This window comes from Ammospiza caudacuta, chromosome 10 (assembly GCF_027887145.1).
Source record: "Ammospiza caudacuta isolate bAmmCau1 chromosome 10, bAmmCau1.pri, whole genome shotgun sequence".
In the NCBI taxonomy this organism is placed as follows: Eukaryota; Metazoa; Chordata; class Aves; order Passeriformes; family Passerellidae; genus Ammospiza; species Ammospiza caudacuta.
The window spans coordinates 6893657-6963595 of record NC_080602.1 but is presented as its reverse complement, the minus strand read 5'-3'; the positions used below and the strand labels follow the sequence as shown (position 1 = coordinate 6963595).

The 69939-nt window shown below is 50.4% G+C and overlaps 2 protein-coding genes and 1 pseudogene across 2 annotated transcripts; 2 read left to right on the top strand and 1 right to left on the bottom strand.

Annotated features, from left to right (window-relative positions):
- Nucleotides 1–5490: 5490 nt before the first annotated feature.
- LOC131561690 (serine/threonine-protein kinase pim-1-like) lies at nucleotides 5491–19513 on the bottom strand (annotated as a pseudogene).
- Nucleotides 19514–32055: 12542 nt separating this feature from the next.
- Nucleotides 32056–42840, top strand: LOC131561689 (thrombopoietin receptor-like). The gene is made up of 9 exons (XM_058811066.1): nucleotides 32056–32163; nucleotides 40662–40824; nucleotides 40987–41116; nucleotides 41374–41546; nucleotides 41650–41792; nucleotides 41934–42115; nucleotides 42174–42347; nucleotides 42466–42575; nucleotides 42659–42840. The coding sequence occupies exons 1-9, from the start codon at nucleotides 32056–32058 to the stop codon at nucleotides 42838–42840; spliced, it is 1365 nt and encodes a 454-aa protein (XP_058667049.1).
- Nucleotides 42841–62402: 19562 nt separating this feature from the next.
- Nucleotides 62403–67714, top strand: LOC131562181 (serine/threonine-protein kinase PAK 1-like). The gene is made up of 6 exons (XM_058811754.1): nucleotides 62403–62492; nucleotides 63157–63274; nucleotides 63976–64075; nucleotides 64477–64673; nucleotides 66007–66144; nucleotides 67517–67714. The coding sequence occupies exons 1-6, from the start codon at nucleotides 62443–62445 to the stop codon at nucleotides 67607–67609; spliced, it is 696 nt and encodes a 231-aa protein (XP_058667737.1). The 5' UTR covers nucleotides 62403–62442; the 3' UTR covers nucleotides 67610–67714.
- Nucleotides 67715–69939: the final 2225 nt, after the last annotated feature.

Genomic DNA, 69939 nt, shown 5'->3' with positions numbered 1-69939 from the left:
TTCTACTGGTTTCAAGATGTTCTTATAACAGTTCACTTCCTCCACTTCCCTCTCCTAATGGTAAACAATAGAACAATCTGCTCCAGCTTAAGCATCTCATAATCATTAACCTATGGTCTGCCTATCTAACCTACATCCTGATCAATGGGAATTGCTTCTAACCCTCAGCTGAAATCTGAACTCTTTAAAATCATGCTTCAGCTATGCCCAGGGAGAAGGGGGCTGAATGAGCTGAGTAAGAACTGTAGGAGAGCTAAGCAGATGTCAGCAATCTGTGCTCTGCTTTAAACTGGGAAGCCAAGAGACAAAGGGCGTTTCCAGGCACCAGTGCAGAGAGCTGCTGGATCAGCCTTTGGCAGGGGCTGGAGGGGTCTGGCTGTGCCTTCAGAGGGAGCTTGCACAGTCAAGACCTTATGATGGCAAAGCTCAGGTTTGGCCGGTCCTGGAGGTCCCCTTCCACCCATGCCCTCACTTGGGATGTTCCCAACCTCTGTGGGTTGAGGAGAATTCACGGAAATGGCCTCAGGGTCAAGGAATGAAGTGCAGGGCCAGCCAGGACGAGGGAGCCCAAGGTTCTGGTGGGACTCTCAGCCATATTTTCTGTTTTGTCTGCAGAAGGGAGCTGAAGGAGCCAGCTCAAAAGGTCGAGGAGGAGGCAAAAGCCTTAGAGGAGGAAGAGAGGAGGAAGGAGGAAGAGAGGCAGAAGAAGGGAAAGAAGAGTGTCTCTGTTGGCAAGCAACCTCCAATACCAGCAAAGGGGAAAACCAAGACCCGAGAGAATAAGGAAACCAAAATTCCAAAAAAAGAAACCAAAATCCCAGAGAGGAAGGAAAGCAAAGCATCAGAAGGGAAGAAAATCAAAGCATCAGAGAAGAAGGACACCAAAGCATCAGAGAGGAAGGAAACCAAGATCCCAGAGAAGAAGGAAGACAAAGACCCAAAGAAGGCGGAACCCAAAGCTCCAAAGAAGGGAGAACCCAAAGCCGTCAAGAAGGGGGGAACTGAAATCCCATAGGACTAAGCTAAGATGGAGAAGAACTCTTTATTCTTTATTCATACAACTCATTTTACACAGTTTAACAGACCTTGTGTGCACCTTTAGTTCATTCAAAGGTTTCTTATCAGTTAGTCGATTATTGGTTAATAAAATAGATTTTACTTGTGCATCAAATCTCTCTATTGTATTGTTTACCTCTTCACTGATTCTCATGGGACAAATTACTTGTTATTGCAGGTGCATTTGTTTTTCACCCTCAGAATAGAATGGTCACAAAGTCTCATTCTCAAAATAGCTTCACATGGGAACTTGTAACTGCTTAGTTGCACACAGAAGAGATGATAGGCCAGCTATTGATGTGGCTGAACAAGGCTTCATTTCAAAAGGCTTTTCTGTCGCAGACATTTTTTCACAGAAAACCTTTCTTTCAGTTTTCTGTGTCTTCTGGAAGGCTGAGGCCTCAGAGGAGAACATAAACAATTATTATCAGCTTCTGGGGAATGCAACAGGGGCACCTATTTTGATTGGTGATTGGTTCATGTTCCCATGTTTATAATTAAGGGCCAATCACAAAGTGTAAGCCAGGGGACTGAGTCCTTGGCCACAGCTTTGTTGGGATTCTTTTCTATCTCTTCCTAGCTAGCCTAGCTGCTCTGCAAACCTCTCTCCTTATTCTTTCTAGTATAACTATAATGTATTATATCTTATATTAATAAATTCAGCTTTCTGATTCAAGAAACAAGATTCACCGTCTCTCTATCACCAGCAGCGCCCACTCAGGCGCGGTAATATCTGGTGACCCGACGTGTCAGAGCAAAAATTAATTTAATAAGACCAGAGGAGCAAAATTGCTGCACTGGGTAAAATCCTGTATGTGTGGCATTTGATGGTTGCTTTGAAGTGACCAAAGAAAGTGGATTCAAGCCAGGAGCTGAAGAACTGAAGATCCTGATTTGGACAGAGTTCACAGCCAAGGCTGACCACAACAGAACCTTCTTCTGGAAAACCATCAGGAAAGATGATGGAAAAGGGCAGCAGACCTGTGGAGCTGGCCAGAGCAAGCTGGACTCTTTTAGAAGGTACTGTGGGCTTTTCTATCCCTGATGAACCAGCCCTTCATAGCTTGTGGCTGTTTGTTTGGTAGACACATGCCTTGCCAGAAGACATTCAGTTCTCCGCTTCAGAGGAAAAGCTTATTGCCCTCTGGAAATATTGGTGCAGAGAAGATGGTTGCTTTTTGTCAGAAACAGATATCTATGGGTTCTTTCGATGGGCAAAGCTTTTTGGGTTTTTTACTGATGTCCTGTACGCTTTAGATGTTTTCGTCTGGGAGTGCATGGACTCAATTATCCAGTGCGTCTACAGTCAGGGACGCGTGTTGCCTTCTATCTACCCAGCATTTATAAAGCTTTTCCCAGTCCTGAAGCGCAGAGCAGCTTGTTTTCAATGGATCTCTAACTGTTATGGAAAAGCTCCGTTTCCACCGCCCTTGGCAGAAGACCCCATGGGTGATGACTTTGGGCTTTTCGCCCCCCCCTGCTTCGCGGCGCGGGGGGCTGAAACTTCGCGGCGCGAAGAAGTTTTTTTTACTCTTGCTCCGGAGCATGCTCAGATGGAGTGTTGTCCTCCCCCCCCTTCTCTCTTTCCGGGGGGATGGGAGTGGCCGCTCAAGCCAGCGCCGGCCTCTCAGACTCCGCCTCCTTCACACATCGGAGCGGCACCGGTCTCCGAGGCTTCCTCCACGCCCCTGCTAGAGCCGTCACTCCAGGAGGTCCCGCCCGCGGTTTCACCGGCCTCCCCGCCCCCGCCAGAGCCTGTGTCGGAGAAGGCAGAAGAGAACAGCACTTTCGGCGATTGACCTGTTGCTAAGCAACAGCGATGCCCCGCCGCTTCTCCCGGCTCCGCTGCTGCCTGTTTGCGCTCCGAAGGAGACTGCGACTGCGCCTCTGCAGCAGACCCCGGAGTCAGCGGCGGGGCACGGCGCCGGCCCCGTGTCGTGCCTGCCGCTGCTTTCAGGGCTGGGGGACGCGGCGGAGGTGGGTTCTCGCGCATCCCCGCCGCTTCAAGCCGAGACAGTCCCAGAGTCAGCGGCAGAAAACGGCGCTGAACCTGCGGGACTCTCGGAGCAGCCCGCGGCTGATCCCACGATCAGCGTGATTCCCTCCTCGGCCGGCTCCTCCGTGGCCAGAGTCACTGCCGCGTTCCAGGCCAGCCCCAGCGTCATCCACAGCCCCGTGGGCCCCCACCCTGGCCCAGCGCCCCCCATGGCCGGCCCGCCAGCCCCGGGCCCGCTCCAGGAAGCAGCCCCGGAGTCTGGTCTCTCCTTCAGTGGAGCGGGGGCTGCCCGCCAGCTGACTCTTGCGGCAGTCCAGCTGCCGGCTTTCAAGCTCGGCGGTTTGGGGGGTGGTGTTTCGGTTGCTGTCCCATAGAGGCTGCCATCTCTGCCGCCCATCTTGTGCCCTAGCGGCGAGGGGGAGGGGGCTCCCAAAAGTTCTGCCTCTGGTCCCCAGCCCGGTGGGGGTGGTGACATGTTGCTGCGGGAAACAAACATTCCCAGACCCGAGATGAAGATTCTCGGGGCAGCTTCTATTTCCCTGCTGCTGGCATGCCTCAGTGGTTTAGGGGAAAGGAAGCGTCTCACTACCCGTGCTGCCATTGTACTGGCAGCAGGGTTCAGGCCTGTGGATATGCAGAGCCTTCCTCATGGGTTTGGCCTGGGGCGTTGGGCTCAAAAAATTCCTGGGCTGGTCCCACTGCGTGGCCTCCTTATGTTTTTGGGGACTCTGGTTTCTCCTACCGGTCCTGGTCCCCCTGTGTGAGCCAGTTTTGGGGTTCCTGGTCCAGTATGGGCCAGGGCCCCCAGGGCCTTTCCTTGTCTGGCACTGCTCTGCTCGGGTGCTGCTCTTTTGTTTTTCAATTAAAAAAAAAAAAAAATTAAAATTAAATAAAAAAGATTGAAAACAGCGGGCAGCAGCTCTGAAGCATTGAAGGGCCAGAAAGGACATTCCACAAACTGTTTAAAAATTGTGTTATGACTGTCAATGGTTTTTTGATAACTATTGATGGGATTCCTTTTGCAGCAAGTTGTTTTCAGGACCAAAAAGGACTCTCAGATATTCCAAGGGAAACAACTTTGGCTCTTGGACTGTTCCTGAAACTCAGCTGCATGGACTCAAATTCTCTTTGCATTGTATTTTGCATTTTTCTTATATTGTAGCATTGTTCTAGTGATTTGTTAGTTATTGTATATTCTACAGGTGAAGAAATTTCCTGTTCATTCCACATCAGCATTTTTTTTATTTTATACAATTTAGAAAGGTGAGATGTCGCAGACATTTTTTCACAGAAATCCTTTATTTCAGATTTCTGTGTCTTCTTGAAGGCTGAAGCCTCAGAGGAGAACATAAACAATTATTATCAGCTGCTGGTAAATGCAACAGGGGCACCTATTTTGATTGGTGATTGGTTCATGTTCCCATGTTTATAATTAAGGGCCAATCACAAAGTGTAAGCCAGAGGACTGAGTCCTTGGCCACAGCTTTGTTGGGATTCTTTTCTATCTCTTCCTAGCTAGCCTAGCTGCTCTGCAAACCTCTCTCTATATTCTTATTAGTATAGTCATAATGTATTATATATAATATCTTAATAAATCAAGCCTTCTGATTCAAGAAACAAGATTCACCGTCTCTCTATCACCAGCAGCGCCCACTCAGGCGCGGTAATACTTTTCTTCTATCATTATTCTACCTATGACATCCCCCGGTGTGTCCTTGGACCCACATTGTCACAACTGACCCACGGTTCCATGAGGTTCCCCTGTGTCACCATGGTCACTGTCAGAGGCTGGATGAGATCAATGTCCTGAGACACTGTGGGATGAGCTGTCAATCAGTCACACAGTGGGTACAGTGCTAACCCAACCTGATTGCCTGTGTGATCAGAAATCCCACCTGGGGGAGGCTCACAAGGGCCTGGGGGCTTAAAATATAGAGCACAAGGTGAGCTCCTGGTATGGACTCTGCCCTCTCCTGGGGTTTGTGTCTCACCCACACTGGAACCCTAGGAGCTGTTAGTCATATATGTGTCTTTCTATAGAGCTTCTGTCTTTCTGTCTCTCTCTCTTTCTTCTTGTTCTAATGCTCTTTATATGGAACATTTTTGGATACCCTAACAGCTTACGTGTTTTAATGTTTCCAGGATAAATGGGCTAAGTTAATGAAGTTACTGCTATGATTAGTGTTTTATGTGTAATTTGATGTTGCGTTAAATCCTATTCCAAAGTTCTTGATTTTTTGCACTTTGCCAGTAGAATTTTGTGTCATTTTGACCTCTTACAAATATCTGGCTGGTGTTTTTCCTGTGCACCAAATTTGAGTAAAGGTGGCAGATGAATTGGTGAGTTGGCACGCAAGCCCTGAATGGAGCTCCGGGTGCGTGGAGGATCGGGGCAGTGTGAGTCGCGCACAATCCCTGCAGTGGGGGGACACGGGTCCCTAGCGGGGTTTAGGGTGCCCCGAGTACAGCGGCAGCACTGAGTAGAGCCAAGAGGGCCCCAGTGCCCAGGGTGGAACGGCGGTGCTGGGGGTTCAGGGTGCCGCCCTTCAGGTAGAAACCGTAAACCCACTGAAGGCCCCTGAGGGGATTGGGGTCACAGGGCAGGGCAGGGCTGGGCTTACAGGGCAGGGCAAGGCTGGACCTGCCCCTTCCTCCCCCACACACAAAATGTTTAGAGCCAGCAATCTCCTCCAGTCTGTCAAAACAGGCAGTGTTGGAGGTGAAATCCCAATTGTGGCCATGGGCACCTGGCTGAGAAGGACAGTTCTTTTCCATGGGAAGGAAAGCACAGAGCCTCAAGGTTTGGAAGGCAAGTGAGAGCCTCAGCAGGCCACGGCCAGCTAGATTGTCAGTAATTGCAGAGTTTGGATTTAGGGAATTTTGGAGGTGGAAACCCAATCTCAGCCATGGGCACCTGGAGAAGCAGACAGTTCTTTCCTTAGGAAGGAGAGCATGGAGCCTTTCCCAATGTTTTGGGGACGGATGAGAGGTGACCCTTGTGAAACCACTGCCAGACAGACTTGTCCTGGCAATATTCCTATTGGAAGAATCCCTGGATATAAGGACCTCTGGAGGTGAAATCCCAATTCTGGCCATGGGTGCCTAGAGCAGGAGGACAGTTCTTTTCCATTGGGAAGGAAAGCACAGAGCCTCAGTGCTTCAGCAGCAGATGAGAAGTGACACTCAACATGCAAAGGTCAGTTGGACCAGTCAGGCAGTCTATGGGAGGCCAAAGCAGCCAGACTTGTTTTGTGTTCCCTTGGTTTTGTGGGGCTCCATATTGTCACAATGGTTCCTTGGATCCATGGGGCCCCGCAGTGTCAGAATGGTGACTTGATTCCATGGGTTCCAGCAGTGTCACAATGGCCCCTTGATTACAAGAAGACCTGCAGTGTCACAAAGGCCTCTTGGTTTCACGAGGCCCCACAATATCACAATGGTCCTCCCAGGATCACAATGGTCTCACTGATTCCATGAGGCCTCACAGCGTCACAATGGTCTCTGCGTTTCCATGAGTCCCCTGAGTGTCACAATGGTCTCTGTGTTTCCATGGTGCCCCTCAGTGTCACCATGGCCCCTTGGTTCCATAACACCCCAAAGTGTCCGAATGGTCTCCATGGTTCCATGCAGACCCACGCTGTCACAATGGCCCCTTGTTTTGATGAGGCCTCTCAGTGTCACAATGATCCCTACATTCCATGGAGCCACACAGCGTCAGTACAGTCCCCATGGATCCATGAGGCCCAGCAACGTCACAGTGCTCTCCATGATTCCATGAGGCCCCACAGTGTCACAATGGTCCCTTGTTGTCACAGGGTCCCACAGTGTCACAATGGTCTCTTGGTCTCACAGGGCCCCACAGGGTCACAATGGTCCCTTGGTTCCATGCCCGGTGCTGCTGCATTCCCCCCTCCCCTTCTCAGGCCGCCCTGCCAGCTGAGAAATGCTCCCTGGGCAACAAATGCTCGCCTTGGCCAACAGCCCCTGGGCTCAGCTCCTCTGCAGCTCATCACAAACACTGTCTGCTCCAGCCACTGCTGCTGCCCAACCAGCTCCTGGTTCCTATAGGAGCAGCCCTGGGACCTGTTTGTGTTCCCTGAGCGGCACAACATCCCTGTTCTCACCCTGCCAAAGAAAGCTGCTGATGCCAAGTGCGGCCAGGATGAACCATTGCTGGGACTGAAGCCCCTCTCTTGGGGCCCTGCAAACAGCGCTCCAAAAGGAGCCCTTGGAGCTCTCCTGGGCCAGCCACTCCCTCTGAGTGGGGCCTCTCCCAGCCGGGAACTCTCCCGTTTGCTGCACTCGGGGATCCTGAACAACAACAGAGCCTGGACCGATCCCCCCACTCCTCCAGGCTCAACCCTTCACCCGCTGGGGAGATGCCAAAGGACCCACAGTGAGCATTTCCTGCCCTCAGGGGAATTGCTCACAGGTGCCTTGCACTGACTCTTTGTGTCTGTGTGCACACAGGAGTGCCTGTGCTGGGGAAATGTGGCAGAAATGCTGCACTCTGAGGGGCTTGAGTGCCTTGGATAGCTGAGTCAGTCAGGCCTGTAGGGAAGGTTAAATCACAAGGCCTAAGTGAAGTTAAATGCTGCTGAGAGGTTTTCTTTTGCTAAGCAGTTACCTTTAGTATAAGTTTTATGTTAAGTTCAATATTGTTAAGTGTTATTCCTCTGTTAAATTGTGAAGTCATAGGTTTAAGTTAGGTTACATGCTGTCATACTCTGCTCTTTTGCTAAACTGTGAGGTTGAAAGTATCAGTTAAGGTTAATGTATAAGTAAAGTCCTGTTAAGTTTGAGCTCTGTTAAGCTTTCAGGCCATGTTCCTTTTATCCTTGCCCTTGCTGTCCTTGTGTCACTCACACATGCACACACAGGGACAGTTCCAGGTTAATTTCTGGTTTTATTGCCTGGATTCTGTTTGGTTTTGTAGTTGCTTTGTTTCCTTGGTGTGCCTGAAGTGTCCAGTCAGGAGCACAGTGACTCTTGCCAAGGAACTTTGTGCTGCTGTCCCTTAATATTAAATCTGGTTTTGGCTGATCCCTTGCTGGGGGTTTTTCAGCGCTCTCAAGGCCTCGTTTGTAACAGGGTGAAGGAGCCCTGGCCCAGGCTCTGGCCCTGGGGGACATGGGGACGCTGCCGGGGAGTCCCTGTCCCCCTGTCCCACCCCCAGGGCCCCGTCCCCGTGTCAGGCTCTGGGGTCGATCCCGTGGAACATCCTCTGGGGGAGGCTGCGGGGCCGGGGGACCCGGGGGGACAGGGGACCCCGCTGTGCACGAGCAGGGTTGGACTGCTCTGGGGGGAACTGTGAGGGGGGCCGGGGCAGAGTGACCTCACACTGCACCTGTGATGTCACATTGCCCCTGTGATGTCACACAGCTCCTGAGATGTCACACAGCCCCTGTGATGTCATGCTGCCCCCATGATGTCACACAGCCCCTGTGATGTCACACTGACCCTGTGATATCACACTGACCCTGTGATATCACAGAGCCAACTCTATGTCACCCTGTGATTTCATACAGCAGTGCTGTGACATCGCAGAAGACTGATGTCACAAAGTCACCCTGTGATGTCACAATCTGGTCTGTGATGTCACAGCCTCCTCTATGATGTTACACAGCCACCAGGTGAGGTCACAACCTACTCTCTGATGCCTCAGAGCCACCCTCTATGAGAGCAGACACTGCTCTATAGCCTCACACCCTGCTCTGTGATGTCACAGCAAGCTCTGTGATGTCAAAGCCAGCTTTGTGATGTCACACAACCCTCAAGAACCCTTAAGAACTCAGTTCTATTGAAACACTGAAGTTTCTTGTACTTTGAAGAGATCCCTGTCAGGGACACCACAGGGAAAGTGTCCCCAGGCCCCAGGCAGAGCAGAGAACTGGAGGCAGTGATGACAGGTGGGGACAAAGAGAAGCCAAGTCTTGGTGCCCTGGGGCACAGCAGGGTCTGTGCCACCAAGGGCTGTGAGGAGACACCTTGTCCTGAGGCACGGGGGCCTCCTGGCACAGCCCCAGCCAGGCTGGGCACTGTCAGCCCCTTGTCCTGCCCTCAGCATCCTCCCCTAGCCCACATCCCATGGCCTCAAGGATCTGCTGGAAGGAGTCCCTGGGGAGCCTTGCTCAGGAATGGTCCTGGGGGCTCCTTCATGCTTCCAGGGACTGCAGGTTTTTCAAAGGACTTTGGGTTTTGCTTTTGCCTTGGAGTCTCTGAGAGCTTTGTGCAATCATGGCCTCTAATTATGTGTTGCAATTAGTCCTTAGAGAGGCTTTGTCAGTAACACCACTCAGTGGGGCTCATAAATGCTTCAAGGTACTTCAGTTCTTTTAAGGTATTTGGTGTTTCCCTTGGGATAGACTCTGGGAGATATTTGTCCAATCATGGCCCCAATTATCTGCGTTAATTAGTCCCTGGAGAGCTTTGTACTGACACGAAATGGGGCTCATTAATGCTTTGAGACACTCAAGGTGTTGAAGGTACTTTAGATTTTCTTTTCCACACTGTCTGAGAGGTTTTTGTGCCATCCTGGCCACAAATTCTCTCCTCCAAGGAGTCCATGAGGAGCCTGTGTTGGAGAGGGACCTCAGAGGGAGCCATGAATGCCTGGAGACACTTGGGGTGTTTCCTCTGCCTTTGACTCCTGGCAAGGTTTGTGCAATCTCCTCCCAGGCCCTGAGGTTCAAGGGCTCACTCCAAATGCACAGTGAGGCTCATGAGGATCAAGCAAGTCCTGACAAACCCTGGCTCTGCCTTGATTTCCCTCTGCTCCAGTGTAGTTCATTAGGAGGTTTTCCTTTGACAGTTATGGAGAAATAGTTCAAAGAGCTTCCAGGAAATATGTAGTCCTATTTTAAAGGGTGTCTTTTTATTGCTGTTCTTATTACACAAGAGGTGATTGCAGCATTCAGTGACTGATATTGATCCAGGGACTCTCCTAAGGAGCCCTGGCCTGCTCAGAGAAGTGGTGCCTTGAGCTCTGAGCCAGTGTGGACAACCTTGCTTCATATTTCCCAAGCCCATGGTCTCTCTCCTCACTCACCTGGAACCTGCTTTGCTTGGAGAAGTGGCTGCACACAGCCAAAGAGGGATTTTCCTTCATTTGTTTTTGAAGCAATCTAAAACTCCTGAGTTTCCCCACTGAAAACAGACATCCTCCTCAACTGTGTGCCAAGCCCAAGCTGCCACCAGAAGCACTCCAGACCTGCCCTGGGCCAGCTGTGAGGGTGCATCATCATCCCAACATGCAGTGGTGCCATTGCAAGGGACTGTTGCCATGGACACTGCAAGGACCCCACTGCTGGGTTTGGGTGCCATGGCAACCCCCATCAGTTCAGGTTTCCTTGGAAACCAGCCCAAGGAGCCATTTCTGCAGCCAGGTTCCATGGCCACTTGCCTGCAGAGCTGTTGCTGCCCTTGGCTGCCATGGCAACCCTGGGACAAAGCGGTGCCAGGGCTGTTCCAGGTACAATTGCAGTGACACTCGTTGGTGCCACCAGGTGCCATGGCAACGGCCACGGGGACCGGTCCTTGGTTTGGTGCAATGGCAACCAATGCCCGGACCCGTTGTGATGGTTGGTGGCCATGGAAAGCTGCCCTGGGCCCTTGCTCAGGGCTGGTGTCAGTGCCCAGAGCCAGAGGGGATCCCTTGCTGGGGGCTGTGCCATGGCCACCTGCCCTGTGCCGCGCTGGCCGCTCTGGCACCAGGAACCAGCAGCCACCGGCACTGCCAGGGCCAAAGGCCAGGTCAGCCAGACAGAAAGGGGCAGGGCTGGGCACTGTTTCCATGGCAACCGGCACTGGGGGGACACCTGGGTCACCTGGCCTGGCAGTTGCCATGGAAACCCCCGGCAGGGACTGAGGGCACAGCCCCTGGCACTGAGACACTGCTGGGCCGGGTGCTGAGCACAGCGCTGAGCACGCAGAGATGGTTTTGTTCTTGCTGAGCTGCAGCACAGCCAAGGCCTGTCCTGCCCCTCGTCCAGCCACGCTGGGGAGGGGCTGGGGCTGCGGGGGAGCTGGGCAGGGGACACAGCCAGGACAGGGGACCCCAACTGAGCCCGGGCATAGCCCAGAGCAGAGCACATCATGCTCAGGGTATGAAGGGGGGAACAGGGAGGAAGGGGGGAATTTTGGAGGGAGGGCTTTTGCCTTCCCAGGTAACACTTAGGCAAAAGGGGGCCCTGTTTCACCAGTGGGCAGGGTCACTACCAAAGACACAGACACCAAGTTAAGGAATTGTGTCATTTATATCATGCACAGCTGCAGAGATTTACAAAAGGATAAGCTCAGCAAAGCACATCATCATTAGCAAAGAATTACAAAAGAAGCTCAGCAATCCATCATAACCCATCATTATATTTTGATGACCAATCCCTTGGTGAAACACCAGAGGTATTTGTGGCAGACAAAGATTCTGGCTGACTATCAAGGTACACCTTACAGACATCAGTAGTACTTTAGTGACACCGTTCTTCATTATTTTTTCTCAATCTCATTCGAGTTAGGAACAAGAATTCTGTTGTCCATGGAGCTGGCACCTTTTTAATTCCAGAATAATGCCCCCAGGCCCTTTGCTGTTCAGCTTTACCATGCTGTCTGTGGCTAACAAGGCTTGGGGGGCCCTTTCCCCTCTGGCTGGAAGGGGCCGGGTCCCAGTCCCTGAGGGGCACCCAGGCTCCTGGATGGAATTGCTGTGCAAGTCCCTCAGTGTCACAGCAGCCTTCGCACGGAGCCCCGTGGATCAGAGCATTTTCCACAGGGGCCCTTAGAGCAAACAGGGAGATCTGGTCTGGCAGGATGTGTTAAACAATATAAAAAATATATACATATTTTTTACACATATGTGTATACACATATATACCCACATATATATGTGAATATATTAATATATATATATATATGTCTTTATATACTATAAATATGTATATAGATATTTATTATATCAATATTTCACTTGTACAAATGCATATTAGCTCAAGATTAAAACCTTCTGTTGCTCCATGTGGGAGCATTCCAATAATCATTGTTCCTTCTGAAAGTGCTGTTTCCTATGTACTCTCAACAAATTCATCTTTGTCTGCCCAAACCCACAAGGTGTTTTCCTTTTCCATTTGCAATTTTTGGATGCACTTGAAGCCATCCAGGGGTGCAGCTTCTTTTACCCGACTGCCCCACTGCTCACAAGGGGCTCCGACCTCAGCCCACTCCAGAGCCAGGGAACTCCAGGGAAGGGCTTCCCAGCTGGCAATTTCTGATGGGACTGATTCCTCACATTTACATTGAACAAATGACATTTTGTTGGCATCTGGCCAGACTGTGCCAGTTTTGTTTTACCAGTGGGCAGGGTCAGCACCAGAGATACAGACTCCAGCTGAAGGAATCAGTGTCATTTCCTGCAGCTCAGAGCAGCAAAGAATCACAAAAGGAGCAGCTCAGCAATGCACCCAAGCATCCCCACCAAAGATTGCCTGCAGTGATTAACAAAGATCCAGCAGCATTTACCCTCAGCCTTTACCATCCCCCAGACCCACACAGCAGCTGGGGAAGCTGTCACAGCCAAGGGCTGCAGAGCCACTCCTGGACACTGGGAATTCCTGCAGGTGCCTCCAGCCCCAGGTGAGGCTCCAACCCCGCTGGGAGAGGGCCCAGCTCTGACAGTGCTGAATGAACAAACTGACAGCACTGCTAGTGTGGCAACATCTGCTTTCATCCTCCTCTTGGGTCCCTCCCAAAGCCTGGCCAGGGCTCAAGGAGGAACCAAGGGAGCTGACTTTGACCATACAGCCCCAAACAAGGCCAGATGTCAGATTTCATGGCCTTGTCTGGCTTCTAAATACACAAAGGTCAATACATGTTTCACTAAGGAGTGGCTACATCTATCACAGTGTTAATGACCATGCATATTTCATCAGGGAGCAGATACAAAGATAACCTTTGCTTGGAAGGTTCATCCAGAGGCCACCTTTGGCTCAGGGCCTGCTGTCCAGGCCTCACTCAGGGCTGGTGTCCAGGCCTTGGCACTTCAGGGACGTGGTTTAGTGCTGGGCTTGGCACTGCTGGGTGACCGGCTGTACTGGGTGAGCTCAGAGGGCTTTTCCAACAGAAAGGATTCTGTGATTCCATGATTATATCCGCTGCATTCAGCTGGGGCTATTTTAGCAGCATTCCTTTGCTCCAAAAGTTCCCTCTTGCCCAGCTCCTGTGGCCTGAGGCTTCAGCTCCTTCAGCTCCTGGTGCTGAGCTGCTCATGCTGAACAAGACGGCTCGGAGAGAAGAACACAGTCCATGCAATTCCTTCTGGGACACGGAGAGGGGAGGCTGTGCAAACAGGAGCTTGTTTGCTGTGGCCTCCTCCTCTGCCCTTCACACTTTTCAGCGCTTTGAACCAGCCAAGAGCTTTCTCCAAGAGTGCAATGGAGCAGCTGTTCCTGCTCCCAGGCCTGGCTCTCTCCAGTCTCTGCCCTTGCCTGCTTCTGTCCCTCTTGCTGTGCCCTCTGTTCCCCCAGGGCTCGCTGGCTGCTGCCCAGGACTGTGGCACTGGCACAGATCCAGTGCTCCAGAGCCTCCTTTCTGTGCCCTTGCAGCTGCCTGGGCACAGCAGCCTTTTCCATCTGGAAGCTCCCCATGGACAGGGAGTGCCCAGCTCCGTTCCTTGCACAGCCTCCAGGAGCCCAGGGCTGCCATCTCCAGTCCCTGCTGGCCCTGGGGGCTCCCAGGTGCCTCAGGCTGCTGTGACACCGCTGCACACGGGAGGGAAGAGGGGCAGGGGCTGTGCTCAAAGTCAGCTCCATGTGCTGCTGCTGCTGCTGTGGGGTCATTTGTGCAGCCCTGTCTGCCCAGAGTCAGGGATCAGATCCTGCCAGTCTCTTCCAGCCCTGGCTGCTCAGAGTTTGGGCCTTGGAGCCCCAGGTGGCCAAAGGCAGCTGCTGCTGGTCCCTCTGTGTGCCCGTGTTCAGCAGTGCTGCTCCATCAGTCTGTGCCCAGCAACGGGAAAAAGCCTCAGCCCTGCAGGGCCAGGAGCTGCTGGGCTCTGCCTGAGCAGCTCAGCCAGCAGGAAGGGAGCTGCTCCACACGGGAACCAGGAGCAAAGGATGTTCCTTTGATAGGACATGTTTTCTATTGAAAGGAAAAAAAAGGAAAAAGTAATCAAAAACTATATAAAATGTGAAAGATAAAAAAAAACCCCAAGTGTGCAGTGAAAAGTCATCTCTAACTTTGAATTAAGAGGCAACTGATCTTTTGAAAAGAAAAGTTATTTACTTTGTAAATGTGCTGATGGCATGGATCCATCTTACTGACCTCAGCAGTCTTTTTAAAAAGTTTTTGGGGATTGTTTCCAATATTGTTATTTTAAATTGTGGTCGAGGCAAGAGGAAGTTGCTTTGTGCCCTTCCAGCTCCAAGCAGGACTGGGAATGGAAACTCTTTCAAAGCCCAAATCCTTTACAAGACGACCTTCCTTCTCAGCCTGGGAATGAGCGGAACATTCCCATTGAAACTTTCAGGGATTTCTTAGAGTCACAAAGTCCCTCTGACAGCTTTTTGCTCTGGTGTGGAAGTGCAGAAGGGCAATTCTCCATCCACCAGCTCCAGACTGCACTGCCTCAGGAGCACGGCCCACTCGCCAGCTTTGGCCCACTCGTGGCACTTCTAGAGGAGGAAGAAAGTGCAATTGCACAATTCCAGCCAATAAAGAAGGAAGAATGGGACAGACAAAACACCCTGTGCAGATCCAGGCGTTCAGCTGCTACTATGGAGAGTTTGGGTCCTTGCCAGTTGGATGTGTGTCCCCAGCTGCAATCTCTGGGCCTGCAGCAGAGTCTCACTCACCTGCCAAAGCAGAAAGCTCAGGCGCTGTGCTCACAACGGGCTCGTCTGATGCAGAGCTGTCAGAGCAATGTGAGGGCAGAGCCAGCCCAGCTGGGCCCAGGGCTGAGCCCAGCTGAGCCCTGGCAGAGCCCAGAGCAGCCTCAGCAGCCGCAGAGCCCGGCTGCAAGGAGAGAAAGCAGAAACCGCCCGTCAGCTGAGGGCTCCTGTGCCCTTGTGCCAAGGCCTGCGGTGCCCAGGCCATGCTGGCAGTGCCCAGAGCTGCCCATCCCTGCTGCCTTTGGCAGCAGAGCAGGAGGGCAGCACATGTGCCCAGCCTGCAGCCAGCCACGGCACATCCAGCCCTCAGCAGCTGCCCAGAGCCAAAAAGCAGCTGGGCAGCTGACTGAAGAATTCATTGTATCTGCCCCAGCAAAGGGGGAACCTTTGGTGCCCAGCTGTGCCATGCCCAGATCCGGGAGCAACCCCCTGCCTATAGACTCACCTGCAAATTGGACCTGGAGCCTGGCTTTGAAGAAGGTGCCAGAATCCAAGTCCATCATCTTCAGCTGGCCAGGCCAAGGAAGAGATTGTCATCTTTGAGGTTGTCCTTGGTGTCTCCAGCACCAGCCCCATTTGGAACAGCTTCTCCAGGGGCTCCTTCTCCTTCCCTGGGGTCAGACCAGGCTGTCAGGGCTCTGCCCAGGGCCCCAGCCATCCATGAACCATACAAACAAAACCAGGGGGATGGTGGCCACCAGTGCTTGTCACACCGGGTCTCCAGCTCAGCTCCAGCCCAAGAGCTGCATGTTCCCTTCTGCTGACCCCTGCTCAGAGCTACAGGCAGGACAAAACCAGCCTGGTTTGCTTTGCCACTGATTGCCAAGAGATGTGTGGAGCTGGTACCTGCCAGGCCCCTGGATCCAACTGTGCACGTGGATCTCTTCAGTCTTCTAGGGCAGAGGAACACCCTTCACCCAAGGATGACAGAAAAGATCTTCTAAGGATGGCCTGTCCGAGGGTTGCATGGACAAACACCTCTTAATGACATCTTGGCACGCTGGGGAGAGAAACCAGAAATCACCAGTCAGTTGGAGAAGTTGCCCTCCTGTTCCCATGCCCAGGTCATGCTGGGTGTGCCCAGAGCTGGGCCTAAACTTCCCCGTGGATGCTCTGTTTGGAGGACAGCAGGAGAGCAGGACATGTGCAACCTCCTCAGCAGCTGCCAGAGTGGTTTGCCCATGAGCCCGCTGCTGTCTCCCAGCACTGGTATTCCCCCCGTGCCCAGAGATGAGGATCCACCTTGAGAGAGCCATCGTGGGAACAAGATTCGCCCCCGGATGATCTCCTGGCCCCTCCTGAATGGGTGCTTCCCCATGACCAGGTGGCACAGCAGGAGGCCCAGGGACCAGATCGTGGCTGCCTCGCCATGGTAGCGTTGGTGCTGGATCCACTCTGGTGGGCTGTAGGACAGGGTTCCTGTGGAACACAGACACAGCTCAGCAGGGGGCTGCTGCTGCTCCCAGAGCCCGGCCCCAGCATCCCTGGGCCTGTGGGGCCGCCCCAGAGGCACACGGGGTGAGCGCTGCCCTCTCACCAGCACTTGGGACTTGTGCACAAACTTGGGGATGGAAAAGAAGCCACTGGTCTTGGAAGAGGGCAGAAGAAACACAAGGAAGGCCCAACCATGACACACAAAGGAAAAACCCACCCAGTAGTGGAGAAAACCCACTCTCCCTCCCACCCAGAACAACTCGGCCTTAGCATCAATCCCATCCCAGTGCTGCACCCAGGCTGGGCCACGAGATGCCCAGGAGCACACCCTGCGAGGGCTCACCTGCAAACTGCGTGTAGGCTGTGTCTTGGAGGAAGGCGCCACAGCCAAAGTCGATCAGTTTCAGCTGCCCGCTGGCCAGGTCGAGCAGGACATTCTCGGGCTTGATGTCCCGGTGCAGGACCCCGCAGCTGGTGCAGTGCCGCACGGCCTCCAGCACCTGGCGGAACAGCTCCCGCGCCTCCTCCTCCGGCAGGAACCCCCGCTCCGCCAGGAAACCCGAGAGCTCCTGGCACCGCTCCGGACGCTCCAGCACCAGCAGGAAGCTGTCGGGGAGCTCAAGCCACTCCAGGAGCTGAATGACACCGCCACAGCGACCGGACACCTTGGCCAGCAGCACGATCTCCAGGGGTGCGCTGGTGCCGTCGGGCTGCGGGAGGAGCACGACGCCGTCAGTGGGGCCGAGGCCGTGCCGGGGCTCTGGGAGCCCTCAGCCAGCCCGGGATGCTCTGCATGCCCCGCTCAACCCACGCCCGCTCTCCCCGCAGGGCTCACGGCGGCTCCCACCGCGCCGGGCCCCGGCTCCTCCTCGCCCGGCACGGCCCGGCTGCTGCCGCTGGCTCCGCTCACTCACCAGCTCGCCCCAGTGCCGGATGCGATCCCTCGGCACGCGTTTGATGGCCACCTGCGAGCGAGGGAGAGCAGCGGGCTGAGCTCGCCGCCCGTCATGCCCAGACGCATCCTCCTCCTCCTCCTCCCTCCCCTCTGCCTGCGTCCGCCGCCGGCCCAGCCGCTCACCGGGGCGCCGTCCGAGAGCCGCGTGGCCGCAAAGACGCTGCCGAAGCCGCCGCGCCCCAGCAGCGATCCCAGCCGGTACCGCTCCTGCAGGGCCTCCTGCGCCGTCCCTGCGGGCGGGACGCGGCTTTCAGAGCTCGGCCCGGGTCCAGCAACGGCCCCCGAGCGCCCCTCACCCGCCCCGGGCCCGGCATCCCCACCCGCCCCAGGCCCTGGTGGCTTGGGGCCGGCGGCCGCGCTGCCGAGCGGCGGAGCTCGGGCCGGGGAAGCCGCAGCGGAGGCGGAGGGAGCGGCCGCGCCGCGTGTGTGCTCCGCGGGCCCCGGGAGAAGCCGGGGCCGGGACCGGGGTCGGGACCGGACCCTGCGTTGGGTCCGGGTCCGGGCTCGGGCCAGGCGGAGCCGAAGGGCGGCGATGCCGCCCCCGCACCAGGCACTGATGCCCGCCCAGCAGCGCCACCGCCAGTACGGCCAGAGCCGGGCGGAGGCGAGACCGCGGCGGGACGGCCGGGGCCGGGCACGGGGCAGCCCCGCCCGGGGCCGGGGGCGGGCCGGGGGCATGGCCCTGCCCTGCAGGGGAGAGGGAGGCGGGGAGAGGAGAGGGACGCTGGGAAACGGACACTGAGAGAAGGGTGCCCGACAGCGGGAAAGGGAGAGAAAGAGAAATAAAGAGACAAAGAGAAAGTAAAGGAGAAAGACTGTTCAGAAGTATCTGTTTTGGTGCTCTCGCCGCTGCTGCTGCCGCTGCTGCTGCCGCCGCTGCCGCCGCTGCCGCCGCTGCAACTGAAGCACCGGGGCCGTTCGTCCCCGTGTCCGTTCCCCGCTCGCCCCACGAGCCCCACGTTCGAGCCCCGCGCGCCCCGGGGACAGCCCCTCCGTCTGCCCAAACACGGGAACTTTGCAGCCTTGAGCCCAAATGCAGAGCCCTGACTCCTGCACGCTGGCACAGTGATCCCCTCGCTCGCTGCTGGGCATTGTCCTTGCTGAGGATCAAACACTGTCGGGACACTTCCCTTGGGGTAGGATTCCTACCTGAGCCCAGCACTGCACTTACATATCTAGTGTTGCTTTCCAGTAAAAACAGGGGAAGGAAAACTCTGTGTGGCTCATGGTATTTTAGAGTGTCTAAAAATCACTAAGTCACCAATCTTAGAGGTGAGGTGCATCTGGAATTACTGGGATGGAGAAGCAGTGCAACATGGAAAAGGGGAGCATAGAAATAAATAGAGGAAAACACCTTGGATTGTTTCTTTCATTTTCATTTCACTTCTGGAAAGCTGTTTCTGTTTTCCAGGAATCTTCTCCTGTCTGCTCTTCCCAAGAATCTCTCATGGAGAACAAGGTCAAGCTTCTGTCACAAGATTTGCCACCAGGAAATGATGCCACTGGTGAAATTTTCATTGTGACTGTTTGTGCTGGTTTGGGGCAAATTTTGGGAGGAAAGCTCCAAAATGGGTCTGTCTAGAAAGCAAGTTCGAGCAGCCCCTACTCCTAATAGTTCAGGAAAAGACTTCCCTTGAGAAAAGTGAAAAAACCCAAGTTTATTTCACAAGTGAAGTATTCACAAGCATGAAAAATGAATAATATTAAATCAAACTTCTCACAGTAGTGAAGAGATGGCAAATTCAGGAAGTCCTTTTTGTGGGTTGTAGTTGGCTGCCTTGGTCTCTTCTAAGTCCCTCTGGTGCTGGAATGCAGCATCCCAGAGCTCGGGGGGCCACAGGTGTGAGCTGCTGCTGCCGGTGTTTGTCTGGGTTTTCAGTCCAGAGCAGGTGTAAACAGTTCCAAGAAAAAGGAAAGTCACAGTTCCTCCACAGAAAGAGGAACTTCTCTTCCTAAGCTAGCTAAAACCAAATTGCTAGCTAGACCTGGGCTGTGAAGGTATCAGGAAATTTCCAAATCTGGGCACTGGCGGTCCCAGCAAACACCAGAGCTGGATGGTGCTGGAGCCAGAACCTGCAGAGTTACAAATTTTGGCCTTCTGTGCCAGCTAATCCATGGACTTGGGCTGTGCCAGCACCAGGAAGTTTTCAGATCTGGGCGCTGGCGCTGCCAGCCAACACCAGATGTGGGTGGCGTCATTGCCAGCGACAGAAATCTGCCAGATTTGGGCTCTGCTGGCCCTGAGAAATTTCCAAATCTGCGTTCTGGTTACATGACACACAAGATGTGGGGGCGGTGCCAGAGCCAGTAAGAGGAAGCTGCCACAGGTTTTGGATTTCTGTGCCAGCAAATTGCTGCACTTGGGCTGTGCCAGAATTGGGAAATTTCCAGATCTGGGCACTGGCAGTGCCAGCAAACAGCCCATTTCAGGCTCCAGGCTCCAGGAAGGACTGGATCTGGATGCCTTCCTCTTTTCTTTCCTTCCTTCTTTCCTGGGATCCTGCGGCCAGCAAACTCCAGATTGGGCAGTGCTGGCAAGGGGAAATTGACAGGTTTTAGCTTTCTTTGCCAGCGAATTCTGGACATGGGTAGTGCCAGCACCGGGAAATTGCCAGATGTGGGCACTGGCAGTGCCAGCACACACCAGATCTGGGTGGGGAATGTGCCAGCACCAGGAAATTGTGAAATGTGAACTTTCAGTGCCAGCATATTGCTGGAATTATGCTGTGCAGGAACCTGAAAAATTCTGGATCTGGGCACTTGTGGTGTCAGCAAACACAAGACTGGGTTGCTGTAGGTACCAGGTATTTGCTTGGTTTTGGCTTTCTTTGCCAGAAAATTACAAGACTTGGGCTGTGTTGGCACTGGGAAATTCCCGCATCTGGGCACTGGTGGTGCCAGCAACCACCAGATCTTGGCATTGCCAATGACGGTAGCAGGGAATTGCCAGATTGTGGCTTTCTTTACCAGAAAATTGCTGGACTTGGCTCTGCCAGAACAGGGAAATATCCAGATCTGAGCACTGGCAGTGGCAGCAAACACCAGGTCTGGGTGCCTGTATTGGCATCAGGAGATTGCCGGATTTTGGCTTTCTGTGCCAGCAAATTGCTGGACTTGGGCTGTGCCAGGACAGGGAAATTTCCAGATCTGGGCACTTGCACAGCAAACACCAGACCTGGGTGGTGCTGGTGGCAGCACTGGGAAGCTGCTGGGTTCTGGCTTTCTTTGCCAGAAAATTGCTGCATTTAGGTTTTGCTGGCACTGAGAAATTCCCAGATGCTAATTTTCTGTGCCAGCAAACTGCTGGAATTGTGCTGTGCAGGCATCTGAAACATTCCCGATCTGGGTACTGGGGGTGTCAGCAAACCCAAGATCGGGTTGCTGTAGGTACCAGGTCTTTGCTTGGTTTTGACTTTCTTTGCCAGCAAATTGCTGGACTTGGGCTCTGTCAGAATAGAGAAATATCAAAATCTGGGAACTGGCAGTGCCAGCAAACACCACATTTCAGGAAGGATTGGATCTGGATCCGTTCCCTCCCTGCCTCCCTCCCTCAACAAGGCGCCAGAAGGGCTGGAGAGCAGCCAGGCAGAAAGGGACCTGGGGGCACTGATGGACAGCAGGCTGCACAGGAGCCAGCAGTGTGCCCAGGTGGCCAAGAAGGCCAGTGGCTCCTGGCCTGGCTCAGGAATGGTGTGGCCAGCAGGAGCAGGGCTGGGATTCTTCCCCTGTGCTCAGCACTGCTTGGGCAGCGCCTCGAGTGCTGTTTGCATTTCTGGACCCCCCAATTTTGGAAGGACATGGAGGGGCTGGAGCGTGTCCAGAGAAGGGCAACAAGGCGGGGGGGTGGGGGGGGGATCTGGAGCACAAGAGCTGTGAGGAGCGGCTGAGGGAGCTGCTGGGGTTGTTTATCCTGGAGGAGGGGAGGCCCAGAGGAGACAAGGCAGTGTCAGGGCACAGGTTGGACTTGATGATCTCCATGGCCTGTTCCACCCTTGCTGATTCTGAGATTCTCTGAAACCACCCTTGGAGCAGTTGCAGGAGGAGCCCTGGGCCTCCTGTTCAGAAGCTCCAGCAGCCCAGGTCCCTCAGCTTCTCCTGCCAGCCCCAAAGCCCATCCTGTCAGTCCTGCAGAGCCTCTGCAGCTCCTCCTCACTGCCCAGAACAGGGAGCCCCAGAGCCAGACACAGCAGCCCAGATGTGCCCCCCTGGCCTGGGGTGCCTCTGGCAAGGGAGCAGCACCAGGCACTGCAGGAGCCTGCAGACAATTGATCTGAAGGCCAAAGCTCCTTAGCTCCTTCTGAAAGAGCAGGAACAGTTCCTCATTCCAGAGTGGTGGAATGCTGGGCACTGCAGCTCCGGGTGAGGACTGGACACAAGTTTGCTCCCACTGAGTGCTGTGATGGGTTCTGCAGGAGCTCTGGGCTCCTGTGCTTGCCAGGCACAATGAGGAGAGAAGGAGCCAAGTCCACTGATGTGGGAAATGGGTTTGTAGAAAGTTTTTAGAGCCTAATAGAAGGCCCACAAAATATGAATCTGTATATAAATCTTGAGACAAGGAATGCTAACTTAAAATTTTCCATGGAATAGGACAGATATTGTTGATAGAGTAATGGAGCTAGAAAAATATTTCTAAAGATGGCCTTGCAAATAAGACTTTGGAAAAACAGAGCTATGAAAGATGCATTGTAGTGGGACCCACAAGGGGTATTTTTAAATAATTGGCTTTAACGCATCTACAACATGGCATGGCAAAAGGCTGAAAGACCAAGAAACACTTATAATGTAAAATATTTAGGAAGTAGTTGGCTTCTGATTGTGATGGCGTGAATTATAACATCTGTATTGTCTCACCCTTCTCATGACACTGAAAATGGAATAAAAGTTTTTAAAACACCTCTCAGTTGCCCCATCTCTAGGTCAAGAAAAGAGTATTATCCAACACACTGACACACCTTTGCCTCAAGCATAGCCCAGCCTGGACCAAACACACTGAAAGGTTTCCCCTGTGGCCCATGTCTCGAAACATCAGGTCTGCTGTTTGACAACTCAGGTTGGTTTGGTGTCAAGGAGTTCCCTTAGAAATACTGGGTTTGTCTTCCTCTGTGCCTTCCCCTCAGCAGCCTTGGGGATGCTCCTGTGTGAAGCCATCTGTCTCACACAGTTTCAGACAACTTCAAACAGGATATTGTGCAAGAAGTCGTCTCCTCTAAAGTGTTCCTGCAATCCCTTTCCAGCAATGGGAAATTATTACTGATAGATGAAAGTGGAAAACCCCCAACAGTTTATTATCAAACAGAATCCCCCATGACACGCGTTCCAAGAAGGCGCCGGGGTCTCTCTCGGAAGAACAGGAGCTGTCACGGAGCAGTTCCAGCAGCTGATGGAAGCTCGGGGACTCATCCGGTGTCGGCTTTCTCCCACGGCAGAGCTCCATGGGGCGGGCAGGGCAGTGAAGCAGCTGGGCTGGAGCCCCTCGCTGCCTTGTCTCCCCGGCGTGGCTCAGCCCACAGACTCTCGGGCTGGGAGCGGGGCCGCTCCGCTCCTGCCAGCACCGTGTCCCTGGGCTTGGACAAACAGTTTCCTGCCAGGAGAGCCCTGCACACTGCTCCACAGATCTTTCATAAAGGCCCAAACCAACTCCAAACACTCTGTCTGCAGCAGCTTTGCACAAAGGGCTGCAGCAATCCGGGACAGCTGCAAGTGAGTGTCGGAAGGCTCTTGTCTTGTTCCTGACAGCAGAATTCTTGATGATCTGATGCAGTTTTATTCAGATGTAACATGAGAGCGGAGGTTTTTTGTTAAAATATTTCATGATGAGTAACAAGCCTTGGGTGCATGAGGTACAGGACTGACATGCCAAAGCATGAGCGTATCCTCCAAAGGGGCCAGTTTAATTGCCCATTTTATTACTCTTGTATTTACTCCACACTAATAAGGAAAACCAAGCTCTGCTTGGAGGCAAAACAGGCATGGGATACACTACAGTCCCTCGCAGGCTCAGCAGGGCTGGCAGTGACACAGCAGGCCGTCTGCTTCATTGTGAACCACTACAGAGCTACATCCCAATGTGGTTTAGGTAGCGTGGTATAATTAAGAGCTCCCTTTCTGCACGAGACACAAAAAGGAGATCCCAAATGATCTTCTGCAAACAAGGTGCAAACAACACAGCTGCACTGCTGTCCCGGGTAAATATACATACAGGTGAACTTTGCCAAAGCAGTGCATCATTTCCCAGTGAAATACATGACCTCTTCTTACCTATGGAATTGTGATTGAAGACACCTGTGAGCCAGATCAGTGGGAGATTGCAAAGGAGCAAAGCTTTGGGATTTGGGCACACTTCTCTTGGTTTCTTTGCTCAGGCCTTTGGTGAGCACAGAACACACCTAGGTAGAAAACCTTTGACTAGACAGGATCTTTTGGATCCATTGTCCCCCAAACGTGTCAATGTGTGGCCCCGTTGTAATGCCAAGTAACAAAGAGCAGCACAGATGACACAAAGAAAACATGGCCAAAGAGGAATAGGAGAGGCCCAATGAGGAAAGGATGTGGTGAGACACTGGCACATTGAGTGAGCTGCACTCCCATAATCTCTAGGCTAGCAGGTCCTGGTCTCACTTTCTCCTTTTGGTTTTTTCAATTGTGTTTATTTATTTACTATTTTTCATCATCAAAATAAAATAGCTAGAATTAAAAAAAAAAACCTCATAAAAACTTAAAGACAGAATCAAAAGACTGAAGCCCCAAAGCAGATAGCCTCCAAGAAATAATGAGTTAAAACATAGAATGTGAGGCATTTGAAGAAGGCATAGTATTAGGAAACACATAGAGCAATTAATCAGCTAAAGCATGGAACACAAGGACAGGAAGGAGATAGGAATAGGGGGAACTGATGGGCTAAGCATGTTCAGAGCCAACAATGTCAAACTGACCCTAAGAACTCTGCCAAGCTATAGAGACCAAGCCAAGTACACCGGGAATTAACCAAATTAGGGAAGAGGTTCAAAAGTTTAAAGAGGAAGACTCATCGGAAAGACCCCATCTATGATGAAGGCAACAGGAACGACCACCTGAAAATTCCCCAAAGGAGATGTCTCCACCTACGCTCCGCCTACACCACGCCCCATATGAATATGCATGATTATGTATCTGATCTGATGTAATCCTATACCCAAAATTGTATATAAGGCTTGCTTTTGCTATGTGAACTCAGAAATCCACTTCGTGATTTCTCCGACGCGTCGTAATAAAATACCTCCTGCTTATCTGACTTAGGCTGAGTCTCTTAAGCAGTTATTCTCGCCTTTTGGGGCAAAATTCGGCATCATTTTCTGGCGACCCAGATGGGACCAGACAGGAGATCCGGGCCCTGAGGTCCTCCCGGGCCGGGTCCGGGGTCGGGATTCTCTGGGCGCCCCTGACGAATTTTTTGTCAGAAGAGACCCCCCTGGACCGGCGCCTTGGTGGACGGAGGGTTCCCTGCATCTCCTGCTTCAATTAAGAGGTATTTTAATTGTTTATTGGTCTTATTGGTAGGGAAACGGGGGTCAGACGTGACCGCCCGAAGGGAAAGCTGGGGGACGCCCCGGTAACGAATCCCAGCTGGGTTAAAACCCCAGCATTGGGTTGCTAGCATTGGGCTGCTAGCATTGGGTTGCTAGCATTGGGTTGCTAGCACTGGGTTGCTAGCATTGGGTTGCTAGCATTGGGTTGCCAGGGTTAGATTCCCGGCATTGTTTTTGTAGAGAAAAGGATAAAGTCCTGCTACTGGGTGAGAGTCCCGGTAATAGAAACGCAGGTTAAAGTCCTGCCACACTGGGTTAGAGTCCCGGTAATAGAAACACAGGGGTAAAAAAAAAAAAACAACAACAACAAAAAAAACAAAAAACAAAAAACAAAAAACAAAAAAAAAAAAAACAAAAAAAAAAAAAAAAAAACAAAAAAAAAAAACAAAGAAGAGGGAGAACGCAGGTTAAAGTCCTGCTGAAAGGAGTATTTGTTTATCTTGGTATCTTTGGTTCGTTTATACTGTATGGGAAACTGTCTCAACATTGTGTTTGATGTTATAATACTGCGAATTAAGGGTTAAGAACTGAGACTGCTATCTGAGAGGTTTGTCGGCCGGTGATCTTCTTGTGTCTGTTCTATGTGTCTGTTGCAAAATTTTACAGGAAACGCCTTGTCACTCTCTTTGTAATCTTTTAGAAGAGAATCAGTTGATAGACATCCGGAAGAAAATTGTGACCCCCTGCAATTGTTATATTGTCTACGGCTGCGATTGTATGAATCTGGCAAACCGGTGTCTCATGGTCTGTAAGCGACCTCTTGTGACCAAACCTGGTAAAACAGTCTGTTCTGATATAGACCATAAGGTAGGAACTATTTTATAAAGGTGTGTGGGTATGGCTGAGAGTGAATGAGACGCAGCATCGCTGCGACGCGAGAAGCCAGGACAAAGCGACTGAAAATTGTGTGTGAAGTGTTAAACCAACACAGGGAATAACTATGGGAGGTCAACAGAGTACGAAGTGATGTATGCTGACATGTTCTTTACCCTAAGAAATAAACAGGAGTGGCAAAGAGAGTGCGGGGTAAACGTAGCACCTCAGGACCCCCTGGTACTCGCCCTGGAAAAGGATAAGAAAGGTTCGAAGCCTAAAGAACGTTGCTGTGATGCATGTAGTAGAAATGAGAAAAAGCAGAAAGCAGATGCCAGAATTTTGGTGGCAGCAGTTCAAGAATTGCAGACAGTTTTGAATACAGAAAATTTGCAGGGAAAGACAAACAGTGGATGCCAGGATCTATTCTTAGGAACACAAGACCTGTGCATTTTTCCCGCAGCAAAAAAAAAAAAAAAAAAAAAAAAAAAAAAAAAAAAAAAACTTTAAAAATTCTTGCCCCACTTTGAAGGGTGCGGGACCTACCTGTTTTTATTGTCATAAAAAGGGGCACCTGCAAAAAAAAATTGCAGAAAGAAACAGAAGAAACAGCAAGATGAGAAAACTTCTCAGGAGAATCAGAAAGGGCAAGAGTTTTGTTTAACGAAGAGGATCGAATTACACCTAGAAGAGCCCTTGATAATAAAACTAAGAGTAGGTCCTCAGAGTGAAGAATTTGTATTTTTAGTAAATACAGGAGTTTCTCGGTCAACAGTGATGAAATTACCCCAGGGATGTGAGATCAGTTGTGAACAAATCTCAGTAATCGGAGTTACAGGAGAAGCTTTCCCTGTTCCTGTAATAAAAGGAGTAAAAGTTGAAACGAATGACAAATTTGGAGTAAATGATTTATTGTTGATACCAGAGGCCGAGGAAGATATGTTAGGCAGAGATCTAATAATAGCCCTAAATTTACAGATAAAACCCTGTGAAGGAAAACTTGAAATTCATTCTTTACCTGAAGAAGACAATCTAGAAATTAATGACATGGGTTGGCATCCAGGTGAGGTAGAAAAAGGTTTAGAGTGAAGGAGTCTGGTCCCTTTAGTCCCTCCTGGTCGGGGCAAGCCTGTGGATTTTAAAAAGGCAAGAAGGGACTATTTATACAGACTCCAAATATGCTTTTAGTGTAGTACATACTTTTAAAGAAGTTTGGAAGGAAAGGGGACTTAAGGATAATAGAGTCAGAAAAATAATTTGGCTGATAAAAAAAAAAAAAGCAGAAGAGCGACCTCAAGAAAAGGAGATACTAAAATCATGACCTTACAAAAATAAAAATAGAAATCCAGCAGGAGACTCTTTCCCTCCTGCTAGTAAAATTGGTAGCTATAAGGAAATTAGGAGCAACATTTAAGGAGGAAAAGTGAGTTTTTCTTGATGATAGAATTATGATGCCAAAACCAGTGGCACATTAGATCTTAGATAACTTGTATAGACGGACATACTGGGATAACAAGAGCCTTTTGTGATCACCTTTTAAAATTTTTTGGTGTATGGGGATATTTGAAATTAAAAGGCAAATTACCCAGGGGTGTCTCACCTGTTAAAAGGTAAATAAGAAGGTGTTTAAAAGCCCTCCCTCTGGAGGATGCAAAACAGCCTAGCGGCTATTTCAAAAGATCCAGGTTAATTCTGTAGACTTGCTTAAAGTAGGTCGGTGGAAATATCTGTTAATTATAGTAGATCAATTAACTCAGTGGGTTAAAGCACAGTTCAAACAGTACTTTTGGTTAATGCGGGAGCAACTTTTTCGGTTTTAAATCAAGAATTGGTACCTAAAAGTGATGAATTTGTACAAGTTGTGGGAGCAACAGGCCAACCAGAAAAAGCTTACTTTTTGAAACCTATCAAATACAGATTTGTATTTGCCAAATTCGCCAAAACCTCTACTAGGGAGAGACTTACTAGAGAACTTGGGAGCCATAATAAAGTTCAAAAAGGACAGATTTGAATTTCAAGTAAAAGAAGAACAACTGATTACAGCCCTAAGCCTAACAATCAGTTGTGTGAAACCTAAACCTGAGAATCACAATTTTGAGCGAGTCCTGAGCGAGGCATACCCATTAGTATGGGCTACTGATATACCTGGAAAATCAAAACAAGCAGCACCGATTGTTGTTGAACTTAAAGACGGGGCAAGACCGGTGGTAAGAAAACAATACCCTTTGAGAATAGAAGACAGGAAGGGGATTGAGCCCATAATCAAAAGGTTTCTGGAACTGGGGTTATTGGTAGAATGTGAATCGGATTTTAATACACCAATCTTGCCAGTAAAAAAAAAAACCTAATGGAGCTTATAGACTAGTTCAGGACTTGAGAGCAGTAAACGAAATAACCAAGATATTACATCCTTTGGTTGCTAATCCATACACGCTTTTAACTAGACTCAAGGATAATTTGGCCTGGTTCACTGTATTAGACTTGAAAGATGCATTCTTCTGCCTTCCCTTAGCTCCCGAGAGTCAAAAGATTTTTGCCTTTGAATGGGAATCTGTAGATAAAGGAAGAAAGACCCAACTTACCTGGACGGTATTGCCCCAAGGATGGGCGAACTCCCCTACGATTTTTGGGAATCAGTTAGCCAAAGAATTAGAACAGTGGGAAAGGCCGCTGGGAGATGGCACCCTTCTGCAATACGTAGATGACCTCTTAATAGCAACAGTGACAGAGGAAGAATGCATTGAATGGACTATTTCCTTGTTAAATTTCCTGGGTTTAAGTGGATACCGAGTCTCTCAACAGAAAGCACAGCTGGTGCAAAAAGAAGTGGTGTACCTGGGATACGAAGTCTCCAGAGGACAGCGATCCCTGGGAGCAGCTAGGAAAGAGGCCATCTGTCAAATGCCTAAACCAGAGACAGTGAGAGATCTGCGCGCCTTTCTGGGGATGACAGGTTGGTGTCGGCTATGGATCTACCAGTACGGGATACTCGCTAAACCACTGTACGATTTGTTGAAAGAAACTAAGGATGTTCTAGTTTGGACTCCCGAGGCAGAAGGGGCCTTCAAGAAGTTGAAGCTGGAGCTAATGAGAGCACCGGCTTTAGGTCTCCCAGATGTATCAAAACCATTCTGGCTGTTCTCCCATGAACGACAAGGGATGGCCCTAGGAGTCCTGGCACAGCAGTTGGGAACACACAAGAGAGCTGTGGCCTACTTCTCCAAGCGATTGGATGAAGTAAGTAAAGGATGGCCAGGCTGTCTGAGGGCAGTGGCCGCAGTGATAATTAACATAGAAGAGGCCAGAAAGCTCACACTGGGCCAAAAGATGACTGTGTTAGTATCTCACACTGTGTCGGCTGTGCTGGAACAGAAAGGCAACCATTGGTTGTCCCCTTCCAGATTCCTAAAATACCAGGCCATCTTGGCTGAATCAGATGACGTAACCATTCAGGTAACTAACATTGTGAACCCAGCTTCATTTCTAGAAGGGAGAGCCCCAGCAGAACCCATCGAACACGACTGCCTGGAAACAATTGAAGCCGTCTATTCCAGTCGCCCAGATCTCAAAGAAGAGCCGCTCGAAGGTGCGGACAACTGGTTCTCAGATGGCAGCAGCTTCGTGAAGCAAGGAGTAAGAATGGCTGGCTATGCAGTCACCACTACAGAAAGGGTAATTGAGTCAAACCCCTTGCCTGCAGGGACCTCAGCCCAAAAGGCAGAGCTGATAGCTCTGACCCGAGCCCTGGAATTGGCAGAAAACATACAAATTAATATATGGACAGACTCTAAATATGCCTTCTCTGTTGTACATGCTCATGGGGCCATCTGGAAAGAAAGAGGACTATTGACTACACAAGGAAAAACAGTCAAACATGCAGAAGAGATTCTGCGATTGCTAGAGGCGGTCCAACTCCCAGCACAAGTGGCCATAATGCATTGTAAAGGACATCTGAAAGGTAACACTATTCCAGAAATAGGGAACAGGAAGGCAGATACAGAAGCTAAATTGGCTGCCACAAGGAAAAGAGAAGTGGAAATAGTGGCCCTAATACCAGGAGAGCTGGATACCAATATCCAGCCAGAATACCAAGAATCAGATCATAGATGGATTCAAAAGAATAAAGGTAAACTGTTAGACAGTGGATGGGGACAATTAGAAACAGGACAGTTGATAATACCAGGGAACATAATGTGGCAGATTGTGAAGGCGGAGCATGAAAAGGCCCATTGGGGTCTAGATCCGCTTTATCAACATTTGCGAGCCAGGATAGCAGGACCGAAATTATTTACTACTGTAAAGCACGTCACATCCCAGTGCGAGCGGTGTCTGAAAAGTAACCCGAACACAGGAACCAAAGTACATCAAGGAGCCATAAATCGAGGTAAATTCCCAGGTGAAGTATGGCAAATTGATTTTTCTGAACTCCCAAGAAAAGGGGGGTTTCGGTATTTGTTGGTACTAACTGATACATTTTCTGGGTGGCCTGAAGCATTCCCTTGTAGGACAAATAAGGAAAGAGAAGTGACTAAAGTACTGTTGAATGAAATTATTCCACGGTTTGGGGTACCAAAGAGCATTTCTTCGGATAGAGGTACACACTTCTGTGCAAAAGTGGTGAGAGCAATAAGCAAAGCATTACAAATCAAATGGCAACTACACACACCTTATCGTCCACAGGCCAGTGGGCAAGTGGAAAAGATGAATCATCTCATCAAACAGCAAATTGCCAAAATATGCCAGGAGACTAATTTGCAGTGGTATCAGGCTTTGCCTATTGCTCTGCTTAGGCTGAGAGTCAAACCAAGATCAAAAGAAAAGTTAAGCCCATTTGAAATTTTGTATGGTAGACCTTATGCTATGCAAGTTGTAAATGGGGACGCTATAGACCAAATCGGTAATCAGTATATTTATGATTATGTAATTACGGTGGGGAAACAGTTTGATAAGAATGCTACTGTGGTGATAGGGCACCAACCTAAACAACCCGACTGCAAATTGCATCCGTTTAATCCCGGTGATTGGGTGTATGTTAAGAATCTTTTAGGAAAACCCCTACAAGAGAAGTGGGAGGGACCTTTCCAAGTACTGCTGACTACCTTCACTGCGGTTCGGATCAAGGAGCGACCCACGTGGATCCATTACTCACGAGTCAAGAAAGCTCCGGAGAATAAAAAAGAGGAGCAGACATCATGATCCTGACTCCACCTCAGATCTTCACAACCCTGATCATTGGACTAATGATAAGTATAGTGCTTCCCCAAGACTCTTCCCCAATAGACCCATGGTCTCATGCGCACCAGTGTATCCACCCAGAGTTGGGAACGAGAGGGCCCTATTTCGAGGTTTATGCCTTACGTAACAATCAGCCATATGCAAGTGAAGTGTGGGATCAGCCCTCCATGGTAGCATACAAGGGAGACCAAGTCCAAATTGGGTGTCGAGAACTTGACCCAGAGGAAGGGAAAACAAGGCGGCTAGTATTAACAATTAAACCCTTGATGCCAGCCTTTAAACATAACCTAATTACCTTTAGTCCAGTGAAAATGGGCAGGCCCACAGTCTGGATCCAGCAAAAAGGCCCAATTTCATGTCAGTGGAGCGACTTCAGGGAGGATCCACCTGGATCACAACAACCGATAAAGGGGGTGATTTATAGAGAAGATTCACTTGGGGAGCTACGCCCTCAAAACATAACCTATGACCCTCACCCCCTTCTCCATTCTCCGGGAGAAATTGTAATATCTAGTGGTCCTGAGGGAGGAAAAGCACTGTGTGAGATGGCATTTAGATTGGATCAGTCAATGACGTTCACATGTGAAAGGGAGTTGAAAACACTGGGACAGGATATTAGCTCCCTCGGGCGTGCTCTCGGGCGTGCTGTCGATTATAGGATACAATTACCAGAAGACGTGATCCCATTGTATCCAGATCTAGACTTGCCTCAAGAAACCACCCTACCAGTGGAGTGTAAAGCAGTACACAACCTAACCTTTATAGGGCCTCAGGTGATAAGAAAATCTAACGAACTAAAATTATTGTTAGACCCCACTTATTCCCTGAAAAAAGGTGCAAATTCACACCGATATTACTTATTTGCAAAAGGATTGCCGACCATTTATACAGCAAAGCCTTAAGGGATGGAATGCATGGCTAGCGACAAGGTCTCATCACAGAAAAACAAAAAGAGATCTAAGTGGGTGGATTGGCACCGGATTTGGCATAGTAAACACAATAGATCAAGAGGTATTAGTAAACGATCTAAGTACCGTCACATCGAGCTTAGGAAAGCTTAAGGTGCCTCTCAGTACATCCATGCTTACATTAGCTGAAACACAATCGCTAGTGGTGAAATTACTAACCATGGTAGCGAACCACACTGCAGAGGATTTTGTGAAGCTCGCTAACTACACAGGGGAGCTTGGCAAAGACATTGCACTCGCTATCCAATGCTCTCAGACGCAACAATGGGTACAGTCAGTAGCGGCAGGAATAATGAGAGAAGGAACGGCAGGTATATTACCTCAAGAAATAAGGGAAACAATATTAAAGGACAATCATACTACACGATTTGAAAGGGACCATCAAGCTTGGTGGCAATTAGTAAACTTCACTTACGAACCTCAACAAGAACACGTTGAAGCTTATGTCCTCACCATTAGTGCGGCAGAGGAAAGAGGTATCTTTCCCATCCTCACTTTAGGGACAATACATCAAGATGTCATTGTCAGGCCAATAAACCATAACGTCTGGGCCAGTTATGATTACACCAAAAATAAGTGGCAATCGGTTAGCACAGAAGCATGCATCCCTAGAGGACAATTAGGCTATGTTTGCGAAAATGCTGTGGTAGAAGCCGAAGATTTATGCTTAGATGCTGAAAATAGTGTATGTACCTTAGAAATGCTTCCGCATGATAGAACACAATCACAAGTTTACTATATAGGAAATGGGTGTGCTTGCGTAAGGACAGCTTGTGACAACGTCACTATAGATAATTGCCTAGAAGAGACTAACAATACTAACTTTTGTGTATGCAACTTTACCAAGATCATAGGTTGTGATTTTCATTACACTGTCCCAATAACTACCCAACAGCTAATTAACGCAAATTTCAACCTATATCAAGAGATACCGAAATTACAAATAGGGATGGACGTCAAAATTCTCAAAGCAATGCTTGCACACCCTAAAGTAAAGAAATTGGTGCAAAAGGTGAATCAAACAACTAAACGAATGGTATGGCAGATAGAACACAATTCAGAAAGGATAAAGAACGTCCTGACCGAAGTAGAACAAGTAGGCCAGCATCACTGGTGGGACATCTTTACAGGATACTCCCCAACAGCTACACAGGTCTTCCATTACCTGGTGCACCCAATGCTAGTAGTAATTATAGCTTTGTTATTACTAACTCTTACAAACATTTGTTTGTGGTGGAGACTAAGGGGCATAATGAAGAGGACCCAAATGATTTGGGCAATGGCACGAGCCTATCAGCGTCCTGTGGGACCAGAACTTGACGAAAGAATTCGTAAGCTATAAGAAAAGGGGGGAATGAAGCCCCAAAGCAGATAGCCTCCAAGAAATAATGAGTTAAAACATAGAATGTGAGGCATTTGAAGAAGGCATAGTATTAGGAAACACATAGAGCAATTAATCAGCTAAAGCATGAAACACAATGACAGGAAGGAGATAGGGATAGGGGGAACTGATGGGCTAAGCATGTTCAGAGCCAACAATGTCAAACTGACCCTAAGAACTTTGCCAAGCCATAGAGACCAAGCCAAGTACACCGGGAATTGACCAAATTAGGGAAGAGGTTCAAAAGTTTAAAGAGGAAGAGTCATCGGAAAGACCCCGTCTATGATGAAGGCAACAGGAACGACCACCCGAAAATTCCCCAAAAGAGATGTCTCCACCTACGCTCCGCCTACACCACGCCCCATATGAATATGCATGATTATGTATCTGATCTGATGTAATCCTATACCCAAAATTGTATATAAGGCTTGCTTTTGCTATGTGAACTCAGAAATCCACTTCGTGATTTCTCCGACGCGTCGTAATAAAATACCTCCTGCTTATCTGACTTAGGCTGAGTCTCTTAAGCAGTTAGTCTCGCCTTTTGGGGCAAAATTCGGCATCAATACAGACAGACCAGATTGGGCAACTGAATCCAAAACACCATCACCAGAGGTCAACTAAGAAATTACCCTTTGGTAAAGAAATCTCCATAACACATTCCACGTGTTCACAACAACAGGTGCAGCAAGTGAAGATAAGAATTGTTTCTCATTCATTTCTCTGATCTTCTCACAGCCTTCCCCAGAAAAATGCCTGGCAAAGTTATGCCTGCTGCTCTCTGTGGAGAGATCTGCAGCCACAGACAATACCTGCAGTTAATTGTGAGCAGAACATCTTGAGCAGCTTTCCTAATTATGTCATTTCAAGCTGGAAACTCATGATGGTCTGAAGAGCAATATGGACTTCATGACAATCATTACAGGAGACAATCTGCAAGTGACATTCTCACCAGTGCTCACTCAGGAAAGCCAAGGATGAGATGCATCTGATCTATCTTCAGATGGCTGCCAGGGCACACAGGTCACTTTGCTTTGTGGAGAAAGAGAGACACTACTGCCAAGTTTAAATGCCTCCTCATATGGGACGTGTGTGTCTTAGAATAAGGGAACTCATCACTCTGGAGAATTGTCTCTGCAACCAGGTATGACAATCTGGAAAAGTAGCTCAGATGCATTCTGAACAGATAAACAGGGCCATATTTGAACGATTCAGAAAATCAGTAACAGAGATAAAAACAGAAGCCAGACATCCCAGAACTACACTCACATTTCATTTGCTTCCCTAGAGACCAGATGCACAGCTTCACAACCCCACCAGGAACAATTCTCCTGATCAACCTGTCTCTTCCATGACCACAGGAAGATGCCAGCTGTGCTACTGAGGCATGTGGTCACTTTCCTGCCACTGCTGAGCAGGACAGAGCTAAATAAATCCCCTCTGCTATCAGAGCAGAACAGGTACAAGCAGCTCTGCAGCTGCCATGAAGAGACAGCAAGGAGCAAATTCCTGTCTTAAATGCTGATTGCAGCACAGGGGGAAATAAACCAAACATGCTGTCCATCAAGCAGATTACATGAAGGACAGGAATATCAAGACAAAAAGTCCACATTCAGATACCTGTTGACTGAAGTTGTTCAGGAATTGCTTTGCTCCTTACTACTCAAACTTGGCACTGTTTGAGGGTAAGAAAACCCTGATTCAGCCAGACCAAAGCACATGGATGAGAACTGCATCTTTGTGGAATGGCATCTTGCTTCCAAACTGAGATTTCTCATCAAAACACCCATCTGAAAAAGATTCCACTCAGATGAAAGAAAAGCCCCTTTTGAATTTACTTGTCCCAAGTCATGCAGCAGAAACTTGGCTCTCTCCCAGCCTCCACAACACTGCCCTTGCCACTGCACTGGATCGTCTGAGCTGCCACCAATGGGTGTCTGTTTGTCTCTCCATTTTTGTGGAAAACCCTCTAGAGAAGTTGTGTTCAGCACAATGCACAAGTAGACATTTTTTATCCTAGAGCATTTGTAGGGAAAGGAAACAATCTGTGGCATTGGTCATCTCTGCCAGACAGTTTTTCCTGAGGAAGAGGCATGTAAAGCTTGTCATGTGCTTTGTCACATCTGACAAAAGTGCTCAGTACCGTTTGCCAGCAGACAATGTGGCCTGGGGCTCCTCTGAGCCATCGTTCCTCTCCTTCACCGGCTCCTTGACAGATGGGCCTTCAGCCTTCTGGTTTTCCATCCCCGACAAAGACACAGAGAAACCCCATCAATCTTTAGAATATAAAACAGGAAATTCCCTGTTTAAAACACAAGTTAGAACCAGGATCACTGCTACCAAGGCTTAGGGAAACATTTCCTAACTTACAGATGAAACAGACCAGAGATTCAGTGATGCCAACTCTTTGTTTTCAACAGCCCAAGGCAGGTCATGGGTGCTACCAGACTGATAGCAGTCTAAAATCCCAAATTCCTTAGTCTTGAGCAGAAATGGGAATAATGCAAACTGGCAGGCAATGAGTGTTCGTGAAGGAAGCAGCAGAACAAACTGGACTCTTTGGGGGTTGGCCCAGTGTGTTGGAAGTTGCTTTGGTTCAACACTCACTCTCCCTGTGCCTGCACAAAGGCAGGCTCCCTTCTATAATGTCGATAGAAAAAATAAAATCCCTCCCCCCCAAACAAACAAAGGATTTTCCCCTGGATGCTGCTGAATTCACCAAGCTTCTTCCAGCCCCACATGGCTGGACAGCAGGGCAGTATTCCCAAAAGACAGACAGTCATTGTAGTAACTAGGATTGACCTGGACATCTTTTGTAAATTTGGGAATTTTCTTGGCACTACTACTTCCAGTGTCCTTTGCAAAGACTCTGTTATCTTCAGAAGCACAATTCTCACTTAATTGCTTTACAGGGGGCAGAGTAGGGAGAGCATGGTGGGGGTTACTCTTAAATGTAAACCCATTTTCTCCTCTTTCCCTTTCCTCTTTGTGACCAATATTTAAAATATTCAAAACCCCACTTTTCCCTAAAAATATCAGTTCCTTTGTGGTCTGCAGATGAACAGGCTGAGGATTAACAGCTCATTCCCAGGAGCAAAATGATTCAGCAGAAGAGGAATGAGCTAAAGACAGATTGGGTATGTTTGATCTCATATTAGCAGAGGCAATACTTGCACAAAGGAGACATTTCTCCTGCCCAGCACTTACTTTCTTCTTAATTCTTGTCAGAATATCTTCCAGGTCACGGGGGGAAAGAGATTGTTCCAAAAGTGTTGTAAATTGTTGATGATTGAGCAACATCTTCACCATCTCCTGTCCATAATGCCGAAGGAAGGAAGGAAGGAAGGAAGGAAGGAAGGAAGGAAGGAAGGAAGGAAGGAAGGAAGTGAAAGAAAAGTGAACAAACACAGGAAGAGTGTTAAAAGAAAAGGCTGATACCTTAAACTCATCAGGTGCAATCCCTGCATAAGAAGGCATTGCCTACTTAGCAAAGAGGGAGATTTACCTCACTTGACACTGCACAGTGCTGTCAGCTGAACACAAGAGGCAAGAGGAGAATGTGGGGCAACAGAAAAATACCATTTCACTCTGAAACTGGGGGTGTGCTTCTGTGGCATCAAAGCATCCCAGAGACCAAGCAAAACACATCTGCTTTGTTGTCAGAGCCTGTTAGCAGTGTCTTGCTGCCATTGCAAAATAATTTGCCTTTCTTTAACTGGCAGGGAAGCCAGGAATAAACACCTCATGCATCCTCTTGATTATTCTATACTATGTGTATGCACAGGGACAGCTAGTTGCTCTGGTGTTCTTGGCAGCTATTCATGGGAATTTCATCACCAAAGGAAGGGGATTTTGGTGGTTTGGGTTGATTTTGCCAGTAGGAAACCACAGTTTTCTTCAAGAAGAAATGTGGACCTCACTAAGCCACAGATAACAGCATTCTAGAAATCTGCAGAACAGGTTTAGAAAGACTGAATATGTTGGCTAAAGACCCCTGAAATATTTCTAGCAAAGTCTGAAGTTAATGGGAAATGGATGTTTGGGATCCTTCAGTGATGGACATTAGCAAACACTTTGGCTTTGTGTTGTGCACCTAAGGCCAAACAAAAGTGTTGGACTGGCTGATCTGAGCTCCTTTGATCTCAGTAAAGAATCCTTCAAGCCACAGGAAAAAGGTGGCAATGCTCCTTTTTGCTGGCCAACCCAAGGTTTCCCAGTACAGCCATTTGCCCAGGCAGCCCAGAGCAGTGGTCACAGTGCCAAGGCTGACAGAGCTCAAGAAGAGTTTGGACAATGCTCTCAAGCACATGGAGTGACTCTTGGGGTCACTGCACATGGCCAGGAGATGGGCTCGATGACCCTGATGGGCCCTTCCAACTCAGCATATTCCATGGTTCTGTGACCCTTATTCACACCGTGAGGTAACTTCATATTCCCTTTAGTTTCCACTCTTGTGTGGTTTCACCTTCACAGCCAGACACAAAGCGGTTTTCCTGTTTTGGGAGGTGAAATGAAGATCATTACTTGTGTCCTTGTGGCAGTCCTGAGCAAGCTTCCCTGCCACGTGTGGCAGCCTCTCAGCCCTGGGGGTGCCTGCGAGCTGGGTGACTCCAATTCTCTCCACCAGGGACAGGAGGAGTTGGGCCGCACACTCGCGCACCGGGGCGGGGCGGCTGCTGGGGAGGAGAGAGCAAACCCTGGGCACAGGGACAAGGAGCAGCGGCAGCGCCGGCCTTGGCCAGAGCTGCTCCCTGCCCTTGCTGGGGGAAGGAGCCCGGGCTCTCCCTGCGCCTTCAGACACCTGCACAAGGCTCTGTCCTCAGCTAAACACAAAGGTAGCATTGCACACTAGGCCTGCCTGCACGGAAGAGGGAGGAATTCAGTCTCCCTGCACTGTCTGATACTCAGTTTCTTTCACAGTATTTACTCGGAGAAAGATTAAAGAAATAGATGACATATGAATAATTTAGAAATTAGGACAATTGATGCTGACCCATCAGAGGACACCCAGTACACAGAGCTACAGCAGGACTGAGGCTCTTTCCACCCATTTATCCCCAAATCTGCAGACCTTTGGAAAACAACAAATGCAGGGAAAACACGTGGTGGGCTGTGAAGTTGCAGAATATCCAGCAATGCAGCCTGTTTCTGCTGTGGGGCTTGGCAATGGATCCATCTGAATGTTTTACCCTATTGCAAAGCTGAGGAAAGGGGGGCAGGCAGTTTAGCCAGGCTGTCCTGCTCTAGAGAGTGTCTCTTGGGAACTATCAGGCCCAGCACCAACATTTAAGGCAGCATTTGCTGCAACTGTCCCATGGCTGTCAGCCTGTGGAGGTGCCTGTAGAGTGATTCATCTTCTCAAGGCTAACATGAAACATCAGTTTGCATAGAAAGTAGAGCTCTAAGCCAGGACAGTCATACAAGACTCCTTTGGCAGGAGCTGCACCTGCTGTGCAGGCTGTGCCACACCCAGCAGATTGTCCCCCATGTGCTCCACGCCCCAGCAAGGACCCTCCTCATTTCCCAAGTTAATGGCATCATGAGGAGACGTGGTTTTCCCAGGGCCTCTGTGGTTAGAGCTGTGAAATACCAAACACTGCTCACAGCTGCAATTGCAATTGCCCCTCTGCCCACAAAAGCACAAGGCTCTATCCTTGGCCTTTGCAGGCACTTTTCCTTCCCCATCAGTCACCACATCTAGGAAAATCTGACAGACTGGGAGAACTCCAGGAAGCAGCAGGAAGCTGAGTCAGAGGAGCTTTAGTTTGGATATCAGGAAAAAGGGTTTTTCACCCAGAGGGTGGCTGGGCACTGGAACAGGCTCCCCAGGGCAGTGGTCACAGCACCAAGCCTGACAGGGCTGAAGGAGCATTTGGACAGCAATCTCAGGAACTTGGTGTGACCCTTGGGCTGCTCTGGGCAAGGCCAGGAGCTGGACTCCATGGTCCTGATGGGCCCCTTCCAGCTCCCCATATTCTACACTTCTGTGATTCTGAGAACTGATGGGCTGCAGGAGGGCAGAAATAGGTGACAAGAGGACAGAAGTGAGGTTGGTTGGAGAATCAAGTCACTGAGTTCATAGAAGATGCAGGATACAGGACCCTTCCCTCCAACCATTCCCATTCTCTTCTCCCTCCCACACACACAAAGGTGAAGAATATCACTAAAAGAAGAAGAACCTACTTGAGTCCCATGTCCATGAGAGCAGTCATTGCTCGTGCAGGAGTCACATTCTGCACCAGGATCCCCAGGGTCTGACTGGCTGCTTTCTGAACAAATTCTGGGGAGTTGGACACCATCTGGAGAAGGACCCGAGCAACCTCATCCACCTCAGAGTCCATGTCCTTCTTCAAGGTCACAGAGAGCTCTCCCAGAGTGACAATGGCAGAGCAGGACACCTTGGAACGGAGGTTGGTCACCTGGGGAAGCCATGAGGGGAAACATAAGAATTACGTTGGAAAGAAAACCAGTTGCCTTCAGGAGAAGTCCCAGGAAATGACAACACATCCCACTGGGTCCAGGGGAACGTACAAGTACAGGAAGAGCTGGAGAGCACAAGCACAGAAAGGCACTTACTCTGGCACCAATTTCTGGCCTCAGACCTGCTCACTTCAGGGCTAAAATAAAAATTTCATTCAGTGTTCTACTTAACCCTTCTAAAATGTCCACAGCTTTGATTTTAGGCCCTTTTACTAGAAAATTAAAGCAAGGGCTGCTTTCAAATCATCAAAGCACAAGTCATAAAGATAAAAGAGTCAGGTGCTCCTGTTCAAAAAAGCAACACCAGCAGTTGAAGCACTCAGCCAGGAAACAGAAAACACAGGCTCAGTTCTACAGAATAATTTGCATTGTTGAATTACAGCTTGGGCAGAAACTGGGACTCTGGGAAATAACATCATTAGCGTCTCAGTTTCTGCATTTGCACTCAAGGATGAGTGTCAGATACCCGACCTGCCAGTAAATACAGATGCATGTGCCCACAGATCCTACAGACAGCTGACAGAAATTAGAAATCTCAGGTCTAAAACCAGAAATGAAGGCAGACCCTGAGCACACATGGAGATGAACAAGCACATACCTACTCTACACACCGTGTATGAAGTATGGGGGACAATTCAGAACAACGTTCTCACCTCGCTGGTAACTGCCAAGCAAACCTCACGGAGGCTTCAAAGCAGGACCTCTGAATGGGACCCAGCCAGGTGTTGGATGGTGAAGAGTCCCTTCTCGTTCAGCTCCCTGAAAGGCAGAAGATTGATTTTTCTCTCCACCAAGGCAGCACCCTCTGAAATGAGCAGCACTGGGACAGGTACATAGAGGTGTCAGGGATGGGCAGGGGCGTTTGGAGCCTGCAGTTGCTCCTCAGCTTGGCCCCTCTCCTGCAGAGGCTGGTCCAGGCCAACACTTGGGTGGTGCTCCGGGGCCTTGGAGCCAGGGGTGAGGTACCACATCTGTACCAGCTGTGCAGCAAGCCCGACGGTACCTCCATGGACGGCGTCTGGGGGCCTTGGTCGCAGGCTCTGGCTGCAGAGACCCCCCACTCCTCCGGTGAGCAGCCATCCCCTCTGCAGGGTGCTGGCAGCAGCAGCAGGGAGGCACCCACGCCTGGGGCTGCAGGGCTGGGGGTCCTGTTGTAGCAAGGTGTGACTCCCAAGTTTTGGGGGGCCAAGGGGAAGCAGCCCCCTCCCTGTCCTGGCTCTCCCTGCCCAGGAGACATCGGGCTGTGCTGCAGAACCCCTGACCTGCGGCACGTGCGCTGCGAGCGGGGCTGGGACCCTGCAGAGCCCCACAGCTCCCACCAGCTCCTCTACCGGCCACCTCCGAGCGGGGCTGGCACAAGGTAAGGGGCATGGCAGGCAGGTGGCACCCATGCAGGCACATCCCAGAGACCACTGGTCCTGCTGCGTCCCAATATCCCACACTGGGCCCCTTGCCCATGCCCTGCTCTGTCCTGCCCTTCCACCACCAATCTCATACCCCCTCACCACATTGCACCTCCAACTACAAGCAGCAGTAGCTTTCCTGGGGAAGAGCAGGAGGACTGCTGGCTGTGGGTATGCTTTGGTGAGACTGACTGGCTCCCCACTCCTCCCACAGGGAAGATGCATGGCAACAGTGCGAGGAGGTAAGCAGGGGGGCACAGGGCACCTATGCCTGCACCTTCCAGCCCAAGGCTGGCAGTGCCATCTCTGTCCTGGTGAATGTCACCAGGACCCACATGCTGCCCACACTCAGCTACTTCAAGGAGCCCTTTTGGCTGCACCAGGCTGGTGAGTCCCAGTGCCACCGCAGCCCCTGCTTGGCTCACAGGGGACACAGTGTCCCATGTCCCATTTCACAGGAGCGACAAATGCCTATCCCCAACACCAGCAGTGCTCACAGATGCCCCACAGCTTGTGCAGGCAACAGCGTCGCAGGGCCGGCTGAGCCTGCAGTGGCTGCCGCCCCTGGAGCTGCCTGCAGAGCAGCTGGACTACCAGGTCCGCTATGCCATGGAGAACAGCCATGACTGGAAGGCAAGGCCTGCCCAGGGTACCCCGAGCAGCGCTGACCCCTCCGCTGCTGACACACGGCAGGCGCGGGGTCGGGCCAAGCGGGACCCGCCCCTTGGTGCCAGCCCACAGCAGCCCTGCCTCCAGCTCGGCTCTGCCCCGCAGGTCCTGCAGGTTCCGCGAGCAGCGAGGAAAGAGGTCCTGGACCTGCGGCCAGGCTCCCGCTACCCCGCGCAGGTGCGGGCCCAGCCCAGCGGGCCGTGGTACCGGGGCAGCTGGAGCGCCGGGCCCAAACCCGTTGTGGTTGATGCCGTGGCCGATGCGGGTAAGGGGCAGGGCTGGAGGCCGCGGCCGCAGGAGCCACACGGCTGACGGCAAGAGGCGGACAGTGCTGGAAATGGGGAGGGGGGCACGGGGCAGGGGGCTGCGAGGGGCTCAGAGATGGTGGCTCTGGGAAAGGCTACAGTTCCGGCATTCCTCCTCCGATGCAGGCTGGCTCATCCCCAGTGTTACGGTGGTGCCGCTGCTCTTCTCAGCAGCGCTCCTGGGGCTGCGCTGCACCTTCCCCTCCCTCTACAGGTAAGGGCTGTGCCGGGGGCAGGCGGGGGGGTCCAGCACCAAGCCTGGGCACCTTGCATGGGGCATTAGGGCACCTCAAGTCTGAGGGTCAATTCGATGCCCCTTCCTGCGTAGCCAGCAACATGAAGCAGAAACTCTGGCCGCCCGTTCCTGAGCTGCACCGTGCTCTGGGCAGCTTCCTCCAGGAAAGCAGCAAGCACGGCCAGGTGAGTGGGTGGGCAGGGCGACTCAGCTGCTCCCGGGGGCAGCTCGAAGGGCAGCCCCTACCCCGTCCTTTCCATGTCGCCCCAGGCCATGCCTTCGACAAGCAGCCCCGGAGGAGACCGTCCTGCCCTGCCTGCTGGAGGTGCTGCCCGGCCCGCGGCGTGAGGCGGGCCCGCCGCCGGAGCACGCTGGGGGCCGCCTGTCCAGCACTGACATCGCCAACCAGTCCTACCTGCTCATGAGCGGCTGGGAGCCGCGGGCAGCCACGACCGCCCCCACCCCGCCATAAACTCCTGTTCCCCCCGAGCCCCCGCCTGGTTCCTCCTGCGCCGCCGCGCCCCCGGCCCGGATCGCCTCACCTTAGCAAGAACGCCCCGCCCTGGTCCCGCCCGGTCCCGCCCGGTCCCGTCCCCGGTCCCGTCCCCGGTCCCGTCCCCGGTCCCGCCCCCTCACTTCACGAGCGGAGCGCTCCGCCCCGTCCCGCGGCTCAGCCAATCGCGTTGCGTCGCGCGGCCGTCGCCGGACAGTGCGCGGCCGGTGGGTGTGAAGCGGCCAAGCGCGGCCCCGTCCGCCCGCCGTTTGAAATGCTGCGGGGCGGCCGAGCGGCGGCGGCGCCGCTGAGGTGAGCGTGCCACAGGGCCGGAGAGGCGGCCTGGAGGCGCAGTCCCGAGAGGGGAGGCTGTGGTGAGGCGGGCAGGGGAAGGGAGAATGTCGCTTTTCGGAGGGAGCCCCAAAGAGCGGCTGGAAGAGGTGCCGGCTGATCAAGGAGCCCCGAGGAGCGGAGGGAGGGCGTATCGGCTGACGGAGTGTCCCGAGGAGCGCCTGGGGAGAGTGGGGGTGTGCTTTGGCGGGGAGGAGCGGCCGGAGCGCTTGCACGGTCCGGTGGTGGGGAGGCCGGCGGGGCTGTCGGAGTAGGCTCAGCCCGGCCGGTGGGCACGGCTAACCCCGCCCGCCCGCAGGACCACGGCGCAGTTCCTGTTGGAGGCGGACCTGCACGGGCTGCTGAAGCTGGACACGCTGATCCCGAACGCGCCGCCTGCGCGATGGCAGCGCAAGGCCAAGGAGAGCGGCCCCGGGCCCAGCCCTGTCGGCGTGTCGCCCCTGAAGCCGGCCAGTCGCTCCCACAGCTCCAGCAAGACGCCGTCCACGACAGCCGGTGAGCGCCGGCCACCGGCGGCAGAGGTTGAGTGTGGGAGCCTGGCCCAGGCTGCTTGTCCGTAGCCACGGGGCTCTGGGCTCCCTGCCACGCTGCCCTACCGGCTGCTGCTCAGGCAGGAGGAGGTGAGCTGTGCTCCTGACAGCCACCCACCTCCTTGCCAGCATGAGGGGCAGAGCTCTGAGCACTGGGGCTGGCCAGCTGCTGTTCGCCCAGCTGAGCCTTGCTGGCACAGCTGTATGCTAGGACGAGTGTGGGCAGGACTGTCAGCTGACAGCTTTACATCCTGTGAGCGTTTTTGTATCTTCCCCTTATCTCTGGACTCTGGAATTGTTGCACTAGACCCAAGGAGTTGCACCACACTGTCCCTAACCAACTTGGTGGCAGGGAGGAAAATATAAGTTAGTTGTGACTGTGTGGCATGAGACCTCAGAGTCCTACTTGTCTGGTGGGTGTGATGTGGAAGAGTGTTGGGTTTGCTCCCGTGAAAGCTCTAATACAGGCTGTTAAATAGCTGTGAGACAATATTTTCATATGTGAATGCAGGTAAATCTGGATCCAAAATTCAAAGCTACCCCACAAAGGCCGGGGGGGATCGCTGCATTCCCAAACGCAGCATTATGCAGATGGAGATGGCAAATTTCCTCCTAAGCAAAGAGAATGACCCTGCTGAGGATTCCCCTACCAAGAAGGTGAGCATGTTGCTAAGTTACAATTACTTCAACAACCCGCTTCTCCTTCCTGCCCCTTTACAGAGCAGTGAACAATAGGTTCTATCAAGGGGGCACACGGGACTGACAAGTCCCAGCCATCACTACTTGCAGCTCTGGGCTTCAGGAGCCTAGGATGAGACTGAAGCTGTAGAGACTGCCATGCACTCTAAGCCTATGCTGCTTCTGGTAGCAAAATTTAGCTTTTGACTAATGAGGCTTTAAAATGTAGCAGGCAACACAAACACAAAGCTGTGAGCCTATGCAAAGTGAAACTGCTGGTGGTAGCTATTCTAGGACAATGTCTGCACAGGGAACACTTCTGGAATGTTTTACACTGTCTTCTGAAATCTGTTTGTGAAGCATCTGGTCGCTTTGTGGCTGTGGCTTTTCGCACTGGCAATGACACTGAATTTGCCATTGTGTGAAAATGTGAGCAGGACGATGTATGAAAGTGTGAGGAAAAACTGCTTTGACCTGCCTCTGTGTGACTGACCCTTGCAGCACAGGCAAACATCTTCAGATTCTAAGAGAAGGGGACTTAGGTGTCTGTTTAAATTGCAGTGTGGGAATTGTTTTAAATGCATTGCACTGAGGGTGATTTGTCTCTGTAGGAGCAACAGAAAGCCTGGGCAGTGAATCTGAATGGTTTTGATGTAGAAGAGGCAAAAATCCTCCACCTCAGAGGAAAACCACAGAATGCTCCAGAAGGTATGATCCAGGCTCTGTGTGAGCTGAATCAGCAGGAGAGATCAGGTCAGGGGAACAGCAACACAGAGGCTCTGTGTGTGGTCACAGGAGAAATCAACTGGTTTCTGAGAGCTGTGCAGGCTGGAGTCTCCTTTCTTAAGGTTCCTGAGGTGGAGGGAGGGCATAACAGTTACAGTGAATTTATTTAGGAGAGTTGCTATGACTGCCAGTTGGTCACCTGTTACAGGGCTTGCAAGGGTCTTCAGGGTGGAGAGAGAGACGAGAATCTTGACCTCATGTTCAGAAGGTTTGATTTATTATTTTATGATATATATTACATTATTACTAAAAGAAATAGAAGGAAAGTTCCCAGAAGCTAGCTAAGCTAAGAATAGAAAAAGAATGAATAAACAAAGGGCTGTGTCTCAGCAGAGAGCGAGACCTAGCTCTGCCTTGAGTGGTCAGTAAATCCAAACATCCACCCGAGACCAATCACACATCCACCTGTTGCATTCCCCAGCAGCAGATAACCATTGTTTACCTTTGGTTGCTGAGGCCACACCTCCTCAGAAGGGGGAAAAATCCTAAAGAAAGGATTTTTATGAAAAGATGTGGGTGACATTTCACCTATACTGCAGGTTCCAAACCTTCCTGAAGTCTGTAAGAGCATCAAACCCTCTGCTGTGCACTTTCTAGCTTAAACTGCAACTAAATATAATGGGATTCAAAAACCCAAGTGTTTGTCAAATTTGTTTCCATGAATGAGGAAATTGTAGCTCACCCCTGTTCAGCAGTTCATACTGCCCATGATTTTAGTGCACTGCAGGCTTGTGAGTATTTCTCTTAGGACTTTATTTTCACTCCAAGGGATTCCTAGTTGGGTGAGCAGCACTCAGCTGGGAGGAAACTAACTCAGGTTAACAAACCTGTTCCCCTGCACACAGGCTGTCAGAATAACCTGAAAGTGCTCTACAGTCAAAAAATGGCACCTGGATCCAGCAGGAAGAATAGCAGAAATATTCCCTCAAAGCCAGAACGGGTCATGGATGCACCAGAGATGTTCAACGACTACTGTAAGTAGGCTGCAGGGTTGAGTGCTGGGCATCCAGAACATTCTGCACTGGATTGCTGTTCCTAGGACAGTGTAACTGGGCTATCTGTATTATTTGGTGTACCCAGGCTAGCACAGACCCCTTCTGGAGTGTCCCTGTGTGGCCTTAGCGGGACACTGGTCTAGGGCACAGTGTAGATGCCTTGGAGCAGGGTACCTGGCCCCAGCAGCTGGGCATAGTGACACTCAGAAGGCTGCCCCTCACCTGCACGTGTGTGTGTGCACATGTGCACCCACACCTGCTGCAGCAGCACGGGTGAAGGGCAGGGCTCTCTAGCCATCATGGTGTGACCTGCATTGCTCTTTCAAATTGTAGAACTGAATCTCATAGACTGGAGCTCCCAGAACTTCCTGGCACTGGCTCTGGACAACACTGCTACACAGCGCTCTCATACCAGGACCTCAGTGCTGCCTCACCTGAGGATTCAGAGCTGCCTCCCGGCCTTTCCAGGCTAAGTGCAGGTGCTCAGGACTCTGAGGTTTCCTAGCTTCTTGGGAGAAGGTGTTTGCTTCATCTGGACTTCTTGGGGTTTCATTGGAGGTGCCAGGCACAGGCAAATTTCATCTCCACTGTGAGCTCTTCATTCTGCTTGTTCCCATGAAGCTCAAATGCCACCCTGAGCTCATCATTCCTCTGGTTCCCGTAGACCATCACAGCCCTTCCATGGCCTCTCCAGAGAGGAGCAGCTGCACATCTTCAGAGCTGCAGTTGCCGGCCTGCATCCCATCAGGGAGGGAAAGAGTTTCTACCCTTGCTTTCCAAGCAGGTCCTGGTTAATGACCCTTTAAAGTGTTTTCCTGCAGTGCTCTATCATGGGTAGATCTCAAGTGAGAATCAGGTAGAAAGGGTCAAGTCGCCTAGGAAGGGGGACCTTGAAAACAGAAAGATTCTCTGCCTGCTTTTCCTGTCCTTGCTGCAGATTTGGAGGGTGTTCTGGGCATTTTGCAGACAGCCTCTCTGTAGGGGTACAAGGGCAAGGTGGAAGATATTGCCTAACAAGTGGTCAGTGTTAGGTGCACTCTCCTCTTTCTTTGAATGAAGCCAAACTAGGACTCTGATAGGATATTGCAGATGTTTAAGACTCTGCCCTGCAAATCAAGCCGTGCCATTTGGCGCTGGCAGGGGCTATGTAGAAATCACGAGCGGGCCGGGGCTGCTGAGGAACGCGCCTCGAGCTGTTTGTTTTCCAGCATCAGTCTCATTACATGGTTATGACAATGGGAAGATGCCAGCAGCTCACATCCCAGGCAGCAGACAAAGAACTTAATGTTAAAACTTACTTTAAAAGTTTTTTGACCAATTACACAAAGTAAAAGCATATTGACAGTAGTTCTATCCAATCACTATAAGCACGGGTACCTTTGGTTAAAACAGTGCTTGTGTATTTCGAAGACAATACCTACTAGTAAGCCTTAAAACACAATGCACTGAGCTCCATTATTAAGCTTCAACATTCCCAATATCTTGCTAGATAAACTTTTCTGTAGCTTGGAGATTTATTCTAGACCAGCGTTAATACACAGACCATTGTTCTATTTGTCCTTGCTCTTCTGCAGTTTAAATAATTTTTCTGCTGACCTATCTCACGGCTGCTGCTTGGCTCTAATCACAGTTCTGCTGTATCTGAGACCTGCCTTTTGCAGCTTTCCCAAAACTCTCTAATTTTGTGGATTCCCTCAGAGGACTCAGTGTCAGAGCCTCTGGAGAAGCGTGGAGGGCAGGGCTCAGGCAGGCTGTGCCAGCGCAGGATTTGAACTCAAGGCACCAGGAAGCACCAAGGCTGCAGACAGGAACTCAACCCTTCTCATCTCCCTCCCTGCCAGAGGCAGGCTCAGAGCAGCCATCTCACCCCTCTCTAAACCAGTGGGGGCTCTGTCCTTACCAGGCTCCTCGGGCTCCTGGGGATTGTTCCCACAGCTCTCGGTGCCAGGCAAAGCTCCCTCTGCTGCAGCTCTGTCCACAGGCTCCCCTCCTGAGGACTCAGGGGCAACATTAATATTCCCCTTGAAAGAGAAACAGAAAGGAAGAAACCCTTCCCACCACTTACACAAAACACCTGGTCCAACAACTGCATGGCTCACACGCTTCATCCCTTGTTCCTAACAAGAACTCTGGGCCCCAAAGCCCTTCAACAGTCAGAAAAAATTGACTTCTCAAACACAGTCCAAAAGCTGTCGAAGCTGACAGTGACAGTGTTGAACATGGGGGTGACACTGAACACATGGAATGGCTGCTAAGGAAATCAGTTGCTGCTCTGTTCTGTGAGGTTGCATGTCTGACAGCACTAACATCAGTCCTCATGTCACTAATTGCAATGGAAGTAGCACTGTCTCCTTTCTTCAGCCAACACCCCAATCAGTGTAGTGGTTTCAATGCCTCACCCAAGGCAAGTTGATGTAGAAATAAATTCAATGTACCTCATTTTGCAGGGCCCTAGGGTCTGAAATTGCTATTCCAGTTTTCTTGATAATGATGGGCAAATCTTTTTTCTCTGTGTTTTCTCTTGATGGCTTTTTTAACGATAGGTGCTATCACAGTGAGTTGTCTGATGCTACATGGGCCACCTTTAATTTTTGAGGGAATGTCCTGCCAGGCTCTATCTCCACAAATGAGCCAATATTCTGCTGCTAAATGATGTGGGGACTCATCTAGGTCATCTACCCGTCAGCAGTTTCACCCTTAGGGGGCACTGGGGTAGTACAATTGCACCACAAACTGGAGTATCTGTCCTCAGGATGGTGGGGAGTAACATTCAACTGTGGATCTCCCTGGTACTGAAACTCAGCACAAGATTCCATCACCAATGAACCAAGAATCCCAATTCTTGAGGTTCAGAAGGTTCTTTAAGAAGATCAGGGGCCCAGTGATGTCAGCTGGTTATGGGATTGGTCTCGTTGGCAGCCTCACACCAATATTTGTCACGATTGGGTATTGGCTGCTCCTTGGCTGGCACAGGCACACCGACCAGACGGGTTGCAAAGGATTTGTCTGGGCTGAAATGGGTCAAACACACGGTGTCTGAGCCTGCTGACTTGGCTAAAGCAAGGCAAACATTCATTTTTGGTTGATCTACAGGCACGTATGCATGCAAAAGCAAGCAAGCAAAACCAACAAGTGCCAGTATATCATTTGATCAAGCTCCATGTTCCTGTTCAGCTGTTTTTTGGCAAAAGCTTCCCCATCTATTTCAGTTCTCAAGCAAATCTTTTAGTGCTTGTTTAGGGACTGGCCAACTACAGGACACTAAACTGTCCCTCTAACCTTCAATTTTTACAAATTTGGATATCTTAGAATTCTCTGGAACACAATGGACACCACGCTTTTGCTGAAAGAGCTCTATGATACAAACCATTTTCCCAGTCCAAAAATCAACATCAGACTCCAGAATTGTAGCTTTCACAGGTTGAACGGGGAACGCCTGGCATGCACCGTAGCTTCTCGTGCGGCTCACGTCTGCGTGCTCATTTCCCTGCTGGTGGAATTGTCGGTGTGCTCTTGTGTGTGAGACAGTTTCACATCCTTCACCAGGACCCACTTAGGTCCAGCACCTGTGCAAATACAAGCATACCCTTTGCCTCAAGTGATTAGTGAAAATGGTCCTTCAGTTTGTCCTAACTCAAGGTTTCTGATCAAAACTGCCGGATTTTCTTTCAATTTTTCCTGTGTGCTGTTTGAAAAGTGCCTAAAAATTGGAGGATTAGTTCCTGCAAATGAGCTATTAAAAACAAAAAGACATATAAAGCTTTGCTCAACCTCATCTGGGGTGTTGCTTGGGCCACTCCCCGTTTTCTTGATGTAGAATGGTTTTAGAGTGTGGTGCGTCCTTTCAACAATTGCCTGACCTGTGTAGGAATAGGGAATTCCAAAATGTGGCGAACACCCCAGTCCATCAAAAATGTGGCCAATTTTTGAGCTGTGTATATGGGACCATTTGTCAGTTTTCATCTTGTGGGGGATCAGTTTGGCGAGCTCTGGGCCCAGTGACACTGACAAGGACAAAAGCAAAAGACGAGAGGCGCTCTCTCTTCCCGGGACCAAAGTCCCACAGCTTTAATGGAGAACAGCTCCAGGAGAGAAAGGGAGTGTCCAGGAAAGGAAAGAGGATGTCCAGGGGAGGCAAGAGAGTGTCCTCCTCGTGGCAGGAGACTGTAAATGCTCGGAGAGGGGGGCAGTAGAAAGGAACTGCCATAGTTCAGCATAATAAATCACCACACTGTAGTCTTCTGCATAAATTGCTGCACTTGTTGCAAACAAAATCCTGAAATCTCCCCACACACAACCGTGCAGTCCCAAATGACCACAATGTGTGAGAAAAATCATTCAACCCCCCTGTATACCCAAGCACCAGGTGTCACAGGGAGCACCAATCCCTGCAACTAGAAAGTCCACACACACAGGCTCACCGGGAAGGGAATATCTCTTTATGAGGGGACAGAGAGCTCACTCTTCTCAACACGACACACACCATACACCACATTGGCATCCACCCACATCATCTTCCTCAAACATTCACACACTGAAAACACAACCACAATTACAACACACAGGAAAAACAGCAGCAGTAAAACAGGATTTGCTCAATTCACCCCCAGAATTGCTAGCAGGTCCTTATTGACACAGCAAATCCTTTCTGCCATCAGCCAGACCCAAGCCCAAACTGCACAGGCGTACGTTGTGCACAGGACATCTCTGTGTGACTTGTGAACAGCCCTTCCCCTGCATACGCCTTACGGGTTACTTTATACAGAGTTAAACGTTCCTTTCTCCACAGTGCCAGCAGTCTTGTCTGTCCCCCACGAGGAGCAGCCGAGAGCGGAGGTGCCTCCAGGAAAGGAATGTCCTGGCAGCGCCCAGAGACGTCCAGAGCCCGGATGTTCTCGCTGGAGCAGGGAAGCGTTCCTGCCGCGGTCAGCAAATGAGGTGTGGAATAGAACTCCCCACAGTTAAAGGTAGGAGGTGGTGTGTTTATTACAGCCAGGCACAGGAGGAGTTGTCTCCTAAAGACATGTGTGAAGAATCACTGGCTCTCTCTCTCATCTCTACTCATCTAAAATATCTTACACATTCATATAAATCCCAAAAAACCTGACACATATTCATTAGATAACACTGCCTACCCTCCTTTGAATTAAAATGTATTATAATTGAGTCCAAAGTTCCTTCGCATTTCTGCAGTCTTTCACTTCAAATGGGTTGGTGGGTTTTAAAGTGGGGAATGGTCTCCTCCATTAGAAAGAGACGTCTTCCTCAATTTGACCTCTTTCCTTATGATCTGTTGGCAGGCTTTCACACCCCTTGGCTATAGTTGTAGTTTCGGGGCCCAGGTGCAGGCTACGCTCCTCTTCTTTGTCACAAAGAAATCCGCATCCCATCCCGCTTCTTTAAACATAGTAAAGACAGGCAAGTGATATATTACCCTAGCCTTAACTACCTTATCTGATAAAAATTAACTATCCCTTATTATTTCTACTCTTCTTGCTATACTCTTTCCCCCTAACTAAATCTTGCTAAAATTTTAACTCTTCCAGTTCTTTTAAATCCTGGATTCATGGCCTCATCTCACACACCAGCCATGTGTGAGCCGATGCTGTAACTGGGAAATTCCACTCCTGAGCAGGAGATCCCAGGCCTGGTTCTGAGCTGGAAGGGTGAGAAGGATGAGGTGCACGTGGTTTTGCTCCAGGGGATGTCCTGAAAGTGCACTGCCTACCTGCCTCTGCTGCCAAGCACCACGCTCCACCTCCTTCTCCCACTCAGCAGATTTTTAGGAATCCAGGGCTTGGTATGTATTATTTGCTACTGCAACAAATAGAATGAATTTGCTTTGCAAGCCCAGTTTTGTCCTGGGTTATTTTCTGCATGGGTCTCCTCCTGAACCTGGGACAATGACCAGTAGGGCCCTACAGGACACTCCTCTTGTCAGTAAATTCGGAGAAGTGATTTAAGTATCAAGAAGTCAATAAGTATCAATCAGTAAATCAAATAATTTGGGGGAATATTTAGCCTGTGAGTTTCAGCAAAGTATTGAATATGTCTTAGATCCATGGATACAAACTAGTAAGTGAGATTGCTGGGTGTGCACGTGTTAGGGAAGTGATTCCCCACACACCCAGTGCTGAGATCAAGGATTGCCTCTCTTCTAACCCTGAGCTGGCAGCAGGAATTGGGCCCTGCTCGGTAACGTTCATTTTGAAGACTTCTGTTGAGCAGGTAAGAATGGTCAAAATGAAATCTTTTCCAGCTGTTTCCCTTTGGTTTACCAGTTTGAGGGTTAAAATTCTGTGCTGCAGGTGTGCTGGGTGTGTGCAGAGCAGAGCAGCCCCAGAAACCCCTTGGCTTGCCCACAGGTTGTCATGCCTTGCTGCCAGGTGTGCCCAGCTGTGGCAGGAGAAGGAGCCCGCAGCGCAGTGGGCACCGTGCCCTGCCCAGCCGGGGCTCTCTGGCACAGAGCAGCAGCAGCGCCAGCGCCGTTCAACCCGCTCCTGCCTTGGCTTCCCCTGGCACACAGAAGCCTCTGGAAATCAGCAGCGCCAGCGGCGTTCCCAGCTGGGAGCAGCTGCTGCTGGCGGGCAGATGCTGCCAGTTCGACTGCTGCCAAAGGGGAAGAGAGGCAGAGATGTACCCGCACCGGAGCCCTGGGCATGTCCAATAAAGGTGCAAATATGTGGGGAGATTTGTTAGGAAGCATTTCAGCTGTGATGCCAACAGTGGCTTCTCTCCTGGTTCTGTGTGTTCTGGACGAGTAATGCAATGGTTGGGTCTGACAATTAAGAAGCAGATGTTATGTGGATGTTCAAATGAGTAGTGATTATATTGTAATATATCCTCCCATAGTCCTCTTTCCCGTCCCCCTTGTAACAGCCTGGGTAGTCAGGGCATTTGGGGAGAGCTGGCTTGTGACCAGCAGGCAGGGTGTAACAACACCTGACCTCCAGTCGGGATGCAGGAAAGTAATCTCCACCAATGGACAGCAGAGAAAGAGTTGACTGACAAAACTTTTGGAGGGGCTGAGGGTATAAAAGGCAGAGCATCCTTTTTGTAGATGAGCACGTGGCTGCTAATCACAGAGACTCCCAATGATGCGACTTTTCCTTATTCAGTCCTTTGTTAAGGTTTACTAAACCTTTAAATTTTTAAAGTGAGAGTCATTTCTCACACGTGCAATGCTGTGGGCCATTGTCTTGGTCTGGTTTCCTTTGCTTGGGTCCCATCTGAGTGCTCAGTTGGGGTACAGGCTGTAGGTGCTTGGGGCAATCCTGGAGTTCCTCTTGGATCCTCTGAACAACAGGGTTTGGCCCATGAGGGGAATTTTTGCTGCTTTGTGACAGATGAGAATTTCCCAGGCTCTTTTGTGTTTTCTGTAGGGAAGGTTGATTATTGCTTTGCATAAACTCACAGACCAACACAGAGCTGTCCCTTTGTGATGTCAGGGAATGGTTGCCCCATCGTCATAGTGGCATCAGAAGGTTGCATTGGTGCACGGAAGGCCTGAGTGTCAGAGCAGCCCTAGGCCTTGCTCAGATCAGGAGAACTTTCCTGGTCCAAGCATCTGTCAGTAGGCAGCTGCCCACTGACAAGAGGCTTGTTTTTTTAGCGTTTAGAAAAATTGCAGAAATGCCAATAATTAACCATCTGGCCACTGCAGCTTTTGCTGCATATGGCATTACTTATTCCATTTATTATTTCACGAATTTTGCACGTAAGTAGAGGCTTCCCTTCTGCTTATGTTAGGGTGTATCCTAACCTGGCTTTTGCATGTCTTCCTGCTCTTTGTTGGGGGCTGAGTTTCTGATTTTGAAACAGAAAGAGCATTAGGATGCCTCTGCTTTGGTAAAGCTCCTGTCAAGAGGTCCAGCTAAAAGGGGGTGTCTGTAGCCACAGGGGCAGCATTTGCAGGGGAACCTGCAGGGCTTCCGTTCCCTGCACGTGAGAGTCTGTGGCAGCAGAGTCTGTCATTTCCTCAGGTTGCTGGGAGAAGCAAGACACCTTTGAAAATGTAGACTGGCAGATCTTCTTTAAGGCTTTCGAAAGTTGTTGCCAGAATTCAGAGAAAGCTTCTTTCTTTTTAAATTTTGTCATGAAAGAATTTGACTAACTTGACCTTTTACTGAGTGCTAAAATAGTTGTTCCCTTTGAAAGGAAGTGCTGCTGTGCTTTAACCACAATAGAACTGCGGCACCTCTGGGGGATTTTGGGGAAGCTTTTCTGGGCAACTATTTCCTGCAAGTTAATCAGAATTAGTGCATGACACTGAGTGAAAAAAAAAAAGACATGAAGGAGAAGATTTCAGAAGCTGTCTTATGTGTTTGGTAGAACAGGAGCATTGAATGTTAGAAACACTTTGCATTTGCTTGATCATATTTGTATTCATTTCCTGGCTAAACTGCCTGCAGTGTAGGCACAACCAAGAATATTGTCCTGATCTCTTGCTGGCTGTGTGAATGAGATGTGTCTCCTGGAGGGATGTTGTGAAATGGGAAATCTTCTCTGTTTGGGTTGACTTGTTCTGTGGGATTCAGCAGCCCAGGCAGTTTTCTGACAGCATCTGGTTCATTTTCCCTTCCCACTACAGGTCACCTGAAGCGCATATTCAGCAGCACTGAAGATCCTGAGGTGAGTGAGAAAGGAACATTTCATGTTCCTGGTGTTTAAGAATTGTAGAGGAAGATGTGAGCTTGGCCAGTAGCAGTAGACTGAAGAGGGCCAGCTAGGAAGGCCGAAAGAAAAACCATATTCATGCCTGAAACAAAAGTAACAAAGGCAGCGATAGATATTTTTAAATTTCCTTCTCAGAGTTTGAAGAACTAAAAACCTAGTTTTGAAAAGAGAACGATGCTTGCAGACAGCAGATAGGGAAAATTTAATTAAGAGCAATTTCCTGTACAGTTGAATTAGATCATTTTAATTTAAACAGAGGGACTTAGAATCCTATTCCTATCAAACTTTATGATATCTACTTGGAACATGAGGTGGTAGAACAGGAAGGCCATCTTGCAATGGTGCCTGCAGTATCTGAAGTGCAATGGGCACCTTTGTGGCTGGGGAGCTGCGTGGCCCAAAGGACGCAGGGCTGGCGGCCGTGAGCAGCTGGAGATGAGGCAGCGTGGGGCCAGGGGGCCAAGAAGGCCAAGGGCACGGTGGCTGTGCCAGCAGCAGTGGGGCAGCAGGAGCAGGGCAGGGAGCGTGGCCCTGTGCTGGGCAGCGCTGCGGCCACAGCTGGAGTGCTGTGTGCAGCTGTGGGCCCTGGGAAGCAGAAAGTCATGGAGGGGCTGCAGCGTGGGCACAGAGGGACAGCGGAGCTGGGCAGGGGGTGCAGCACAAGGCCAGGGAGGAGGGGCTGAGGGAGCTTTAGCCTGGACAATGGGGGCTCATGAGGGACCTTCAGGCAGACTTCCATAGATCCCTGCCTTGGATCCATAGAGCCAATGCTCAGCACGAGGGCTGTCTCCCTGCCAAACATCCCTTCACTGCATCCAAGTGCTTTAGACACTGGTGTGGGTAACACTTTCACATTTTGTTTGTTTATTTGTTTGTTTGCTAGAAGGAGAAGCCTTGTGCAATTTCTCCTTCTCCGGGGAGCTTTTCCTGAATCTCTCCTGGCCTTTTCCAGCCATGGCAGAAACTTTCAGGTTAACGGATCCCGTGTCTTTTGGCTGCCCAGGGAATCAATGTGTGTTGTGTTTGGGAACTGAGTAGGAAATCAATGCCCTTGCATTCCAGCTGGTGCTCAGAGATTAGAGGAGCTGGGAGGGGCTGGGCTGCATTTCTGATTCCAGCCACTTCAGCACCATCAGTGTGGGCGAGTCCAAGCGAAGAACTTGCCCGAGCACAGACGCACAAAGAGAGCCGTTCCCAGTGCAATGCTCTGGGTCTGACTGCATTCCATAAGGACCTACATGCTCCAGATTCCCCAAGAGTGTGGGTTACTGAAGCAACAGGAGAGCAAGTTCAGGATGGCTGCTGGTTGGGGCACTGCTGCCGAGTGCTGATGTGTGTAGCGACAGAAAGGACAGGATTGATTCAGGGTGACCCCCACGTGGCGAAAAATGTGCTTTCACTCTATGATTTAGAAGTTTAAACAAATGCTTTATTAAGCTATGTTATATTACACTGGTATTATATTAAAACTATACTAAAGAGATATTATACTAAAAACATACGAAAGAAAAACTCGTGACTGTCTCCACACAGCCTTTTATCTAATTATCTAATCAGTCTAAACAACTATCACTAAAATCCAATTAACAAATCACTTTCAGTAAACAATCACTATAACACATTCTTCATGTACTAAAAAACAAGAACAGCAAGGAGAGATAATAATTGTTTTCTCTCCTTCTATGAGTTTCTCACTACCTTCCCTTAAAAAAAACCTAGGAGAGAGAATTATATCTCTCTCCATTCAAAGAATGTAAATACTAGAGCACAGTAAAGAGAGATGATAAAAGTGAGATCTGTCTATCTATCTATTTTAATCTTCCTGGCTCTGCTCCAAAGCAGTGGAAGATGCAAAGCTCACCTAAAGGCATCCCTTCAGGAGAGAAGTAGAGACAAGTTCCATTGACTGATCCTGAGCAGGCAGAGATGTTTCCCCCTCCAGAGATTGTTGCTTTTTCCCGTCATGTTTTCCTACTCCAGCCTTTTCTGACCTGAAGCCTTCATTTGTCCTTTAAATTTTTGCATGTCTTAAGGGAGTGGAACTATCCCATGCTGTAGCTGGGGTCTGGTGACTCTGGTCATACATGCCATGCCATACATGACACATGGTTTCCTTCACTGGCATCCCCAGGGCTGTGTAAGTGCATTCGTTAATGGGGCCTTATGAGAAACTCTGTTACTGCTGGTCAGAATTCTCCGTGGACAAAAGAGGGAGAAGAAACACCTTGGTCCTCCTCCATATACTGAGGTGGCCATAGAGGTTCTCTGACTTCCATCAGAGATCTTTGCATGCATCCTTATCTCCTGAATGACCCGGTTTTCTAACAAGAGTGTGGATGTCAGGAAGGAGGAATGCTGGTGCGGGCCTGAAGAGAAGGTGAACTCCAGAAGTGTCTCTCACAAGGAGTGAGCTCACCCAGGAAGCCCTGCAGAGCCAGGATGGAGCTGTGGGACAGGGCGGGGAGTCAGTCACTACTGAAAGACAAACAGGACACGGCAGAAGCAGAGGGAGGCCCTCACCAGACCCTTGAGAAATGCCACCCCTTCCCTGTCAGCTGCCTGAGAGGCTGCTGGAGCTTCAGTCCCAGATGGCCCCTGATTGTAGGGCCAGGGTCACTTTGGAATCTGTGCCTCCCCTCGGGCAGAGAACGACCCAGGAGAGCAGCAGCACAGTGCTTTGGGAACGTGTGAGCCCAGCAGTCTGTGAGTCTTGGCCCACAAAGGGCGTATGGGAAGTTGAAACCCATCTTCTCTTGCTTTCTGTGCAGGTGCTTCTAGAGAAAGAGCAGGAGCACACTGCCTCATCTGAGCTGCCATGCCAGACTCAGGGAGAGCTGTTCCCTGCCCGAGGGCAGGAAGAGCAGCTCAGGCAGCAGGTGGAAGAGCCACAGGAGAATGGCCAGGTAAGCCTGACTGGCCAGGGCACAGAGGGAAGGGCAGAGAGAGGGGCATAAACCAGAGCTCTTGGGACTGAGGAGGCCAGGAGTCCCACAGGCAATGGAGGCACAGAGCCTTGCAATCTGCAGAGATCAGCCCTGGGACAGGAGGTTTGCAGGGGAGGCGGATGTGGGGAGGGAAGCAGAAAGAAGGGGCTGAATAAATGTGATTTTGAGGCTGCAAGAGGAAAAAAGCTGAGCCTGATGGCAGCTCTCAGTCCCTTGCTCTGCTTTTGTGTGTACAGAACATCAAGGAAGAGCCACAAGCAGAGCTGCCCGAAGCTCAGGGTGACATCATGGCAGTGAAGAGAAAGAACAAGGAAGACATGGGAAGAATTCAAGAGGAGAATCTCCATCAGCAGAGGGGCGATCAACAAAACCAGGTGAGTGAAAGAGTGGCAGCCACTCCACTCATGAAATATCCTCTCTTTTGTTTGTTAGAGAACATGAAGGAACAGCTGGATGCAGAGCTTCAGACAGCTCACAGTATGATCAAGGGAAGGCATAAGCGGCTGGAGGAAGAAATGAAAATCATCAGAGAGAAACTTAATCGCTTCCGTCAGTCTCTGCAAAACCAAGTGAGTGAAAGAGGGATGCAGCCACTGCAGTCACCAATCTGGTGGTTTCTGCCCTTCTTGCCTTTCCAGTGCAGAGCAGCAGGGAGTGGGGCCATGCCTCTGAGTGCCATGCTGCTGTAGTGTGTGTATCACAGTCACTCTGAAGGACATTTCCTGGTGTGCTGAATCTCAACTGCTGCCCTGGACAGTGAAACTTGTCCTTTGGCCTTTTGGCCAGCAGTCATCCAAATTGATTCCTGCTGGCCTGTTCCTGCTCTCCTTTTTTCTTGAGGTGTTTTTACAGTGGAACTTGGTGACCCAGATGGAGGATTGAAACAAGCTGTTGTATCCCCTGTCAATCTGTTCTTTGCCTTTCCTCACAGTCGATGACTCCTGGCCGACAGGGACAAGCTGTAGTGTCTGACTGCTTTGTTCTGTTTGACTTGAGGTGCAAGTGTTGACATCTCACCGGGCAGCCTGCGAAGACTTGCAGGGAATGTGTGGCAATGAAGAACCCCAAGTTAGGAGTGAGGCACAGGAACAGTGCCCACCAGAAATGCTCCAGGTCCAGCACATCATGGGCTCTGAACCTGCTGCTGCAGCAGCATCACCTGGAGGAAGCCCTTCTGTGAAACCTGGGAACTCAGGCTCGGGCACATCCCGGGAACAGGAGACTGAGGAGGAGTACCTGGAGCTGCTGGGTACGTCTGGGGTGTTTCTTATCTGAGGGACAGTGTGTTGTGTGCAGGTGTCAGCAGAGCTGTACCAAATGCTCCTCCTGAGCTCGGTGTCACAGGGCCATTTAGGACTCCCCAGAGGCAGTGCTGTGCTCCGAGGCAGCGAGAGAGCTCTGGGTGTTCCTGCTGCCTCTGAGGGCACCTGGCACTGGCTTGGGTTTGCCTGAGCTTCCCTCTCTGCTAAAGGCTGAAGCAGGGATTGTTCTTGGATCAGCAGAAGGCTGTGACCTAGCAAATGATCTAGGCAAGTCCTGTGTGCTAGTGGCCAAACTGAACAGAATTTTTAGCTTCCTAAATTCTCCTTAGACTCCTGACTTCCAACCAGTCATCACAGCAAAAAAACTTCACAGAAATAGACTGACTTTGGACTTTTGTCTTTTTGGTTGGGGATTTTTTTTTTGGGGGGTGGGGTAGGATTGCTTTTCTGTTGTTCATTTTTGGTGGGGGTTTTTTGTTGTGTTTTTCTCCATCCTGAAGGAGCCCTTCTACCCCACGTTTTACTGATGTCATTTTTATGACTGTTCCTGTTACCACTACTACATCTGCAGTTTATTTTCATGAGAATGCTATATTTTTGTCAAGAAGAGAATGCTATCTTTTTGTCAATAAGAACTACTTTGAAAGAACATCAGGTTACAGGACAAATAGAGAGCACAAGGTGTTTTCCATGTGCCCCCAAAGAAAAAACAGAGACTTTGATAACAAACTTTATTTAATCTTCTAGTTTTATGCTTATCAAGATGTGTCCAGGAGACACATCCAAGTGGCGTGATCAGATAAAACTGTACTGCGGGCATTTCTCAGGAGAGAGCCTCCAGCCCAGCCATGGTATATCCCTCATATCCATGGCACTTTTCCATACCTGATTCCCACTCTTTCCCATGACTCTTAGAATCCTACCCATTGGCCCAGGCCCTGCTCAGATCAGTCTCTAGGAAAACACATCAAGCCCTTTGTGATTCTGCAGCACAACCCAATGAATCTGCTTCTTGCCCGTAACAGCTGCCAGTGCTGTGCTCTCAGATAAGAGACCTGGTGGGGCTGAGACCAGAGCCCAGTGCATTCTGTGTCTGCCATCACCTGTTGGGACAAAAAGGGCACTGATCTGTGCCTGGGTGTGGCTGATCTCAAAGCCCATCCTGTTGTGTCCTGAATGGGGGCAACAGCTTGTCCGGGGCTCAGGCTCACTCTGGCTTCTTCCCATCAGTGCCTGTCAGTGCTCATGCTTGGGCTTTGCCAGCCTTGTTGTGGTCAGTGCCCTGTCCCTGAGGGCTGGAGGGACTGCAGAGGCTGGAGCCTTCCTTAGCTGGGAGAGGGGCAGCTTTGAGCTCAGCCTGCTCACAAACAGGTCAGGGTCCTGATGCTGAAAGCCCCGTCAGGATCGGTTACAGCTTGAGCTGCTCTGGTTTACAAATGGGACGGCATTCCTTTGGCAAACTGCTGGAAGGTGGGGAAGATGTCCTCCTCTCCTGGGATTGTATGTCCCTGTGCTTTGTTTCCTGTCAAGAGAACTCTTCAAAGGACTGTACAAATCAGTCTCTGTGCTGGCCACCTGTGCTGCAGGGCTGTCTGCCTGGTTGTGGTTGTTGTTACCCAGCCGACCACAAAGGGCTCAGAGCTCCAGGCGCTGGGGCTGCCTTTTGTATCTCCTGGAAGCTGGGATCTCTGCTTTAAAGTCAGCATCTTGCATTTTGTTTCCCTCAGGGAGAATGGTGAACACCACTGAAAATCCCCTGATGAAATACACGCATCTGAATTATATTGGCAGCGGGTGAGTCCAACAGCAGTTACTCCTGTACAACCATGGGCCAGGTGTTTTTGGGGTGGAATGTCTATCCAGCGTGAAGTCAGGCCAGCTGCAAAGATGATCACACGGTGGGGATAGATTGTCCCATCTCTCAATGCTGCTCAGAATTTGTGAGTGGGCTCAGAAGGCATTGTCAGAGATGCCTTGCTACCGAGGTCTTGCCTGCATCAAGGAACAGGACCTGGAAGGTCTCCTTGTCTCTCAAGTGTGGGACAGCTCTGTGTTAATTTCTTTAGTATTTTGTGTATGTCTCAAAATCATACTGGCACACTAATGAAAAGAGAAGAAACTTGCTTGCCTGAAAGAGCAACCTATGCCCTATCAAAGCTGTGAGATAACAGTTCCCATGAACAATTCTTTCCCCTGGTTTGAAGAGGGAAACACTCTGTGGTCAGGATAGGAACCACACTGTTTAGACAGTGAAACCCAAGAGGAAAGACTAAACTCCCTTTAGAAATTGAACCCCAGTGCTTCAGGAACAGGCCCAGTGCCCATGCACTTGAGAGGAAAATGCATCATCTGCCTTCTGGCAGAGCCCTCCTGCATCCTGCAGGTTTTGACACTTCCAGCAGAGATCTCCTGTGTGGGCTGGCTTTCACTGCAAGATCTAAACAGCTTCTCCTTTCTCTGCTTCTGTTTTGTTTCTAGGACTTTTGGAGATGTTTACAGAGCACTCCACAGTGCCACAGGAGGAGAGGTAAATGTCAACAGCCCCTGCAGGCTCTGCTGCACTCGAGGGCTTTCCCCTCTGGTGTGAGCTGTGGCTGGAGCTTTGGGCAGAGCTGTGCTGAAAAGGCACAAGAAGCACAGACTGGTGCCAGCCCACAGAACACATTTGGGACTTTGTCCTCCTCAGCTGCCAGAAGGAAGGCACGGAGGGCAGCGGTTCCTTTCAGAGAAGGACGCGCTCACTCGCTCCCCATTGCTAAAACAAAGGTGGTGCCTGCGAGCACCTCACTGCTCTTTGGGGCTGCAGCTTCAGAGTCCTGAATTCTCATTTCTGGCTGCCAGCAAATCCATCTGAAAGTTACTGGTAGTTCCTTAGCCACCTGCAGTGCTGCACTTGGGAACTGCACGTAGGGAGAGATCTGCAAGGCGTCCCTGAAAGCCCTAAGCCCTGCCCATATCACAAGATGTATCCACAGAGTATTAAGGCATGGATTCCTTCTTCTGAGTCCCAAACAAAGCAGCAGAGAGTGCGGTCAGAGGTTTTTGGGTGATAACTGAGACACCGCTGTTACCAAGTGGTCAAGGCCAAATGTCAGTGGCCCCACATGCCCTGTAACTGGCTCCCAAGGGAGCAGAGAAATGGGCTGTTGGAATGTCAGTTCCTGATTACTGCAGTGCCTAATCACAAGGCAGTTTGGCACAGCTCAGCTGTGTCATTGCAAAATCACTCGCTCCACGTGCCTTGTGGTCTCGTGCCACCAACCTCTCAAGTTACTGATTTTCAATGTCATTTTAGGTGGCAATAAAAAAAATAAATCTTCAAGGAGTGAGGAGGAAGGAGCTAACCTTTAATGAAATAATGATCATGAAGAGGTATAGGAGTCCCAATGTTGTGAATTATTTAGACAGGTGAGAGGTCATGGTCTTATCTCATGGATGTGTGCTTACATAAAGCAAACATGAGAGGTTCAAAACCCACTTTGGTCAGTGGCAGCAAGTAAAGCTGTTAATTTTTATTTATTCATATTTCTCTCCTCATCTCCAATGGATGAGAAGAGAGTGCATCTTGTCTGCATGAGTCTTCCCTGGCACAGCTAGTTTGATAATTACTCCAAAATTATTCAAAACCTGGATCAGCTGTATCTTCCTAACTCAATAGCCTCAAAGTTCATTGCCTCCACATTTATTTGGGATTGATTTTTTAAAGTTTCTTAAGTGCAGATGAACCATCCTAAAGTGGATTTCCCTTGGATTGTTGCCCCTCTTTGCCATTGCTCTGCATGCCAGGAAGACTAGGTGCTTATTTCCAGAAACACCATGCCTGACATGTTTTTTATCTGGGCTGTTTCTAACTGCACTTTTCATTTGCTGCCCATCTAAGACATCTCCTTTTTCACAGATGTGTCTTTCTCTTTGAGACTGCTCAGATTGCAAATAATGCACAGCCAAGAGGGAATGTCTATTCCTTTGATTCTGTCCTTGTCACAAAGGCATCTGGAAATAAGAAACCTGGAAGCAAAAAATCAACGTAGCCATGCATGTTCATCTCTGCCTGCTTGTTTCCTTCTTTCAGCTACCTTCTGGGCGAGGAACTCTTGCTGGTTATAGAGTACATGGATGGAGGTGTCCTGAGCGACATCGTCAGCCAGACCTGCCTGTCTGAAGATGAGATGGCAGCCATCAGTCGGGAGGTCAGCAATCCCAGCTGTGTTTCCAAGGGCTTGGGCAGGATTGTCTGGGAAACAGGGGCTCAGAACAGGAGAGGTTTCTTGTGCCGAGCTTTGTTTCTGTGTTGCTGGTATGCTATGGGCAAGTAAAAGCATCTCAAGTGAAAGGCCTGCCAGTGCCCCTGCACTCCCTGTACTCAGTGCCAGTACTCTTATCTCCTGCTGTTGTATTCTCGCTCTGTCTCTTGTATTTGTAGTTGCTGTTCTCCACCTTGTCTCTCTAAATGTTTGCCTGGAGTCTGTCTTCACTGCATTCCTTGCCTGTGAAAGCAAAGGTGCTGGTGGCAGGATTTGAAACAAACAGCAAAGAAAGAAGAGAGAGACTCGTTTCTCTCAGTGCTCAGCTAAAAAGGATAGGAGTGCAGCCAGAATGCTCTTTGCTTCTGAGCACATGCGCTGCAGCAGGAGTCATCCTGGCTGGTTGGCAGGGGACAGCCTACAACAGCAGGTGCTGTTGCTCTTTCAAAAGCTGACGTGCCTTTCCTCAGAAAGGTCCTGCTCTGCAAGTGTTGGAGCAGCAAGCTCTTCCTCTCAGTGGCCATTACTGTTCTGCCAGTACTCCCCATTCCCCTGGAGAGGGAATCTTTTAGATTCTTTGTTTCCTTTCTTGTGTGATGAAATCACATCACTCATTTTTGCCCTTCTGTTTCTGTTTTCTCGCTCAGTGCCTGCAAGGACTGGATTTTCTTCATGCAAACGATGTGATCCATCGAGACGTGAAGAGTGACAACATCCTTCTCAGAACCGACGGTTCTGTCAAACTGGGTCAGTATATTCTTGGTCAGGTGCAGCGTTCCAGGGATGTGGGTGTGGGGCTGCTTGGCGTGACTGCCAGCTCCCCAAAAATGGTGCTGGTGGCAGTGCAGGGACCCCTGCTGCGAGCTGAGGGCACAGTTGCAACGTGCACAGAGGTAGAAGGAGCCACAAGCAGTCAAGAGTGGCCTTGCTCTGTGTGTGTCCCTTCCAGAGGGAGGGAGTTACAAGTCTAAAGTTTCCAAAGAACAAAAGCCACTGCTAGAGGCAGTGTAAAACATGGGGGGATTTTTAAAGTCGCCAATGCCAGGAGATTCAACAGAGCAATTTCAAACTTCTGGTGGGGAATTCTTTTGCTTGCTTTCCTAACTGCACAGAATTCAGATAAAACCAGTATTTTGTTTTCTCCTCAGCTGATTTTGGCCTCGCTACTCAGCTCACCCCTGAGCAGAGCAGACGGTGCTCGGTAACCGGGACTCCTTGGTGGATGGCGCCTGAAGTGGTGACAGGTCAACCATATGGCCCCAAAGTGGACATATGGTCTTTTGGAATTGTGGGAATTGAAATGATAGAACAAGAACCTCCTTACTTGGGCGAAAGTTCTGGCACGGTAAGGAGCAAATACTCACTGATCCCACTGTCTTTCTCACCTGTCCCATGTCCTGTGTGCCACTGGACAAAATCCCATTGCCATCTGCTGGAACTACTTCCACCAAGGTCCCCTCCTACAAATGTCCCTGCAACACATCAGCATCTGCTGGACTTTTGGTTGCATCAGTGGGGGAACTCAAGCCTTACCACATGCAAACAAACTCCAAACAAACTCCATTCTCACTCAACACTTTCCTTTGGGTTAGTGGTTCCAGTTCTTTTGTCTGTGTAGATGGCCTTAATAACAGGAAAAAAGCATCTTAAAAGTGTTGTTATCTTTCCAGAAATGAAGGAAGGATACCCAAACCCAACAAAGTTTCTAAAACCGTGGTCTTTAGAGAGGAACCTAACCCTGTGTGCAGTTTCTTCTCACTGGGAAACATGGGCATGAGGGTGTAATGCACAGAGTCTCTTCTGCTTCTTGTGCAGTGCTGCTGAAACACTCAGTGACCGTGTTTCTCTCCTAGCCCAAGCAACATTCTGCACGTCACCAAGCCAGAGCCTGGTGATGTGGAGAGCCTGCCAAAACCTCCTGTTTGTTTCCTGGCACTTTCTGGCATGGGCCTACCATTAATGCATTGACTTGAGCAGCCAAATGACTGGAGGGTGTCCATAGGGATGGAACCTCTCCTCCTTCTGACCTAGACAATTTTTCTTTTGCTGCAAAAATGGGAAGCTGAAATTTTCAGACTGCTGAGAGACAGAGCTGCAAGTGGCTCCTGTGTGCCCAAGCAGGCATTTTCATCCCAATACATTTGTGCAGGCATCTTAATGTGTCTGTGTTGAAGAGGAGATTGTAAATGTTTGTTTCCCTACCTGGCTATTAACTGATGGATTTTCTTTCTTTTCTTCCAATTCCCATTGTTTTCAAGAACAGCACAAAAAGCTTGATGAGTTTTGTTCTAGGGCACGTGCTCTTAAAGGACCAACAAGCACCACAGAGATGCCTTTCATGTACTAACCCTTCAAATTAGTTAGTATAGCAAAGTCCCTCTTCCAAAAGCCCTCTCAAGCTGGCATGAATCCTCAGAGAAGCAAATGTCCTTTTGCTGATGTAGTTCCCACTAACTAGGTCAGGCATTGAAATCAGCTGCCAAGGCAAGATCTGCAGGATGGTGGAAAAGCTGTGGCTGCGTCGGGGTTTGGGTTTTTGGTTGGTAAAGGAAAGTCATCTCTGGGTCTGTGCCAGGGCAGAAACTGCCACTGAAGAACAGAGGTTAAACAAAGGGATGTGGGAGAGCCTTAGAGATGTGAAAGCAGGAGGTGGAGCCTGGTGTCTCCTTTCTCTCCAGGCTACATACCTGATAGCCACAGTAGGGACTCCACAGCTGCGGCAGCCCAAGCTCCTCTCGGCTTTGCTGCGTGACTTCCTGAGCTGCTGCCTGCAGACAGACGAGGAGCAGCGCTGGTCTGCCAAGGAGCTCCTGCAGGTAAAATGTGAAGGGGCTGCAGGTGAAACAGGCTCTGAGGGATGGGCTCCTCCTCCACTCAAGCCCAAGGCAGCAGATGAGCCCCCTTCCTCCTCACCTCCACTCTTGCTGCTCTTCAAATGAAAATGGTGAGGAATCCTAGACTGAGCTGGGCTGGCAGGGCCCTGTAAATGTCCTCTGGTGCAAGTGTCCTGCAATGAGCAGGGACATCTTTAAAGAGATCAGGTTGCTCAGAGCCCTTTGCCACCGGAGCCGGAATGGTTGCAGGGATGGGGCTCCTACAAGCTCTTGGGGCAAGCTGTGCCAGGGTGGCACCATGCTCCAAGTAAACAAGTTCTTCCTTAGACCTACTCTGATTAGGTGCCCTTAGTGTTTAAAAATATTTGTCCATATCCTATTGTAACTGGCCCTGTTAAAAAAGATGTTCCCCACTTTCTTCAAAGCCACTGTGAAGTCTTGGAAAGTGGCAATAAAGTCTCCCTGGGGCCTGTCCTTCACAAAACTGAATAACTCCAGCTCCCTCTGCATTTCCTGTGAGGAGAGGTGCTCTGTCCTCTGACTGTGTCTGTTGCCCTCTTTTGTGATTTGGTGGAGTGTTCAGTTTTATCTAATGGCAAAAGAATTGAAGCAGAGCAATGCAGGGTACAGAGACATGAAATGGTGGTGGAGGAACCCAAGGAAGCCAGTCCCAGCCTAGGGGTCAGAGATTTGGCTGTGGGCAGGAGGGGCTGTGGGGGGCTCACTGTGAGCCTCTGAGGGGCCCTGGTTTGTGCCCCCCAGCCCACCCTCAGAGGTTTCTGCCACGCAAACAGGGACAGCTGGGAGGGACTTGTCCCAGCCCCATCTGCTGCCTGGCACGCTCAAGCAGACGGGAACTGTGCCAGGGTTACTGCCAGGTTGTGTGGCAGAGAGGGAACTGCAGGGCCCAGTGCCACTGGGCTGGCCCTGCTGGGAAGGAAGGTGCCATCCAGCACACGAGGGGCAGGGCATGGAAAGGCAGACACTGCTTTCTGTCCCTGTGGGAATCAGCACAGTGCCTGTCTTTCAAAGGCAGGGACCTATGTGAGTCATTGGAGTTTCCTGAAAGGAAGAAAACCCAGGGACAGAAAGCGCCATTTCTAGAGCACTGGCAGGGCAAAAATCCCAGCATGATGAAGACATCACAATAAACAGATGAGTGGGATTCTGGGCCAGGTTTGCCTGTGATGGCAAGGTCTTGCACATTGGGGATGACTGGGGAGCAGATGGTCCCATTGCTCCTCTTTCTGGGTCTTTCCAGCAACTTGATGTATCCTGATTGAGTCCCTGAAACAATGAGCTTGGAAAGTAATGGTTCACTGTTCTTTGTTGTATTTTTTTTTCCGGTGGACAGCATCCATTTGTAACTTCAGCCAAGCCACCATTCATCCTGGCACAAGTCATCAACTCAGTGAAGAAGACGAATAACCCTAACCCTAAACTCTAAACCTAAAACCTAACCCTAACCTTAAATGCTAACCCAAACCCTAACCCTATCCCTATCTCTATCCCTTACCCTTTCCCTTACCCTTTCCCTAACCCCAATCCTAAGCCTAAGCCAAAGCCTAAACCTAAACCCAAACCTGAACCTAAATCTAAATCTAAATCTAAGCCTAAGCCTAAGCCTAAGCCTAAACCTAAGCCTAAACCTAAGCCTAAGCCTAAGCCTAGCCCTAACCCTAGGAGACGAGAACATAGCAATCATGTCAAGATGTTATCTCTGTTACCAATTTAGAGTAGGATTGTAGAGTAGGGTTGCTAAAGAGATTTGAAGCATAGAATTATAGATTAGAGTTGTAATTAATAAAGTTTCTGAAACATCAATTCACTTGGAAGATTCTCCTCCTTCTGACCCCTTCAGAAAATTCAACATTTTTTTCTGAATTACCAATTGTTTTTTATTGGTACTAAGTCACACATATGGCTTTTTTTGTATGGTTTCATAAGTGAGGAGGCCTCTTCTTCATTCATCCTCTCCAGACCGCACTGCCTTTGGAATATGACCCACTGGCTGGTTATGGCGCAGCTGTGGTATTTCTAGTTGAGGCAGAAAGGGCAATGGCATTTGAAGGCAAAACCAAAGGAAGAATGAGGCAGCCCAAACACCCTGTGCAGATGCAGGCCTTCAGCTGTGACTGGAGAGCAATGGGGTTCCTGCCACTTGGATTTGTATCCCTAAATGCAATAATCTCTTTGGCTGGAGGAGAGCCTTGCTCAAGTGAGAAAGCAGAAAGATCAGAGAGGGTGCTCGGGAAGGTCTCCTGTGGCGCAGAGCTGTCAGCGCCTGTGAGGTGAGAGCGGGCCCGGCCTTGCCCGGGCTGGAGCCCCAGCAGAGCCCCGGCAGAGGCCGGAGCAGCCTGAGCCCCGGCAGAGGCAGGCTGGAAGGAGGCCCTTGGAGCTGCAAGAGGCAGCAGCCGGGCCCTGGGTGCCTCTTGCTGGGAGCGGGCGAATCCTCCGCTCTCAGAGCCCAGGTGGCAGCTGGCTGCTGCCGAGGGGAAGCGCAGCCGTGCTGGGCACAGCCCGGCCTGGAGGCCATGGCCGTCTGGAGTGTGCCCAGGAGCAGAGAAATGCCAAGGGCAGCCGCGGGCCGCTGGGCTGGCTGAGGATTCCTCCTCTTCTGCCGGCTGCCCTGCAACTCCTGGCAAAGGCCAGCAGTGTGTGCAGCACTCTGGGCACCGGGGCAGGGAGCCGGGCTGCTCGGCAGGCTGGAGCACAGGGCAGCTCCTTCAGGCCCGGCACTTGTGCCAGGGAAGCGAGGCCAGCGTGAGGCAGGGACAGCTTGGCAGGGCCCATCTGCAGGAGCCAGCGCCTCACGCAGCTCTGGGAGGAAGCGCCTGCAACCCTGCAGTTCTGCACTGAGCCAGAGCAAAGGTGTGAGATGCAGCGTGTTTGGCAGAAATATTCAGGCCCACCAGGCCGGCCTGCTTTGTGCTCTGTGGTGCACAGCAAGCGCTGTGCAATGCAGCTCTGAGCTGCTGGGAGAGAGGCAGTCGGGGATGTGCCTGAGGTGAATCAAGGGGTTAGCTGAAAATGTAAGGAGGATAATTGAAAAGTGAGGATGAGTCGAGGGGCCAGCTGGGAATAGAATTGGGATAGTAGAAGATTGCATATTTTAGTTAAGATTTTAAAATGAGGTAAGAAGCTAAGTTAGTAATACAGCTAGCAGAAATCATGTGCCTTAGTTAAAGCGCAGCAAATAGATTAGGAACATAAAGCTAGGAGTGACAGGGATAGAGGAAGCATTTGTGAAGAAGCTGAGACCATAGAAAGACCTTGCCTTAAGAGTAATTGAACCAGGCTGGTTTTGTCCTGCCTGTAGCTCTGAGCAGGGGTCAGCAGAAGGGAACATGCAGCTCTTGGGCTGGAGCTGAGCTGGAGACCCGGTGTGACAAGCACTGGTGGCCACCATCCCCCTGGTTTTGTTTGTATGGTTCATGGATGGCTGGGGCCCTGGGCAGAGCCCTGACAGCCTGGTCTGACCCCAGGGAAGGAGAAGGAGCCCCTGGAGAAGCTGTTCCAAATGGGGCTGGTGCTGGAGACACCAAGGACAACCTCAAAGATGACAATCTCTTCCTTGGCCTGGCCAGCTGAAGATGATGGACTTGGATTCTGGCACCTTCTTCAAAGCCAGGCTCCAGGTCCAATTTGCAGGTGAGTCTATAGGCAGGGGGTTGCTCCCGGATCTGGGCATGGCACAGCTGGGCACCAAAGGTTCCCCCTTTGCTGGGGCAGATACAATGAATTCTTCAGTCAGCTGCCCAGCTGCTTTTTGGCTCT

Bases quoted from the DNA above. Each gene is read 5' to 3' on its own strand.
- LOC131561689 (XM_058811066.1), top strand. From the start codon at position 32,056: ATGGTAGCGAACCACACTGCAGAGGATTTTGTGAAGCTCGCTAACTAC. The intron at 41,117-41,373 runs GTAAGGGGCATG...CTCCTCCCACAG, and splicing joins CCGAGCGGGGCTGGCACAAG to GGAAGATGCATGGCAACAGT. The intron at 42,576-42,658 runs TCAGCTGCTCCC...TTCGACAAGCAG, and splicing joins GAGTGGGTGGGCAGGGCGAC to CCCCGGAGGAGACCGTCCTG.
- LOC131562181 (XM_058811754.1), top strand. From the start codon at position 62,443: ATGATCATGAAGAGGTATAGGAGTCCCAATGTTGTGAATTATTTAGAC. The intron at 64,076-64,476 runs GTCAGTATATTC...TTTTCTCCTCAG, and splicing joins CGACGGTTCTGTCAAACTGG to CTGATTTTGGCCTCGCTACT. The intron at 64,674-66,006 runs GTAAGGAGCAAA...CTTTCTCTCCAG, and splicing joins TGGGCGAAAGTTCTGGCACG to GCTACATACCTGATAGCCAC.